This window comes from Mobula hypostoma, chromosome 10 (genome assembly GCF_963921235.1).
Source record: "Mobula hypostoma chromosome 10, sMobHyp1.1, whole genome shotgun sequence".
In the NCBI taxonomy this organism is placed as follows: Eukaryota; Metazoa; Chordata; class Chondrichthyes; order Myliobatiformes; family Myliobatidae; genus Mobula; species Mobula hypostoma.
In genome coordinates, this window is record NC_086106.1 from 19,914,454 (window position 1) to 19,985,227 (window position 70,774).

The window sequence follows — 70,774 nt, forward strand, 5'->3', positions numbered from 1 at the left end:
GGGAGCAAAGGGGGAGGGGAGGGAGGAGAGAAGACAGAGGAAGGGATGGGGAGGGAGATGGAGAGGAGAGGGAGAGGGAAAAAAAGAAAGATGGAGGTAGGGAGTGAGTGAGTTGGATAGGGAGGTAGAAGGAGAGGGAGGGAGAAGGAAAGAGGGAAGCAGAAATGAGAGGGTAAAGAGTAAGAGGGAATGGGAGTGAGAGAGAAGGAGGGGATGAAAGGAGAGAGGGGGTGGTCGAAAGGCAGAGAAATGGGAGGGGGAAGAAGCGGATGGAGGTGGAGGGAGAGAGGAGGAGGTCGAAATGCAGAGAAATGGGAGGGGGAAGAAACGGATGGAAGTGGAGGGAGAGAGGGAGGTATGCTGAGGTCTGAGAGTTGGAGCCGACAGAGGGGAAGGGCAGAGCTGAACTGCTGCTAACTCAGCAGAGCCTGGGCTGGGCTCCGCTCCAGGTCTCGGCTCGCAGAGCAGCTCACGGGAGAGTTCGGCCTCTGGAAACTGGGTCCTGGGCCAGGCCGTCAGCTGATGGAGACTCCCCACCCTGGCCAGGAAGAGCACTGAGAGCAGGCACATTGACTGGCAGCCGCTCTAAAGAGAGAGGGAGTGGGAGATGGGGATAGGGGCAGAGTAGGGTGCAGAGAAAGGCAATGGGGAGAGGTAAATGGGAAGAGAGAGTAGTGAACAGAGGAGGGGGATAGGGAAGTGGAGTGAAGAGTAGGAGGGGAGGGGGACTGGAGGGAGGGGAATTGGGGAGGAGAGGTGATAGTGAGAAGAGGGGCAAAGGAGAGAGAGTTAAAGGGGGAAAGAGGGTCGGAGGATGAGAGGCAGAAGGAGAGTGGGAGGGCAGGGTTGAGGGGAGAGGAGGAGACGAGGGATATGGGGAGAGGAGGGGAGGGTTGAGGGAGAATGGAGAGGCAGGGAGGAGGTATGAGGGAGTGAAGAGAAAGGCAGGGCAAGGGGAGGAATGGAGAGAAGGGGGAGTGAGAGAGGGGAGAGATATTGATCAGTAATGCTGGGAGAAGGCGGGAGTAAGGGGTTGAGAGATGATAAATCAGTCGTGATGGAATAGCAGAGCAGACTCAATTGTCTGAATTGCTTATTTCTGCTCCTGTGTCTCATAGGGCTATGGGGATGCAGAAAGGTGAGGGAGTGAGAGAGAGAGAGAGGCGAAGGGAAGGGGCTGCTCTCAGAGTAAAGTTGTGAGAATTACTCTTCCTCCTCTCATTATCTCCCTCCTCCAACATTCTCTACGTTTCTCTCTGAATTTCCTTCTCTCACCTTCTGCCTTTTCTCTCTCCCACCTCCACGCCCTCTTTTTCTCTTCAGTCCACTCCCTCCACTCTCTCCCACAGCTCTTCTGTTCCTCCAAGTGCTCCTTGCACCCTCCCCCTCCCAACACACACACACTGCAGCCACAGATCGCGAACTGTTCCCTGCCGTTGTGTAATGTCAGGATCAGTCCCAATTGGAATTCTGAACCGCAGCCTGGGATTAGGCAGCTGGTTCCAAGTAAACAGAAAGGTTTAACCCCTTACTGCCCACATCTTGCTCACAGATAGTCAGAGGGGATTAACCCTTTTCTCGCCTCTTTCTGCCTGACATCTTTCCCTTTCTCCTTCCCTATGGTACTTTCCAAAATCCCCTACTCTCCCTGCTTCTTCGTATTTATGTATTCATTGTGATACAGCATGGAATAGGCCCTTCTGGCCCCTTCAATCCCCTCATTTAATTTTAGCCTAATCATGGAACAATTTACCTTATTCTAGTCCAATGCAACACTCACAACACGCTGGAAGAACTCAGCAGGTCAGGCAGCATCCCTGGAAAAGATCGGTCGACGCTTTGGGCCGGAACCCTTCGTCGGGACCAACCAGTCCTGACGAAGGGTTCCGGCCTGAAACGTCGACTGATCTTTTCCACGGATGCTGCCCGACCTGCTGAGTTCCTCCAGCGTGTTGTGAGTGTTGCTTTGACCTCAGCATCTGCAGATTATTTTGTGTTTCTAGTCCAAAGCACTGTGTAATGATATGATTATACAATATACAAGACTCTCTCTACCCTCAACCTCCCCCCTCCTTCTCTCTCCTCACTACCGTCTTGAAGACAGATACAGGGTATTGGCAGGAGTTTTGCAGTGTGGAGAAACAGAGAGAGATCTTGGACTCCACATCCACAGATCCCTCAAAGCTGCTGCGCAAGTTGATAGGGATGTTAAGAAGGCATAAGATGTGTGGACCTTCTTTAGTCAGGGGAATAAGTTCAAAAGCCTCAAGGTAACATTGCAGCTTCGTAAAACTCGTAGACCACACTTAGAACATTGTGTTCAGTTCTGGTCACCTCATTATCGAAAGGATGTAGAAGCTTTAGAGAGGGTGCAGAGGAGATGCACCAGGATGCTATCCGGATTACAGAGAATGCCTTCTCAGGAAAGACTGAGTGTGCTAGGGCATTTCTCTTTCAAAGTTGCAAGTTCAACGTGAATTTATTATCAAAATATATAGACTAGCTTGAGATTCATTTTCTTGCAGGTATTCACTGGAAAATAAAGAAATGCAACAGAGTTCATGGAAATCCATACATAACAAAGACTGTCAAATATCCAATGTGCAAAAGTGGACAAATTGTGCCAATAATATATTTGAAAAGTAAATAAATAATACTGAGAACATAAGTTGTACAGTTCTTGAACGTGAGTCTATCGTTTATGGAGTCAGTTTAGCGCAATCCACGCTGGTTCAGGAGGGGAGTAAGTAGTGCAGCTGTATCTCCTGCCTGATGAAGAGTGACTTGATAGGGCTGAACAAGATGACAAGAGGCATGGATAGAGATGTCAGCCAGTGACTTTCTCCCAGGATGGAGATGGCTGATATGAGGTGGCATCATTCTTACATGAAAGTGTAGGGGGATATCAGAGATGGGTAAGTAGAGCACACTGCCAGGGATGGTGGTTAAAGTTAAAGTCTGTCCTGAGCCTCATAGGCTCATCAGGCCAGTGCTTATGCCGGTTTCCATGGCGTGAAACAACTGAGAGTACGAGACTAACCCCCCACCCCCAGATAGAACACCGGTCTATCGCGAGGTTAACCCCCAGCATTTTGCTGGTACCCATTTTCAGCTGGGTGTACTGGAGCAGTGTGTGGTCAAGTGCCTTGCTCAAGGACACAACATGCTGCCTCAGCTGAGGCTTGAACTCATGACCTTCAGAACGCCAGTCCAACGCCCTAACCACTTGGCCATGCGCCACACAGGGATGGTGGTAAAGGCAGATATATTAGGGGCATCGAAGAGACTCTTAGGAACGCAGATGTAAGAAAAATGGGGTACTGTGTGAGGGGGAAGGGTTAGATTGATCTTGCATTAACTTAAAAGGTCAGCACAAGATTGTGTCCAAAAGATGTGGACTGTGCTGTATGTTTCTGTTCTCTCCCTCCCCTCATTCTTTCACACTCCCCTTCACTCCTGCTTTGGTCTTCCTGCCTCTCTAAGTCCAACCCTACATGGAGAAGTGTAAACAGGCAGGGTCAGCCCAACCCCTGTACAGTGCAAGCCGTGAGTTGCAAAAGTACTTTTGAACTCCAACGATACCATCGACTGACTGCCTGCTGAGCAAACAAATCTCAAGCTTGTATAGTTTATACATTCGTGGATAATAAATGCACTTTGGATCTTGAATCTTTGACTTCAGAGGACGACGGAAGCGGGAGGTCATCAAAGGCCTGTGCCTCACTGGGAATTAAGGGCTCAATTGAAGTGAAGCGAAGATGCTGCCAGGCCTGCTGAGTTCCTCCAGCATTTTGTTTGTGCTTGGATTTCCAGCATCTGCAGACTTTCTCTTGTCTGTGCAGTTTGCTGTTCCTCCCTCTCCCTCTCTCTTCCACTCACTCCCTGCTTTCTGACCTCTGGTGTTTACTCAAGTCCACCCGCCCTCCTCCCGAGTTCGGACAGCCGGTGTCTCTAAGTTTCCCTCCTGATCTCTTGAAAAACATGCTGGGCATTTCAGAAGCAGTGGTGGTGATGTTCCTGGGGAGTGGGGAGTGTGAGGGGAGTGGAGCTCTGCAGATGGAGGATATGGAGGAGGGAAGGAGAAAGATGAAGGATCAGGGGAGGCAAGACTGAGGAGACTGGATGAGGGGAGGTAGGAGGGAGGAGAGGAATAGTTCGGGAGAGGCAAAAGGGAGGAGGATGATGAGGGAAGGTGAAGGAGAAGGAAGAAGGATGAGGTTAGAGGGAGGTTGAAGGGGAGGAAGGAGAGTGGGAAGGCTAGGCCCTGTTCAATGTCTCCTCCACCACTCCCATCTCTTCTCTGTCCTGACCAGAGTCCCCTCATCCTGCAGCATCCAAAGATGGCCTGTATCCCATTTGCCTTCTCCACCACCTCCTTCTCCTCCTCACTCTGCCCCACCCCCCATCTCCAGAGAGAGACATTCCCTCTCCCATCTTCCCTTCCCTGGGTACAGCAGAGAGTGGATGGAACAGGAACAGGAACAGGCCCCTGAGCCTGTCCCACCACCAGAGCAGATCCCATCAGCACCACCACCAGATGTCCAGCCAGCCCAATGTCCTGCTAACTTGGTGACTGAGCCCCCAAGAGTCAGAATTCCAAAGGTTCACCCCATCGTCTCCATGTGGAAGGATGGAAGGATCTCCTCCCTGTATCCTCAATTCCCTTGCAGAAGAGGTCCAGAATTCACAACCCACCCTGACAATCTCCAAAGCAGCACCTGACGCCACAGGTCACTGTCCACAAATGAAAGATCAGTCTTCCAGAGAGTGAACATAGAATGGAGATCAGTCTTCCAGAGGGTGAACATAGAATGGAGATCAGTCTTCCAGAGGGTGAACATCAGAGAATGGAGAGCAGTCTGGAGCGCCTAGGCTCGACTCGAGTAGCAGCAGTTCTCTCAATGGATAAGATTAAATATTCCAGTTTCAGCTAAAAAGCACAACTGCTTCCAAGGTTAGTACAGTCAACAAAGATGTTTTAATGCAGTTAAACAAACTATTGCTGCTTAAAACTGATGGAAACACCGTTTGTAGTCGGAAGTGCCCACAGAGGACACTTCAGAGGGAGCGTGGGCGTAGATCAGGATTACAAGTGAGTTTAAGGAAATGGAGTTTTAAACTCCCTACACTGACCATCCTGCTGGTGAACATGCAGTCTCTGGTGAATAAAATCAATGATCTCAGGGCCAGAGAGTGAACATCAGAGAATGAAAACCAGTCTTCTGGAGAGTGAATCTGTGGAAAACATTTTGACCAGGTATCCCTGGCCATGTCCTTAGATCTTATGCAGAGCAGCTGACTGGCTGATTTGTAGACATTTTTAACCTCTCCTTGCTCTGAACTGAGGTTATCACCTGCTTTATCATTATCCATCTCTGAGAAAAACAAGTTAGCATGGTAGCACACCTTAATAACTACTGCTCTGTGACACTGACGTCCACTGCCATGAAGTGCTTTAAGAGGTTGCCAATGGCACACATTAATTCCAACCTTCCTAACAACCTCAACCCACTGCAATTCACCCACCACCAAAACAGGTCTATGGCAAGCACCATCTTCCTAGCCCTACACCCATCCTTAGAGTATCTTGGACAGTTATAGCTATTGTTTATTGATTACAGCACTGGTTTCAATACCACAATTCCAAGCAAACTGGTCATCAAATCCTGAATCCTGGGAATCAGTACTTCCCTCTACAACTGGATCTTTGACGTCCTGACCAACAGACCACAATCAGCAAGGACGTGCAGCAATAATTCCGCCAACAATCACTCAATACACTGGTGCTCCACAGGTTGCGTGGTCAGCCCCAGACGCTACTTGCAGACAGTTTAGCCAAATCCTGCTGCAACTCCATTGACAAGTTTGCAGATTATACCAGTGTAGTGGGCTTTATCTGAAATAAAAATCAGTCTGAGTACAGGAAGGAGATACGGAGCCCAGTCATCACAGCAATATTTCCCCAAATGAGAGCAAAGCTAGAGCTGGTCATTGACTTTAGGAAGAGGGCAGTCAAGACTCTCCTGTTTACATCAATAATGTTGACTTTGAGAGCTACAGGTTCATATGAATGAGTCTGTCCTGACCCAATCATACAGGCACCATGGCTGAGAACGTTCACCAGTGCCTCTACTTTCTCAAGAGACTAAAGAAATTTGGCGTGTCCCCTCTGACCCTTCGCAATTTTTAATTGATACAACACAGAAAGTGCCCTATCGGGATGTATCATGGCTTGCTACAGAACTGCTCTGCTGCGTGCTCAAGAAACCGCTGGGAGATGCGAGCACAGCTGAACATATCACAAGATCGCATCGCTCTTCCACGTCTCTGGTTCTCACTTCTTTCGTAAAGCAGCCAACATAATCAAGCACCCCACCCACTCAAGACCATCTCTCTTCTCTCCTCTCCCCATCAGGAAGATTTATTTATTTCTTTTTTAAAAGGCTGAAAGCACATACCACCAGCTTCTGCCCCACTTGTGTGGCAAAACAGATACTTAACCTCAATCTAGCTCACTGTAACCTTGACTCTTATTGTCTACCTGCATTGCACTCTTTTCTGTAGCTGTTACACTTTAATCTGCACTCAGTTATTATACCATGTACTACCGCAATGCACTGAGTAATGATTTGATCTGTATGGATGATATTCAAGCCAAGCCATTTCACTGAAAATAATAAACCAATTCCGAGGTCCTGGGACTCCACAAGCTACTGGGTGGTGGTGGGAGGGTGATATTCATCAGACTAGAGGGTGGGGCACGCACCTTGCCAGGTTCTACAAATCCCAGAGCATTTCAACTGGATGTCCCATAGTTCTTCTGAACCTCACAGGACACCCCACTTCCAGCCTGCTGTGAACCCCAGTACCACCCTGTGAACCTCGGCTGCACCCCCTCCATCCTGCACCCTGACAACTGGGGATATGGACTCCAGATATCTGGCAGCCGGCAGGCTTTGTACTCTCAGGCAGATAGCATAGAGCTGTCCACATCCTCCTCTAATGGTAAATTCCCCACACTGAAACCCTCCCCCATGGTCCTCCACCTCCAGTGATCTCACCAATCCCCAAAATAACTTACCCACCACTCTCCTCCAACCTCAGTCAGTTTCAACCCAATCTGTTCACTGTCCAGTCAGAAAAGGAGAGGTGCACAAGCTTCAACTGAAGTGAACTGTGCTGAGGTCGAGAAGGTTGAGTGATTCATCACCAACAGCCTATCCTGATACAACCACGTTGATGTCACGGCCAAGACGCTCACCATCACCTCTACTTCCCCAGGAGGCTGACAAAAAAAATTCTGTATGTCCCTGTCGACTCTAACCAGTTTTTACTGATGTACATAGAAAGTATTCTGTTTCGATGCATAACGGCTTGGCATGGCAACTGATCTGCACATAACCGCAGGAAACTTCAGAGGTGTGGACATAGTTCAACACATCATAGAAAATAGGTGCAGGAGGAGGCCATTCATCCCTTCGAGCCTGCACCGCCATTCAGTATGATCATGGCTGATCATCCAACTCAGAACCCTGTACCAGCCTTCCCTCCATACCCCCTGATCCCTTTAGCCACAAGGGCAGAAACCACTCTCTGCTGCATGGGCTCTGTCTGCACATCCTGCTGCCTCAGTGAAGCAGCCAGCATGACCCACCCATGCTGAAGTGCAAGATAAAGACCAGGTCCATCTTATCCTACAAGAGTTCAAGAGATTGATAACAGCGAGTGGAAGCTCTCTGATGTTCTGTCTTCTCTCTCTCTCCCCCCAACCAGGCAATAGATACAAAATGTCTTTTCACAGCTTCTACCCTACCATTAACTGAGGGGTCCATGGACCCTGGGTTGGGACCCTCCGTTCTAGATCAATACACTGTTTAATGATGTGAGCTGCATGCAAGCAAAATTTTCACAGTATCTTGGTTGTTCATTTTTAAAATTTGAGGTACAGTGTAGAATCCACCCACAAACCCGTCGATTATTATACAGTGACCAATTAACCTACTAACTGGTAGGTCTGCGGGAGGAAACCAGAGCACCCAGAAGAAACCGTCATAGGGAGAACGTACAAGCTCCTTGCAGGCAGCAGTGAGAATTGAACTTGTAAAGTATTGTGTTGACCACCACACTGCCATGCCTCATGGTGCAACAGGCTGCAATCTTGCCACTTATGTTTTTTTTACAAGGCCGAATTGCGAGCTGGACACTCACAAAAAGTGTGCCAGGAGCCAGCCAGATTCGAACCCAGGACCACTCGCCTCAAAGTCCAGTGCTGGAGCCACTACACCACCAGCCGGCTACTATGTCATGTGACAATAATAAACCAACACCAATACCCCAGTGCTGACCCGAGTTGTTCACACCCCACCCGTCATGTTCACACCACCCAATGACTGAGACACAGTTCACAAAATTCCACAATTCTTTTTAATTAACCCACAGAGGAAAACAAAAACAGAACATTAAAAAAAAGACCAAAAAAAAATCACAATTTAATATTTTTTCTTATCTTAGAAAAACACGAAGGGGGCTAAACTGCAGTCTGCAGTGATGGTGGGGTGGGGGGGAGGAGGGATTTGGCCGAGGTACTCGGACCAACACCAGCACCTGCGCAGCAGGTTAACTTGGTCATTCGCGCTCGGCTGAAACGGGAGTTTTAATAACCGCACTTAATAATATATAAAAACACGAAACACACAGAGATTCTGCAGGGGTCTTGCTGCCCTGCTGATGGTACCTTTACCTTTAAGAGTGCCCCCATTCTGCATCCTGAGGGGTCGGGGCATTTGGTGGGACAACTGGGGGCGAGAGGGTGGGGCATGGACGATCGTACTCCGGGGTCACACTCTCTCTCTCTCTCACCCCTGCATCAGGGGTCAGGGGTCTCTTGCCTGGCTGGTGGGACAGTCCTTTCAAATGGGGGGAGGGTCTGTTTGTAGTATGTGTGAAGGTTAAGTGTAGGGATGGGACAGGACAGGCTGAGAGCAGTAGGGAGAGGGGCCGTGGGTGGGTGATATGAGGGGAGAGGGGAATGGGGGTAACATTATGATGAGGTGGGTATCTGTAAGAGGGTGAGATGGGGCAGGGGGAAAGACAAGTCAGGGGCCAGGACAGTGGGGACTGTAGGATGGGTTCGGAAATGGGTGTGTGAGATGTTGTGGCATGCCATGAGATGGGTCAAGGAGGGACTGGGGGTGTGGAGCTAGGACACGGGACAGCGTAGGACGGTTGGGGTTTGGAGTTGGGTGGGTGTCAGGGTCCGCGGCTGGAACGGGCAAAGGATGGCGAGGATTTGGATTCGGAGGTTGGGCAAAGGTGGCCCAGGGTCTGGGATGGTGTTAGGTGGTCAAAATCTGCAGGTGAGGCGGACGGATCAGGTTTGTGACTGTGAGTGCAACAGGGAGGGACAGCTGGGGTCCGGGGCTGTGACGGGTTAAGGCTTGGGAGACGGTGTGAGATGGTTCTGATTTGGGATGGATTGGGTTTTGGGGTTGGGGCAAGGCAGGATAAGACAGGGTGGGACGATGTTAGACACTCAGGGTCTGGAGTTTGGGGTTAGGATGGCCGGGGTCTGTGGTGGGACAGGGGGAGACAGGATGAGATGGTCAGGTTTTGGAGATGAGACAGATGGGCTATGGGACGGTGTAAGACAGCCAGGGTGTGGGGGACGGGTTTGTGTGGGACAGGGTGTGATGGGTGTCAGACAATCGGGTCTGGAAGCAGTTGGGGAATTCCCACCTGGGACGTCCCCTCACACCTGGTCCAGCAGGGAGCGATGGCAATGCAGTAGCTTCTTGGGGGTGCCGTTCCTCTTAAAGACAACAAGCAGGGCAACCAGCCCTAGGACAGCAATCAGCAGGAGTACTGGCACCACCACAGCCGCTGGGTTTATCTCCACTCCGGACTCCTCCACCTCAACCACGATCTCCTCCTCCGTGTCCCGGTCACGGGGCAGCTTGCAACCAAACCAATCCCGCAGCATCGACTTGGGGAAGCCCGGCTCCACCTTTAGGTGCTGGTTGTTGAACTTCCAGTAGTGGTTCCCCTTTACGAAGTAGGTGTAAGCTGTGGTGGAGAAGGCAGGGGTCAGAGGTCAGACTGCGAACCTTAGGGGTGCGGGGGAAAACACAAAACAATCCTCACAGGAGGGACCGGCAGCCTGGACCGGGGAAAGAGGAGCAGACACTCTCTGCACTGTCCCATCGAACACTCCTGGGGTCAGACACAGTGTAGAACTGCTTCTGCACCGTTCCATCACACATTCCTGGGATCAGAGGCACAAAGAGCAAGGCTCCTCCGACTCCCTTCCAGGGTGAGACACACAGAGTAAACCTCCCCCCACACCACACACACACACACACAGCTGATGTCTGATACAGAGTGATCCTGTCACCCACTTACCTCCATCCTCGGAGACAAAGGCCGCTTTCGGGGAGTTGGGAATGCCGTGCCAGACGGAAATGGGTTTGGGATAGTCCGCATCTACGGACAGGGTGTCCTCGTTAAATCGGTAGTACCTGGAGTGGAGGGAGAAAAGGCGTAGTGTTCAGCGATGCCTCCAGGGCAAAGGACGATCCCAGAGATTTTAAGAACGAAGGGAAAATCATTCAGCGGGCGTTAGGTGGATGGGGGCGGATTACAAGACGGTGGGGGGGTGGAGTGTGAGATGGGGGGTAGTGGTTAACACAATCTCTGATCACGGCCCCTGTCCCTACCCGAACCGCGCACAACCCCCCGCCACCGAGCACGGTCGGACTCACTTGTCACCGCGGAAGAAGTAGGTCTTCCCACTGGGGCTCCACCAAAGCGCAGCGTCAACCCGGTCCCGTGGAACCCGGGTGCCCAGGTCCTTCAGTGGGCGGGGGTATCCCCGCTGTAGGGTGGCCTCCTTAAACACCCAGTGACGATCTCCTGAGCGGACAGAGGAACAGGTCAGGGTCCGCCGCTACGCTCCATCCACCCTCACCACCCCACCTCCCCACATTCATTCCCTCCCCTTCCACCCCACCGTTTCCCTCCCTCCCTTCTCACTGCCCCTGCGTCCCATGCTCCCGCGCCTCATCACCGCCCCTTAGCGAGCTCTCCCTCCACGCTGCTTCCGCGCTCCCTATCACAGCATTCCCCCTCGCCCTCCAAAGTCCCCTGTCCCCACCACCACCCTCAACACCCCTCAGAATGCCACTTCCTCCCCACTATAATCCCCTCCACTGTGTGACACTCCCTTCCCTCAACAATCCCAAACATCCCTTCTGCCCCATCTGGCAGTGCTGGCCCCACCCTGATGCCCACCTTTGAAGAAGACAAAGTTGCCATCCTTTCTTTCATAGGCGGTGTTGATGTTGGATGGTAGACCCACCCAGAAGTGGCCAATGGGCATGGGGTAGTTGTCCAGAACCCTTCCGTCTCGGATCCTCCAGAACCATTTGCCCTGCGGTGGGAACATGATGTCAGCAGTGTAGACACCAGTGCAACAGGCCCTCTACCCCACAACACCTCCGTCCTCCACACCACACTTCAGACAGCCTACGCAGTCACAGAGCCCGGCCCCGTCAGCGCTGCCTTCCAAGTATTATTCCAAGTACGGTATTATGGCAGATAAGCGTCATGTAGGGTTTAGTAGAACAAGGCTGTGAAGTGTTTGAATTAAACATTTATGGATCAGGAACCAATATGCTTATTGTACCCCTGGTGATTACATTTCAGGACAATTACTGAAAATGTTGGCCCTGGGGCAGGGCTTCCCAACCTTTTTGTTTTATGCCAAGGTCCCGCACCATTTCTGAATGCTCTGCCTCAGAAGGCAGTGGAGGCCAATTCTTTGCATTCTTTCAAGAAAGAGTTAGATAGAGCTCTTAAAGATAGCAGAGTGAAGGGATATGGGGAGAAGGCAGGAAAAGGGTACTGATTGTGGATGATCAGCCATGATCACAGTGAATGATGGTGCTGGCTTGAAGGGCTGAATGGCCTACTCCTGTACCTATTGTCTATTGTCAATGGCTGAGCATTGACCTCGATCAATTCCTTTCCCCCAACGCAGTGCTCGAACAGCAGGATCATGCCTGCAGGAACAGCCTTGGTGTTTCAGAGTGGGAGATCCGTGCCTCGGGGGAGTTGTACGTCGACTGTCATCTCTCCATCCCTCTCCATCAGGGGGATATCAGCACCCTGTCCAATAAATCAATCCTTCTCCCTCAGTCCTGACGAAGGGTCTCGGTCCAACACCCACTGTTTATTCACTTCCATAGCTCCTGCCTAAACTGCCAAGTTCCTCCGGCATTTTGTGTGCGTTGCTTGGCTCTCCCGGCATCTGCGGAATCGCTTGTGTCTATGATTTACTCAAATACACTCAAAAACTTCTACAGCTGTACCGTGGAGAGCATTCTGACAGGCTGCATCACTGTCTGGCATGGAGGGGCTACTGCACAGGACCGAAAGAAGCTGCAGAAGGTTGGAAATCTAGTCAGTTCCATCTTAGGTTCTAGCCTACAAAGTACCCAAGACATCTTTAGAGAACAGTGTCTCAGAAAGACAGCGTACAGTATTAAGGACCCCCAGAACCCAGGGCATGCCCTTTTCTCATTTTTTTAACCATCATCTAGGAGGTACAGAAGCCTGAAGGCACACACTCAGTGATTCAGGAACCTCTGCCATCTGATTCCTAAATGGATACTGAATCTTTGGACAACCTCACTTTTTTTTAAAAAACATACAGTATTTCTGTTTTTGCACTTTTTAAAATCTATTCAATATACGTAATTGATTTATTTGTTTATTACTATTTTTATTTTTTTTCTTTCTACTAGATTATTTACTGCATTGAACTGCTGCTGCTAAGTTAACAAATTTCACGTCACATGCTGGTGATAAAAAAACCTGATTCTGACTTGACCTCCGAGAATTCCCAGTGCTCCTCTATCGCCTGTTGCTCCCAAATCGCCATCCCAGAATCTCAAAATTCCAGTGTTAGTGCCAGCCCTAAGCAGAGGTCCCTGCGAACTTGGACATCACGAGCACACACCTTGAAGACAAACATTTCTCCCCGAAGCATTGTGACCGTGTCAACGTTGCCGTCACAGATCCTGGGTCTGAAAGGATTTGAGGGCTTCGTCGGATGGAAGGGATCCTTGGTGGGTTGCCTGGGCACCTTTGGGCGCAGGGTGGGGAGTGGTTTGGTGGGCTTCGGTCTGGGATCATAGTCAGGAGGTCCTGTAGAGGGAAAGGACAAAAGCAGGCTGTAATTCAAACACATGGATGGTAGGAGGGAGGCGGAGAGGGCAGCCAAGATGGGGAGAAAGAGAGGGTGGGCAGAGTACGAGAGGTATGGATTAATGGGATAGTAGGGCGAAGAGGGTGAGTTGTGGAGAGTGAAGTGGGACAGCCAGACCCTCACCATACAGTTGCTGAATCCCTCGCCGGTCGTCGTCGGGCAGTACAAAGTTCTCCGTGTCCATCCACTGGTAGAAGGGAGCCATGATGGCGCTGGGGTCATTGGAGTGTTCCAGGCCCAGGGCGTGGCCCAGCTCGTGCACGGCCACCAAGAAAATGTCGTTCCCTGTCCGAGAGTACAGATCTGAGGTCACAGGTGGCACCCATGGATCAGTGTTGGTGGGGGTGGGGGAGAGGGGGAGGGTGGGCAGCTATGGTGTTGTGGGGGGTTTACATGGTCAGGAGGGTGAGGGTTTGGGAACAACAGAGACTTCTCCCCGGGGATCATCCAGCGAAGCTGCCTGACGGGGCGGGGGGAGGTGGGGGTAGAATTGGGCGGTCACTTTGCTGGGTGGCAGGGTGCTGAGTCGAGTGGCCATAATCCTAGTAAAAAGAGCCATGGAAAAGGATAGCACTGGTGCTCGAGTTAGAGTCCTAAACCAGAGGCAGGAACTTTCAATGGTCGATTGAGGGAGCTCATTTGCAGGGACAGGGACATCTGGCAGCAAGCGGCAAGCTTTAAAATAAAAGTGAGATAGAGAAAAGCTTGTGGACAGGGGAGTCTTGTCGCAGAAAAGGGCAACTCACTCAGCAGTGAGGAACAAGAGAGACTGAGGCTCACATGAATCTTCCATCCAGTTTCTGAATGGACATTGAACCCACAAACACTACCACACTACTTTTTAATTTTTATCTTTTCCCTACTTAATTTATTTTGCTATAAGTACTTACTGTAATTCACATTTATAATTGTGTATTGCACTGTACTGCTGCTGCAAAGACAACAAATTTCATGACATATGTCGGTGATATTCAACCTGACTCTGGTTTGAAAAGGGGGTACAGCCAGGTGTTGGCCACAGACTTCGAGTGAATCCCTTGCGGAATACAGGGGTGGAGGGGATGGTGGGGGCGGGGGCAGGGACAGGAGTGGGGGAAATCGGACCTCCTGAGCCTAAACTCACCCATGAGGTCACGGTCACCCAGGGTCCAGGGTTCAGCAGCGTCGAAGTGGGTGTCACCCCCAATACCGGCTCCCGGGAAGAAGGCATGGGCGAGGAAGCCCCCCTCGCCATCGAAAGGGGTGCTGTCGCCGTGGAAACCCTCGCCAAAGAAGATGATGATGTCAGCGACAGGCTCGGAGCGGTCCTGGATCCTCTGGTAGGGAACCTCTCGGAAGCGGAGGGGCGTCACCATCTGCCAGACGCTGAAGGCGCGGCGGATCGCCTGACGGGTCTCGTACTCACCCACCTTCGGCGTGTAGTTCTGGATGCTGCAGGAGGTGTGTGGGGGGAGTGAGTGCACAGCATGATCCCGGTACAGAAACCCTCCCCCCTCCCCCCCCCACACACCTCAGCAGAACAAGCCCCCAGACTATCCTGGCACAGCAAGGATCCCACAGTGAAACCAATCCTCCCACCAAGGCACAGCACGAACCCAGTCTGGCAAACCCTACCACCCCATGTCTCCACTCCCCCAGCACAGCAAGATCTCGGCAAAAGGACAACCCACCCCAGCACAGCATGGGGCTCCACCCACCCATGTATAGAACATTCCTTCCTGTCACACATCTCCGCAGAATTGCACCCAACCCAACCACTTCAACACAGCAGGACCCCAGCCTGGCAACACCCCACCTCCCCGCAACCATGCCCCAAACTAGCACAGCAAGATCCCAGCACAAAGCTCCTCTTCGCCACTCCCACCCAGGCACAGCATGATCCCGTCACCCGTAAACTCAGCACGGTGCTCCCTCCACCCCCGCGTAGCTCGTTCCTGGCACAGCAAGATCCCAGCATGGGGGTCATTCCCACCCCAGCATCGCAGCACAGCACGATCCCACTCAGGCAGCTCAACAGACCCCAGTACAGAGCAATCCCCGCATGGTCCATCCTATCCAGCACGGCAGTATCCAGACAAACCATCCCGCCACAGCAAGATCACAACAGAGAGATCCCAAAGCACCACACACCTCCCCAAGCATAGGAAGATCCAAACTCGTTGTGGCCCACCCAGCACAGCAGTATCCTAGCCCCCGTTAGGTCGCAACTTCTTTCAAAAAAAAACATGGGCTGCTCAGGATCTCGACGTGGTGTATCCCAGCCAGAACAGCAAGATCCCGATCCTCTCCTTTTCTCCCTTCCCTACACCCCCCACGCTCTCTATTCCCCCCCCCTCATCCAGGCCAACCAAGCTGGTCCCATTTGCCTGGGTTTGGCCCATATCCATCGAAAACATTCCTCTTCATCGACCTGTCCAAGTGTCTTTTAAATGCTGTTGCTGTACTTTCTCTGGCAGATCGTTCCATAGACTGACCACCCGCTCAGCTTTCTAGTAAATCTCTCCCCTCTCACCTTAAACTTGTGCCCTCTAATTCTTCATTACTTAATCCTGGCAAAGAGACAGTACATTCACCCTATCTACGACATAAGACATAGGAGCAGAACTGGCCTGTTCGGCCCATTGAGTCTGCTTTGCCATTTCATCATGGATAGGTCTCTGGCACCGAGTTTGCTTCTGTGGCTCAGCAGAGAAGGGAGGAAGAAGAGGCGAGCTGTGGTGATGGTGGATTCGTCAGTTACAGAAACAGAAGTGGAGAAGATACCTGGATCGCATGTTGTCTTTCGAGTGCTGGACTCTGGGACATCTCAAATCAGGTCCTCTGCATTCTTAAGTGCGGGAGTGAGCAGCCAAAGGTCGTGGTCTATATAGGCATCAGTGACATAGGTAGGAAGAGCGATGATGGTTTGCAAAGTGAGTTCAGGGAGCTAGGTGCCAAGTTAAAGGACAGGACATCCAGGGTTGTGATCTCAGGAATGCTCCCCATGCCACGCGCTAGTGAAGCCAGAACTAGGAAAGCCATATGGACTCACACGTAGCTAAGGAGTTAGTATAGATGGGAGAGCTTCAGATTATTGGGCTCTCATCCATGGAGGGTCGCGCCTGCACGGAAGAGACAAGTTGCACCTGTACAGGAGGAGGGTGTGATATCCTAGCAGGAAGATTTGCCAATACCGCACAGGAGCTGCAGAGGACGGGAACCAGAGTGCCAGAACCGTTAGTGGAGTGGTTGCGGAGACAGATGTTGGTGAGACCTTAGACAAAGTCTGAGCATGGTGGGGCTAATGTGCTGGGTTCCATACATTTCTATGCAAGAAGTATTGTAGGAAAGGCAGATGAGCCCAGGGCAGAGATCAACAGATGGAATTAGGATATTGTAGCCATTAGTGAGTCTTGGTTACATTGGGGGGTAGGACAGGCAGGTCAATATTCTGGGATCCCATTGTTTTAGACATGATAGAACATGAGAGATTAAAGAGTGGCGTTACTCGTCAGGGAAAAGAGCAGTGCTCGTTCAAGACACACTGGAGAAGTCGTCTAGTGAGGCTTTATGAGTGAAACTGAGGAATAAGAAAGGTATGACCATGTTAATGGAACCATATGACAGACCACCCAACATTCTGCAGGATTTAGAGGAACAAATTTGTAGGTAGATCACAGACTGTTGCTAGAAACATAAAAGTTGTGATAATGGGTGATTTTAGCTCTCCACATATTGACTGGGAATCTCAGACTTTGAAAGGGCTGGATGGGATAAAGTTTGCTAAATGTGTTCAGGAAAGTTCCCTTAATGAGTACGTAGGAGAGTGTGTGATACCTAATGCCCTCCTTGGGAGTCGGATATGGCAAGTTTGTGTCAGGGAACACTTTGCATTAAGTGATTATGATAGCATTAGTTTCAATGTAATTATGTAAAAGGATAGGTCTGGTTGAGATTCTAAATTGGAGAAAGGCCAATTTTGATGGTATCAGAAAGGATCTGGCAAGTGTGGACTCGGACAGCCTGTTTCCTGGCAAATGTGTACTTAGCAATTGGGAGGCCTTCAAAAGTGAAATTCTCAGAGTACAAAGCTTGTATGTGCCTGTCAGAATAAAAAGCAAAGATAACAAGTATAGGGAACCTTGGTCTTCAAGAGATATTGAGGCCCTCAATAAAAAAAGAGGTGCAGAGCAGGTAGGAACAAATGAGGTGCTTATGCAGTGCAAGAAATGCAAGAGAACACTTGAGAAAGAATCAGGAAGGCTAAAAGAAGACAAGGTGAAAGAGAATCCGAAGAGACATTAAGAGCAAAATGACTGCAATGGACAAGACTGGTCCTTTGGAAGATCCATATGGTTATCTGTGCATGGAGCCAAATGAGATGGGGGGAAATCGTAAATGGAATGTTTGCATCAGTATTCACTCAGGAGGTAAACACGGAAGTGAAGTAAAGCATAATCAAGGTCATAGTCCCTGCACAGATTACAGAGGAGGCTTGAAGCCAATTAGGGTAGATAAGTCCACAGGGCCTGGCAAGCTGTTCCCTTAGCAGAGATATTTAAACAATCCTTAGCGACAGTTATTGCACTGGAGGATTGGATATGTTGTTCCACTGCTTAAGAAAGGCCCCAAGAATAATCCAGGAAAATATAGGCCCGGTGAGCCTGACATCTGTAGTGGGCAAGTTAATGAAAGGTATTCTAAGGGACTGGGTGTATGAATATTTGGATAGACAGGGACAAATTAGGGATAGTCAGTATGGTGTTGCGCGTGGCAGGCCATGTCTAACCATTCATAGAGTTTTTCAAGGAAGTTACCAGGACAGTTAACAAAGGCAAGGTTTTACACAGTGAATGGTAGGGCACTGACGAGTGTGGTAGAACAAAGGGATGTGGGAATACCGGTCCATAATTCATTGAAAGTGGCATCACAGGTAGACAGGATGATAAATCCTGTCTGGAGAAATTGTAATGGGAGATGAGGAGATGGCAGAGGAATTGAACAAGTATTTTGCATCAGTCTTCACTGAGGAAGACAGCAGGATACCGGACACTCAAGGGTGGCAGGGAAGAGAAGTGTGCGCAGTCACAATTACGACAGAGAAAGTACTCAGGAAGCTGAATAGGCTAAAGGTCGATAAATCTCCTGGACCAGATGGAATGCACCCTCGTGTTCTGAAGGAAGTAGCTGTGGAGATTGCGGAGGCATTAGCGATGATTTTTCAAAAGTCGATAGATTCTGGCATGGTTCCGGAAGACTGGAAGATTGCAAATGTCATTCCGCTATTTAAGAAGGGGGCAAGGAAGCAAAAAGGAAATTATAGACCTGTTAGCTTGACGTCGGTGGTTGGGATGTTGTTGGAGTCGATTGTCAAGGATGAGGTTACAGAGTACCTGGAGGCATAGACTAGATAGGCAGAACTCAGCATGGGTTCCTTAAAGGAAAATCCTGCCTGACAAACCTATTACAATTTTTTGAGGAAATTACCAGTAGGCTAGACAAGGGAGATGCAGTGGATGTTGTATATTTGGATTTTTTGAAGGCGTTTGACAAGGTGCCACACATGAGGCTACTTAACAAGATAAGAGCCCATGGAATTACGGGAAAGTTACATATATGGAGAGAGCGTTGGCTGATTGGCAGGAAACAGAGAGTGGGAATAAAGGGATCCTATTCTGGTTGGCTGCCGGTTACCAGTGGTGTTCCACAGGGATCAGTGTTGGGGCTGCTTCTTTTTACATTGTACATCAACGATCTGGATTATGGAATAGATGGCTTTGTGGCTAAGTTTGCTGACGATACGAAGATAGGTGGAGGGGCCGGTAGTGCTGAGGAAATGGAGAGTCTGCAGAGAGACTTGAAGAGATTGGAAGAATGGGCAGAGAAGTGGCAAATGGAGTACAATGTTGGAAAGTGTATGGTTATGCACTTTGGCTGAAAAAATAAACAGGCAAACTATTATTTAAATGGGGAAAAAATTCAAAGTTCTGAGATGCAACGGGACTTGAGAGTCCTCGTACAGGATTCCCTTAAAGTTAACCTCCAGGTTGAGTCAGTAGTGAAGAAGGCGAATGCAATGTTGGCATTCATTTCTAGAGGAATAGAGTATAGGAGCAGGGATGTGATGTTGGGGCTCTATAAGGCGCTGGTGAGACCTCACTTGGAGTACTGTGGGCAGTTTTGGTCTCCTTTTTTAAGAAAGGATGTGCTGACGTTGGAGAGGGTACAGAGAAGATTCACGAGAATGATTCCGTGAATGAGAGGGTTAACATATGAGGAATGTTTGTCCGCTCTTGGACTGTATTCCTTGGAGTTTAGAAGAATGAGGGGAGACCTCATAGAAACATTTCGAATGTTAAAAGGCATGGACAGAGTGGATGTGGCAAAGTTGTTTCCCATGATGGGGGAGTCTAGTACGAGAGGGCATGACTTCAGGATTGAAGGGCGCCCTTTCAGAACAGAAATGCGAAGCAATTTTTTTAGTCAGCGGGTGGTGAATCTATGGAATTTGTTGCCACGGGCAGCAGTGGAGGCCAAGTCATTGGGCGTATTTAAGGCAGAGATTGATAGGTATCTGAGTAGCCAGGGCATCAAAGGTTATGGTGAGAAGGCGGGGCAGTGGGACTAAAAAGGATAAAATGGATCAGCTCATGATAAAATGGCGGAGCAGACTCGATGGGCTTCGGCCTACTTCTGCTCCTTTGTCTTATAGTCTAAATTTAGGCCAGGTAGTTGGGAACCGGAGTGATAATGCTGGGGATGAGGTAGTTGGTTTACAAACAGAGGCAGTGTGTAGTGAGACTGCTAGCAAGGAGTGGCTGATGAAATGGCAAAATTACAGTCAACCAGTTGAGTTGTAACGTAAAAGGTGGACAAAATCGAAAAGGGTGAATACAGGACTGAAGGTGTTATATTTGAATGCGTACAGTATACAGAACAGGCTAGATGAACTTGTAGTACAGTTACAGATTGGCATGTATGATGGTGTAGGCATCACTGAATCGTAGCTGAAAGATTATAGCTGGGAGCTTAACATTGGAGGATACACACTGTATTGAAAGGACAGGCAGGTAAGCAGAGGACGTAGAGTGGCTCTGTTGATAAAAAATTAAATTAAATCATTAGAAAGAGGTGACATAGGAACGGAAGGTAGATTAGGAGAATGGGCAAAGAAGTGGCAGATGGAATAGTGTCAGGAAGTATATGGTCATGCACTTTGGTAAAATAAATAAAAAGGGTTGAATATTTTCTAAATGGAGAGAAAATTCAAAAGTCTGAAGTGCAACAGGACTTGGGAGTCCTTGTGCAGGATTCGCTAAAGTTTAATTTGCAGGTTGAGTCAGTGGTGAGGAAGGCAAATGTGATGTCAGCATTCATTTCAAGACGACTATAATATAATAGCAAGCAATCAATGCTCAGGCTTTATAAAACACTGGTGGGACCTCACGGAGTATCGTGAACAGTTTTGGGCCCTCTATTTTCAGAAGGGATGTGCTGACATTGGAGAGGGTTTAAAGGAGGTTCATGAAAATTATTCCAGGATTGAAAGGCTTGTCTTATGAAGAGTGTTTGATGGTTCTGGGCCTCTACTCACTGGAATTCAGAAGAATGAAGGATGACCTAATTGAAACCTATGGAATGGTGAAAGACCTCGATAGTGAATGTAGCCTCAGAATATAGGGGTGTCCTCTTAGAACGGAGATGAGGAGGAATTTCTTCAACCAGAGGGTGGTGAATCGGTGGAATTCATTGCCACAGGCAGCTGTGGAGGCCAAGTCACTGGATATGCCTGATCCCTGATTATTCCGGACATGAAGGTAAGAGATTGGGGCTGAGAGAGCAAATTAATTAGCCATGAAGTGGCAGAGCAGACTCAATGGCAAAATGGCCTAATTCTGCTCTTATATGTTATTGTCTTATGCTCTAAAGAAAGCTTTGCACATTGGCCTTTATAAATCAATGTACTGAGTTCAAGAGTTGGGATATTATGCTGAAGCTGTCTAAGATATTGCTGAAGCCAAATTGAGTATTGTGTATGGTGTTGGTCACCTACCTAGAGGAAAGACTTAAATAAGATGGAAAGATAAAATTTACAAGAATGTTGCCAGGTCTGGAGTAACTGGATTATAAGGAAAGGATAGACAGGTTCGGACTTTATTCCCTAGAACATCGAAGATTGCGGGGAGGTTTGATAGAGGTCTACAAAATGATGAGGGGTAAAAATGGAGTAAATGCAAGCAGGATTTTTACACTGCAGTTGGTCGAGAGTGAAAGATGTAACGTTCAAGGGGAACACGAGGGGAAGTTTCTTCACTTAGAGGGTGGTGAGAATGTGGAATGAACTGCCAGCCCAAGTAGTAGATGCAATTTTGATTTCAAAGTTAAAGAAAAGTTTTTATAGGTACGTGGATGGGAGGGGTATGGAGCTCTATGGACACCACAAACTAGATGGGCCAAAGGGGTTCCTTCTGTGCTGTAGATTTTTTATGATCCTATAGTTGATTTATTATCCCTCTCAACCCCATTCTCCTGTCTTCTGCCTGTAAACTTTGATGCTCTTACTAACCAATTTCTGCTTTAAATATATCCAGCGACTTGCCTCAAACAGCCACCAGTAGCAATGAATTCCACAGATTCACCACCTTCTGTTTAAAAAAACTCCTCATCTCAGCTCTAAAGGGACATCCTTCTAACCTGAGGCTGGGCGATTGGTCCTACACTCCCCCACTGTAAGAAACATCCTCTCCATGTTCACTCTATCTAGGCCTTTCAATATTCAGTAGATTTCAATGAGATCACCTCTCATTCTTCTAAAATCTAGTGAGTACAGGCTCAAAACCATCACATGAGCCTCGTACATTAACCCTTTCATTCCCAGAGTCTTTCTCACGAACCTCTTATAGATCTCCAACACCAGAACACCCTTTTGTAGATACAGGGCCTAAAATTGCTCTCAGTACTCCAAGTGCGGTCTGATCAAAGCCTTATAAAGCCTCAGTTTTACACCCTTCCTTTTATATTCTTGTCCTCTTGAAATTAATCCTAACATTGCACTTGGCTTCCTTACTAACGACTCGACCTACAAGTTAACTTTTAGGGAATCCTGCACAATGGCTCCCCAGTACTGCTGCGCTTCTGATTTCTGAATTTTCTCCCCATTTAGAATATTGTCCATGTCCTTTTCTCCTTCTACCAATGTGCATGACCATACACTTCCCTACACAGTATTCCATCTGCCATTTCTCTGCCCATCCTCCTATTCTGTCTACTTCACGGGTTTCCAACCTGGGGTGATGAATGGACTTGGTCCACGTCAGAAAAAGAAAGGTCGAGAACCAAATCTGCCTATTTGCTGCTTCCTCAACAATACCTGCCCCTCCACCTATCTTTGTACTATCTGCAAATTTGGCCACAAAGCCAAATTGCACACTGAACACTGCAGGTAGTACTAGTCACCAGCAACAAACCAGAAAATGCCCCCTTTATTCCTCTCTTTCCCACCTGCCAGTCAGTCAATCTTCTTTGACTGTCCTTTGTCTATACTGCCTGTTATTTCTTTAAAGAATTCCAACAGATTTGTCAGGCAAGATTTCCTTTTAAGGAAACCATGCTGACTATGACCTATTTTATCATGTGTCTTCAAGTACCTCATAACCTCATCCTTAATAATGGACTCCAACATCTTACCAACCACAAGAATCAGGCCAACTGATCTATAATTTCCTGTCTTTGGCCACCCTCCATTCTTAGAGAAGAGAGTGACATTTGCAATTTTCCAGTCCTCGAGAACCACTCCAGAATCTAGTGCCACTTGGAAGATCACTACCAATGCTTTCACAACCTCTTCAGTTTCCTCTTTCATGGTGTAGTCCATCTGATCCAAGTAACTTACCTACTTTTAAACCTTTCAGCAGCTTCTCCGGAGTAATAGCATCTAAACTCACTTCTGGCCCCTGAGACTCTCAACTTTTTCGGCATATTACTGCCCACAGTGCCCCTCACGATTTTATGCATCTCCATTAATTCACCCCTCATTGCCCCAGACACCAAAGAATAAATTGCTAACCTGCCCAGTCCACCTCTACAATCCAGGCCAACAAGTTCTCTGCAGCTTGATGACATCTTTGCTATAAATGGGTGTTCAAAATGGTACACCTGCAGACCCAGACATGCCCTGTACAAACCTCCCAACTCTGCACTGTAAGGCACATTAATTGTTTTACCTTCCTCTAGCTGAAGGGCAGCCTCCTGCCCTCCCTCTCCTCCCGTTCCAGCCACCCTCACCTGAAGGTTATCTCCCGCTGGTTCCACTTCAGCCCCTGGATGGCGAACCGCCGCCGTCGCACGCTGCTCTTCATGATGGGCCCAAACTTGTCCGGGACTCCACAACGGGGTTTCTTCATCCACCTGTCAGGGGCAGACCGAGGGGGTCAAGGTCACCCGACTTTTGAGAGGGAGTTTGGAGAGGACGGGGCAAGGTTGGGTGGTGGGGGCGAGAGAGGTTGGGGACAGTGGAGAGTGGAGGCAAACACCCCACACCCGGTACCAAGATTGGAGGAACAACCCCTGGCATCCCTCAACATGGGTCCCTGAACCCTCCCTCAGCACTGCCCTCCTTTCCCCTAAACCCTCCCCAAACCTAGGCACATCCCTGCGCAGCTGCCCTGTACCGATCACCTCCCCAAGCCGCTCTTCTTCCTCCCTCTGCTCCCCACCCCCAAACCCTCTCTCCCCCACCCCCTCCTCCCACCAGTCCGAATGCCGGCCCCGCCTCCCGAACCTGCCGCTCCGCAGCCCCCGGCCCCGTCCTGCGCCCGGACTCACTCCAGGGTCGTCTGGTCTAGGCGGCCGGTTTCGGGGATCCCGTAGAACCGCTGCATGGCGGCGACTGCCTGGGAGACCGTGTTCGACGAGCGGGCCATTGACATCCGCAGGTCCCCTGGCGGCAGGTATCCGTACTGCTGGAGCCAGCCCTGGGGAGAGGGAGCAAGGAGGTCACCGACTGTGAGGGGCAGGGAAGATTTATTCACGGCTGGATGCACATATAGAAACACAAGCGCGCGCGCGCACACACACACACACACACACAGTGAAAGGAATATCTTGCAGCACATAAGCACAGACATCGACAGAGGGACATATCCCATAGGATGTATTAATATGTACATGGGGGGGGGCGAACATCCCATAGGATTTATTAATGTGTACATGGTGGGGGGGACATATCCCATAGGATTTATTAATGTGTACACGGGGGGGGGAAGGGAGGAGGAGAACATATCCCATAGGATTTATTAATGTGTACACGGGGGGGGGAGTGGGGGAGGAGGACATATCCCATAGGGTTCATTAATGTGTACACGGGGGGAACATATCTCGCAGGATTTATTAATGAGTACACGGGCGGGGGTGGGGAGAGGACATATCCCATAGGATCTATCCACAGACACACAGAAAGACAAATACCTTGTAGGATTTATTCATGGACACACAGTGTATACTATGCACAGTACTCCCTCCCATGCTCCGGGGTCTAGGAGCTGAGGCCAGGACGGGCAGGCCTCCACAAGCTCCCTGCAGCTGCCACTGTGGAGATATCATGAGCATGAGTAGTCGACTGAGGGAGGCGGGGTGGGGAACAGAGCGACCTTCGCTCAGCACTCCTGTTTACACACAGGGAGCGGTGCATGTCTTCGCCTGTTACCAGCCGGGCTGGGGCATTCCGTCTCACGATACACACTCATATCCCGGTTTCGAGCAGCAGGTAGGGTTGCTCAACAAAGCCTGCCCAACAGCCGTGGGCGCGAGTCTGACAGTAAAGCAGGGGAGGGAGAGTGTCATGCAGCGGCAAAGGGAATGGGGGGGGAAACGGAGGGCATTGCAGAAGAGGGGAGTTGGAGGGGGGGCTTTGGGGAGAGAGGGTGGGTTACAGAGACAGGGAGGGACGTTGAGGAAAGGGTGTGGATCACAGACAGGGAGGGTAGGTCAGACAGAGACAGGGAGGGTGGGTCACAGAGACGGAGGAGAGTTGGAGAGAGAGGGCAGGTCACAGAGACAGGGTAGGGCATTGTGGAGGGAGAGTGCTTCGAGTGGCAAAATGTATGGGGGAGGAAGGGTGTTGCAGTAGGAGGACTGTCACAGAGATGGAGGTGGAGGGGTGTTGGAGAGGGAGGTGGGTTAAAGAGACAGGGAGATGAGTGACTGACATGGGGAGGGGTGTGGGGGTTAGAGAGACGGGAGGGGATGTGGGATGATGAGCTAACAGTGGCATGTGTGGGAGAAAGAGTTACAGAAATGGGGAAGGGCATGGGGGCCAGAGGGGGTTACAGAGACTGGGAGGGGTACAGAACGGGGGCAGGAAGGAGCAAGAGTAATAGAATCACGCAGTAGAGAAATCGCTGTTTTGGTCCAGCTCTGCCGTACCAAAGTGTCCATCTGAACAGGTCCCATCTTCCTTGTATTATGTTTTAAACATAGTAATGTACCTGCCTTTACCACTTCCCTCTGGCAGCTAATTCCATAGACCAGTCACTGCATTAAAAACCTGCCTCTCACTCTCTTTTACAACTATACCCTGTGACCTTAAACCTTGTGCCCAAGTTCTAGGCTCTCCTATCCCTGGGAGAAAGACTGCGTCCTTTCGTCGTTCCTGTAAGGTCACCTCTCAGCCTCCTTCACTCCAAGGAAAGCTGCTGCAACCTGTCCGGTCCCTCCTTGTAACTCAAGCCCTCCAGCAAATCATTTCTGCACCCCCTCCGGCTCAGTGACATCCTTCCTTTAGCTGGGTGACCAGAACCAAGCACAATTCCCAGACCCATGGTCACACAATTGCAATCCGAGCACCTTCTCCCGAATTCTGTATTCAGCGCCCTGACCAGTGTGTCGATTCAGTGTCCTATCTGCTTGTGTCACAGCTTTCAGAGACCTATCGACCTGCAGCCCTCACTCTCTGCCCGACAACTCGTTTTGCCAAAATGCACCGGGCTGAGGGCAGGGTTCAGGGTCATGGGCAGGGATAGGGGTCAGAGTCTCCCTCTCCAACCCCTCCCTTCCACCGAAGTCCCTTGCCAGCACAGGGAGCAGAGAATTCCCTCCCTCCCCACCGGGGAGAGGACGTTCCTCCCTGCCCCTCGCACTGTGCGACTTACCCACTGACCCAGGGACCGGGAGGCCGTCAAGGTCCTGATGTACGGATTGGGAGCAGCCACCCTCTGCCTTCCTGATCTCTGACTACGAGGCGCGCGCGCGCACACACACACACACACACACACACACACACACTCATTAGGAGAGCGGGGCTCGGCAGATTCCATCCCCCAATGTTGGAGCCCACTGTTTCCTCTAAGCTGCACCGCCACTGAGATGCTCCTGCGCAGGCAGCTAGTATTTTATTTTGTGTTAGTGCGTGGCCGAGTTGTTAAGGCATTAGTCTAGCGATCTGAGGGTCGCTAGTTTGAGCCTTGGCTGAGGCAGCGTGTTGTGTCCTTGAGCAAGGCACTTAACCATACGTTGCTCTGGGACGACACCAGTGCCAAGCTGTATGGGTCCTAATGCCCTTCCCTTGGACAACATCAGTGGCGTGGAGAGGGGAGACTTGCAGCATGGGAACTGCCGGTCTTCCATACAACCTTGCCCAGGCCTGCACCCTGGAAACCTTTCAAGGTGCAAATCCATGGTCTCATGAAACTAATGGATGTCTATAAAGTAAATATAATTTTGAAATTATACTAATATACTCTAATTTTGAAACCTATGTTAATAGAACTGTAAATTATACTCATGAATATAATCCATACATTCTCAAAATAGTAAACATACCTCAACCTTTACTTTGAACCAGTTAAGAGCTCCAACATTTACATTGTTAGTGTTTCAAGTTAGAACACTGTGACAAATTGTAACAATAAACAGAGAATGGAAGTCGGGAGCTCAGTGTTAATGAGCCGCAGGCTGTCTAGTCAGAACACTTTACTTTTGCCATTGTGTAGTCAGCTGCTTGGATTGCCTGACATCACTGGCTTGGGTTCGGAGCTGTGGTTTGTGTTTGATGTGCATCATTATAAAAAGAAAATACATTTAAAGTGCACCACCGTTTTCGGGTTGTGCAAAAATATCCTGCTCAGAGCGACGGTTTGGACATTTGTAAAGGAAATTTGAAGGAAAGCTGCTGGAGAGAGTGTCTACTTCTGCACGGCAGACACAGTGGGGGTGGGGGGCGCAGGGAGAGATGGACACAGACAGAAAGCTGGAGAACATATACACACACACACACACAGATTGAGGTCCTCAAGCCGAGCACCTATCAAAGCAGCAAGATCAGTCTCAGCAGCACCCCACACAAGCCCACCATTCGAAATGAGCAAATCTCCTCAAAGAGCAACAGCATACCCCGGTTCCACATTCTGCTGGATAAACAGTCAGTCCACACCCTCCAGAACCCATCAACCGACTCGCATCTCAAACTCCAGCACATACAAGGGCTGGCTTGCTCTCCCTTCCGCTCTCAAGCAGTCTGCGTGTTGCCAGCACTGAGCCGCTTCCCAGTGTGTTAAACATCACTCCCTAAACAAGACCAGAACTGTACACAGATCTCCAGACTGAATCCCACCCAGAGTGTTTATATGTGAAGCAATACCTCCCTCTCCGAGTCCCTAGAAATGCTCTGGAGGGCAACATTAGGAACTCTAAAACCAGGCAGGACTGAATTGGAAAATCGCCAGTAAGTGACAGCAGTCAGGGATCGAGGAACGTGCATCACCTCCAAGAGATTTTGGGACCGACTCTGAGAGGGAACTGGCTGCCTGTTCATCACGGAGTTGTGCTCCCTGGTGTAGCTGGGATGGAGAGGGGCTGGGGACATTTTTCCAGAGCTGACGAGTGATGAGTGGTAAAGGCAGCCGACAGCAGGCTTCCTTTGCTTGATGAGTCACTGAGTTCAGGACATGGGAAGTAATATTGCAGCTTTACAAAACTCCACTTCGGCTGCATCCGGAGGATTGTGTTCGGTTCTGGCTGCCTCAGCACAGGAAGGATGTGGATGCTTTGGATAGAGCACAGGAGAGGATTACCACGGTGCAGAGCACAAGTGGCTCTGCGGAGGCCTCACATCCACAGATTCAGACACAAAATGCTGGAGGAACCCAGCAGCTGTGGCAGCATCCACGGAAAGGAATAAAGCAACACTTCGGGCCAAAACCCTTCATCAGGACAGAATCACAGCGCACAACACCGACTGCCGAGTCCCCCTAATATTGTGCTTCTCTTAATAGGACGCTGCCTGGATTGGAGGGCAGGAGCGACAAGGAGAGAGGTCGGACAAACTCGAGTTCTTTACTCTGGACCCTCAGAGGCTGAGGGGAGACCTGATAGAGGATCACGAGGGGTGCAGGCAGCCGGCATCTTTGTCCCACAGCATCAAACGTCCAGCACTACTGGGCATACGTTTAAGGTGAAGGCATGAGGGTGGGTAAGCTCTGAGAAGACGTGGGGTTAAGAGTGGTGGGTGCCTGGCGGAGGCGGACATGAAGAGAACAGAGGGATAGGGCCAGAAAAACATTGTGGGCCGAATGGAGAGGCTGCTCTGTTAGACAACGCGGGCAAGATGCTCAGTATAGTGAACTGGCTCCTTTGCCTCCTCCCACTTCACATTTCCCTGCATCCCCACCCAACATAAACCCGCCCTCACACGAGCCAACCTACTGATGATGCTTTTCACCTACACCCTGGGGCGGGGGGAGCAATTTCCAGTGGCTAATTTACCCACCCACCATCACGTCAGGACCCTGGATCACCTGGGGTATGGGGGAGGTGGCAGGATGTCACAGGGACAACGTGCAAGAGAAGGCAAGGGCCAGGATCAAGCCTGGCTCTCTGCTGTGATGAAGTGCAATGGCCCTGCCACTGTTGCGAGCAACTGACCAAACAGCTCCCGGCTTTGCTGGAGACGGAGACAGTTCAGGAAATGGCCCCATCAGAGGATAAATGGACTATTGGAGAGTGGGACTCCCTAGCCACACACCCCACACCAGTTGAGTGTAGCAGATGCTGGGGATGTTGGCTCACAGTGGGGTGGGGTGAGGACATTGGCTCACAGTGGGGTGGGGGTGGGGTGGTGGAAACGGAGGCAAGTTGCTCACAGAGGAGGGTGCTGGTTCTGAGGACAGGAAATGTGAAGCACACTGCAGGACATGAGCAGGGTGGTCTCTGGCCACCTGGCCTAGACAGACGCACATCTGGAGTGATCCTCACGAGCAGAAGTGCGCAGCGCAGAGCAGCCATAACGGAACTGAGGCAGGAAAGGTCAAAGCATGGAGAAGAGGCAGCCGAGGCTGGGAGGCAAGGCAGTGCTGAATCCAGAGAGTGAAGGCTGGACTGGGCGGGCACAGTCGCAGTTACAAGCACAGCATTGCTCAGGGAGGTGTCGGCAGGAGCACATAGACAGCACAGGAATAAGTCTGGAAACAGCACAGCATGGAGAGTACACATACACATAATACAGCGCAGAGTACACACACGTGGTACAGCAGAGCGTGTGCACACACACGGTACAGCAGAAGGCGCGCACACAGTACAGCAGCGGGCACGCACACACAGTACAGCAGAGGGCACACGCACGCACGCACACACACACACACACAGCACAACAGAGCGCACACACAGTACAGCAGAGCACGCGCACACGGTACAGCAGAGCGCACACACACAGTACAGCAGAGCGCGCACGCACACACATTACAGCAGGGACCGCACACAGAAGACAACAGAGCGCACGCACACACAGTACAGCAGAGCACACACACACGTACAGAATAGCAGAGTGCGCACACACACAGTAGAGCAGAGCGCGCATGCACACACATTACAGCAGGGACCGCACACAGAATACAACAGAGCGCACGCACACACAGTACAGCAGAGCGCACACACAGTACAGCAGAGCGCGCACACACGTACAGAACAGCAGAGCGCACACACACGTACAGAACAGCAGAGCACACACACACGCACAGTACAACAGAGCGCACACACAGTACAGAACAGCGCGCGCGCAAACATACAGAACAGCAGAGCGTGCGCGCACACAGGGTACAGCAGAGACCGCATGCACAGTACAGCAGAGTGCACACAGTACAGCAGAGCGCGCACACAAACAGACACACAGTACAGCAGAGCGTGCGCGCACATGGTATAGCAGAGCGCGCGCGCACACGGTACAGCAGAGCGTGCGCGCACGCGCGCACACACAGAGTAGAGCAGAGCGCACGCACAGTACAGCAGAGTGCACACGCACACACACACACAGTACAACAGAGCGCACACAGTACAGCAGAGCGCGCGCACGGTACAGCAGACAGCGCGCGCGCACGGTACAGCAGACAGCACACACACACACAGTACAGCAGACAGCGCACACACAGTACAGCAGAGCGCACACACACACAGTACAGCAGACAGCGCACACACAGTGCAGCAGACAGCGCACACACACAGTACAGCAGAGCGCACACACACACAGTACAGTAGACAGCGCACACACAGTACAGCAGAGCGCGCATGCACACTGTACAGCAGAGCACGCACGCACACAGTACAGAACGCGCACACACACACACACAGTACAGCAGAGCACGCACACACACAGTACAGAACGCACACACACACAGTACAGCAGAGAGCGCACACACACACACAGTACAGCAGACAGCGCACAAACAGTACAGCAGAGTGCGCGCACACACACAGTACAGCAGAAAGCACACATAGTACAGCAGAGCGCGCGCACACAGTACAGCAGACAGCGCGCGCGCACACACACAGTACAGCAGAGAATGCACACACACACAGTACAGCAGAGCGCGCGCACACAGTACAGCAGACAGTGCGCACACAGTACAGCAGACAGCGCGCGCGCACACACACAGTACAGCAGAGCGCTCTCACACACAGTACAGCAGAACGCACACATACACAGTACAGCAGAGCGCGCACACACAGTACAGCAGACAGCGCACACACAGTACAGCAGACAGCGCACACACAGTACAGCAGAGCACACACACACATACAGTACAGCAGACAGCGCACACACACACACAGTACAGCAGACAGCGCACACACAGTACAGCAGACAGCGCACACACACAGTACAGCAGAGCGCACACACACACAGTACAGCAGACAGCGCACAGTACAGTAGAGTGCGCACACACACAGTACAGCAGAGAGCGAACACACACAGTACAGCAGAGCGCGCACACACACACAGTACAGCAGACAGCGCACAAACAGTACAGCAGAGCGCGCACACACACAGTACAGCAGAGCACGCACACACACAGTACAGCAGAGCGCGCACCCACAGTACAGCAGACAGCACGCGCGCACAGTACAGCAGAGCGCGCACGCACACAGTACAGCAGACAGCGCACACACAGTACAGCAGACAGCGCGCACACACACAGTACAGCAGAGCGCACACACACACACAGTACAGCAGACAGCGCACACACACACAGTACAGCAGACAGCGCACACACAGTACAGCAGAGCGCGCACACACACAGTACAGCAGAACGCACACACACAGTACAGCAGAACGCACACACACACACAGTACAGCAGTGCATGCACACACAGCGCACACACAGTACACAGAGCGCGCGCACACAGTACAGCAGAGCGCGCGCACACAGTACAGCAGAGCGCGCACACACACACACATAGTACAGCAGAGCGCACATATACACAGTACAGCAGAGCGCACACACATACAGCAGAGCGCACACACACACAGTACAGCAGAACACACACGCACACAGTACAGCAGAGCGCACACACACACAGTACAGCAGAGCGCACACACACAGTACAGCAGAGCGCGCACACACACACACATAGTACAGCAGAGCGCACATATACACAGTACAGCAGAGCGCACACACATACAGCAGAGCGCACACACACACAGTACAGCAGAACACACACGCACACAGTACAGCAGAGCGCGCGCACACAGTACAGCAGAGCGCGCGCACACAGTACAGCAGAGCGCGCACACACACACACATAGTACAGCAGAGCGCACATATACACAGTACAGCAGAGCGCACACACATACAGCAGAGCGCACACACACACAGTACAGCAGAACACACACGCACACAGTACAGCAGAGCGCACACACACACAGTACAGCAGAGCGCACACACACACAGTACAGCAGAGCGCACACACAGTACAGCAGAGTGCACACACGTACAGAACAGCAGAGCGCACACACACGTACAGAACAGCAGAGCACACACACACGTACAGAACAGCAGAGCACACACACACACACACACAGTACAACAGAGCGCACACACAGTACAGAACAGCGCGCGCGCAAACATACAGAACAGCAGAGCGTGCGCGCACACAGGGTACAGCAGAGACCGCATGCACAGTACAGCAGAGTGCACACAGTACAGCAGAGCGTGCACACAAACAGACACACAGTACAGCAGAGCGCGCGCGCACACGGTACAGCAGAGCGTGCGTGCGCGCACACACAGAGTAGAGCTGAGCGCACGCACAGTACAGCAGAGTGCACACGCACACAGTACAACAGAGCGCACACAGTACAGCAGAGCGTGCGCGCACACGGTACAGCAGAGCGCGCGCACGGTACAGCGGACAGCGCGCGCACGGTGCAGCGGACAGCGCGCGCGCACGGTGCAGCGGACAGCGCATGCGCACGGTACAGCAGACAGCACGCGCGCACGGTACAGCAGACAGCACACACACACAGTACAGCAGACAGCGCACACACAGTACAGCAGACAGCGCACACACACAGTACAGCAGAGCGCACACACACACAGTACAGCAGACAGCGCACACACAGTACAGCAGACAGCGCACACACACAGTACAGCAGAGCGCACACACACAGTACAGCAGAGCGCGCATGCACACTGTACAGCAGAGCGCGCACGCACACAGTACAGCAGAGTGCGCACACACAGTACAGAATGCGCACACACACACACAGTACAGCAGAGCACGCACACACACAGTACAGAGCGCACACACACACAGTACAGCAGACAGCGCACAAACAGTACAGCAGAGTGCGCACTCACACACAGTACAGCAGAGCGCGCTCACACACAGTACAGAACGCACACATACACAGTACAGCAGAGCGCGCACACACAGTACAGCAGAGCGCGCACACACAGTACAGCAGAGCGCGCACACACAGTACAGCAGACAGCGCACACACAGTACAGCAGACAGCGCACACACAGTTCAGCAGACAGCGCACACACAGTACAGCAGAGCGCACACACACACATACAGTACAGCAGACAGCGCACACACACACACAGTACAGCAGACAGCGCACACACAGTACAGCAGACAGCGCACACACACAGTACAGCAGAGCGCACACACACACAGTACAGCAGACAGCGCACAGTACAGTAGAGTGCGCACACACACAGTACAGCAGAGAGCGCACACACACAGTACAGCAGAGCGCGCACACACACACAGTACAGCAGACAGCGCACAAACAGTACAGCAGAGCGCGCACACACACAGTACAGCAGAGCGCGCACTCACACAGTACAGCAGAGCGCGCACCCACAGTACAGCAGACAGCGCGCTCGCACAGTACAGCAGACAGAGCGCGCGCACAGTACAGCAGAGCGCGCACGCACACAGTACAGCAGACAGCGCACACACAGTACAGCAGACAGCACGCACACACACAGTACAGCAGAGCGCACACACACACAGTACAGCAGACAGCGCACACACAGTACAGCAGACAGCGCACACACAGTACAGCAGAGCGCACACACACACAGTACAGCAGAACGCACACACACACACAGTACAGCAGTGCATGCACACACAGCACACACACAGTACAGCAGAGCGCGCGCACACACACACATAGTACAGCAGAGCGCACACATACACAGTACAGCAGAGCGCACACACATACAGCAGAGCGCACACACACAGTACAGCAGAACGCACACACACACAGTACAGCAGAGCGCACACACACACAGTACAGCAGAGCGCACACACACACAGTACAGCAGAGCACACACATACACAGTACAGCAGAGCGCACACACAGTACAGCAGAGTGCACGCACACACAGTACAGCAGAGCGCACACATACACAGTACAGCAGAGCGCACACACATACAGCAGAGCGCACACACACACAGTACAGCAGAGCGCGCACACACACAGTACAGCAGAGCGCGCACATACACAGTATAGCAGAGCGCACACATACACAGTATAGCAGAGCGCACACACATACAGCAGAGCGCACACACACAGTACAGCAGAACGCACACACACAGTACAGCAGAGCGCACACATACACAGTACAGCAGAGCGCACACATACACAGTACAGCAGAGCGCACACATACACAGTACAGCAGAGCGCACACACGTACAGCAGAGCGCACACACATACAGCAGAGCGCACACACACAGTACAGCAGAACGCACACACACACAGTACAGCAGAGCGCATACACACAGTACAGCAGAGCGCACACACACACACACTACAGCACAGCGCACACAGACTGTCAAATGCGCACGCGCACTGACATAAATTCACAAACTACAGGCAAACAACGGGCACCGGCACCGAAACTACATACATACACACACACACACACACACACACACACACACACACATCGAAGATCATCTCGAAACTCAGCAACCAGCGGAGCCAAACAAACGATTCCTTCTGCACACTTCGGGAGTGGGAGGGGGACGTGTCGGACAGAATGCAGAGTGGGTGTAACTGCCCCTCTCCCGAGTGTCAGGACGGAGCAACAGCCGCCCGCCGGGCACAGAGCCGCCTTTGTTGGGAGCGCCCCCATGGGATCCAACCCCGAGCTTGGGGCCAAGGCCCTCTGCTCGGGACATCTTGGCGGGACGACGAGAGGAATGGAGTGGAGGGTGTATTTAAGGTGGGAGGGAATGCTAGCGGCTGTCCTGCCAGCGGCAAACTCTTTGAGCCTAGTTCTGGCGATGTTCCCGGAGTGTGGGAGGCAAGTCGGGAACGGTCCCAGCGCCGTTCCCCGTCCAGTACCCGACTCCCTCTGTGCTCTCTACCTTCTCCATCCCGTTTCCCACTCTCGACCCTCCACTTTTTGAACTCCTTTTCCAATTTACCTCCCCGTATTACTCTCCCTCAATTCCTCACCCTCCGCCACTCACCTCAAGGCTGAATTCACCTCCGGTTGTCGGGTTGAGTGCTCCGGCCAGGAGACACAGACAGATCCAAAGCCATTGCTGTGCCATCGTTCCCGACGCTACTGGAGCGACTACTCGCCTGGAGTCTCGCTCGGTTCCCCACAGGATCTCTCGCCGTCTCGTCCCCTGACTCTTTAGTCCTGGGAGCCGTGGATCCGCTCTACGTCTCTCCCGTTTGCGGATCGCGGGAGCGGTGCGAGGGTCCTGTGACCGCGCAGCGGACTCTTTTCCTTTCTCTCTTCGCACGGATCCTACCTCCTACAAACAGGCTGCGAAAAGTAGGGACGTGTCCCGATTACGCGGATCCTGGCGCTACTCCAAACTTTCCGACCACAGCTGCTTCCCTGGATCGAGGCACTGAGCAGTCCCGGCTCTTAAAGGCGCGGGTCCGACCCTTAAAGGCGCAACTCGCCCCTCCTCCTTCACTGAAATCCACCTCTTCCTCCCTCCGACCAGGTTTGAGGCAGACAACGGGGACGCAATACCTAGTATGGTCACTGCGGGCAGAAAAGCACGTCCCATTTGTTCCCTCAGTAACCCTCCCTCATTTAATGGTACCCCTGTCCAGTGATGTCGCCGTCCTACTTACGCCTCCATCTCTCCCACTCCCCTCCTCCTCAAGGCACTCCCCCATCCCTCACCCTCCTTCCCCTCCCCCCGAATTTCCTCTCCACCTTCCAAGGCTCCCTCTATTTCTCTACCTCCCCTTTCATATCACCACACTCCGCTCACCGAGGTCCCCCTCTCTGTCCACAATCCTACCGCCATCCCATTCTCTCACCCACGACAGAGCACCGGTGCAGTTCTCACCAGGTTTGGGGGTCGATTATGTACGAATGAAGCGGGGGGGGGGGGGGGCGGGGCGGGAAGAAGCACCACAGGAACACTCACAACACTCTGGAGGAACTCAGCAGGTCGGGCAGCATCCGTGGAAACGAAGGGTTCCGGCCCGAAACGTCGACTCATCGTTTCCACGGATGCTGCCCGACCTGCTGAGTTCCTCCAGCGTGTTGTGAGTGTTGCTCTGACCCCAGCATCCGCAGAGTATTGTGTATTAAAGAAGCACCACGGGAAGGAAAGTGGAGAGGAGGGAGCGCAGGTGAGGGGGGAGGGGAGGTGATGGCGGGTGAGGAGCCACGGCGTGGGACGGGTAAGCGCTTTCACGAACAAATAAGCAGACTCAGCAAAGGTCAGAATGTGTTTCCAATTAAAAGTTAATCTGGAACAAAGAGCTCAGCAAACGACAATGATCAAACTCCCAAATCGTGTTATGAACTCCTGGGTTTCGCCTCGGATCCAGCACAGGGTGAACCTGACCTCATCCTCCTCACTCGGACCCCCGAGGGCGAGGTCAATCCCCATTCCCTCGGCCACCCCTCTCCTCCATCCCGGAGGCTGGTGAAGAGTGGGGAATAAACCTCAGCCAGATCCTGGGAAGAAGAACGTTAAAAGGAGGAGTCGTCTGTTTATGGGATATCCAGAGACTATCGTTAAAACATCCTGCCGAGTCTCACAGCAACAAAATCCCCAATAGAACCTGACACCGGGCCAGATGGGGGAGCTGACGGGAGGGGCTACCGACAGCTTCACCAGAGGGCGGGGGCGGAGGAGGGTGAACAAAGGGAAAAGAAATGGATGAACGGGAAACGAGGTTAGGGAGTATGAAACCGGGGGCGGGGGGGGCGGTGGTGGATTGGGGAGTTGGAGGGAGATGCTGGGGGGAGAGTGAGCAGTTAGGGGCAGAGAGGTGTTGGAAGAGTGGGAGAGGTTGGAGTTGGAGGAAGGGAGAGAAAGGGGAGTGGGGGGAGAGCAGAGAGAGAGGAGTGGGGGACGGGATAGAGAGGGGTGGGGAGAGGAGGAGAGGAAAGTGTAGAGAGGAGAGGAGAAGGTGAGGGAGAGTGGAGAGAGAAGTGTAAGGAGTGGGGAGACGGGGTGGGGAGAGGGGGGAGGGGATAGAGAGGAGTAGGGGAAAGTGTAGAGAGAAGGGGAGGGAGAGTGGAGAGAGAAGTGTAAGAAGAGGGAGAGAGAGGAGTAGGGGAGGAAGACAGGTAAAGAGTGGATGGGAGGGGAGGGAGAAGATGGTGAGAAGAGAGAGGATGGGAAAGAGGGAGCATGGGGAAGAGAAGATGGGAGGGGAAATGATAGAGGATGGAGGGAGAAGAGTTGGGGGAGTGAGATACAGGGTGAGGGAGGAGTAGGGGAAGGAGAAAGTTGGGGAGAGGATGGAGAGAAGGGGAAGGAAGGACTGAGAAGACGATGGGGAAGGAGGACGGGGGAGAGAGGTAAGTAGAGATGGGATGAGGGGGAGAGAAGATGGGGAAGAGAGGAGAAGGGGATAGGAGGTGAGGAAGAGTAGGGGGAGATACACGGGTAACAGAAGAGTTGGGGAAATGGGTGAGGAGAAGAAGGGGAGATGGAGTGAGGGATGAGTAGGGTGAGATAGGTCATGAGGTATTGCAGAGGGAGATAGTGAGTGAGGAGGAGTAGGGGAGCTGGGGTGAGGAGGAGTAGGAGCAGATGGGGTGAGGGACTAGGTGGAGGGGAGACGGGGTGGGGGGAGGGTTTGAGTGAGGATTGGAGGATGGGGAGGGAGAGGAGTGGGGGAGTGAGACTGAGGAAAGGGTAGAGGAGAGACGATTAGATGGAGGGGAGTAAGATGGGGCAGACAGTGTGTGAGAGAGGAGTAGGGGGAGACAGGGTGAGAGAGGTTGAGGAGGGAGAGCAGTGAGGGGAGGGGAGAGAGGAGTCGGGAGTGAGGGGAGCGAGAGTAGGTGAGGGATGAGTGGGGGGAGATAGGGAGGGGAGAGAGGTGTGGAGGAACTGGGAGTAGGGGGAGCAAAAGAGGGAAAGTAGGGGGAGAGGATGATGGGAAAGTGGATGAGGCGGCAGAGAGGGTGGGGGAAAGTTAATGAGGAGAGTGTATGTTCAGGGGAGAGTTTGGTAAAGAAAGGATGTGGGGAAGAGAGGATTGGGGAGAGAAAGGGGCTGGAGAGGGGGAAAGATAGAGGGACTGCAAGAGCTGGGGAGAAGGAAGATTGGAGGTGGAGGGAGAGGAGTCTGGGAGTATGACTGGGAGAAGGGTGGGGGGAGAGATGATTAGAGGGAGGGGAGTGAAATGGGGAGATAGGGTGAGAAAGGAAGAGGAGGAAGTGGATGAGGGGAGAGACGATGGGGAGAAAGGTCGGTAATGAGAGGTGGAGGGGGAACTGAAATGAATTGACTTTATTTCTTAAATCCTTCACATACATGAAGAGTAAAACTCTATGTTACGTGTCCACCTAAATGTGCGATGTGCAATTTATAGTAATTTATAATAAATAGAACAGTCAATGTAACATAGAAATACATTCAAATCAGCATGCGTTCATCAGTCTGATGGCCCGGTGGAAGAAGTTGTCCTGGAGCCTGTTGGTCCTGGCTTTTACACTGCGATGCAGTTTCCCAGATGGTAGTGGCTGGGGTGACTCGGGTCCCCAATGATTCTTTAGGCCACTTGTTCACATCTGTCTTTGTAAATGTCCTGAATCACGGAAAGGTCACAACTGTAGATGCACTGGGCTGTCCGTACCACTCTCTGCAGAATCCTGTGATTAGGGGAGCTACAGATTGGAGAGACAAGATTAGGGCGGGGAAGGGGGGGAGAGAGAGGATGGGGAGAGAGAGGATGGAGAGAGAGGATTGGGGGAAGAGAGGATGGGGAGAGAGAGGATGGGGGTAGAGAGAGGATGGGGGACAGAGAGGATAGGGAGAGAGAGGATGGGGAGAGAGGATGGGGGAGTGACAGGATGGGGAGAGAGAGGATTGGGAGAGAGAGGATGCGGAGAGAGAGGGGATGGGCAGAGAGAGGATGGAGAGAGGGAGGGGATGGGCAGAGAGGGGATGGGGAGAGAGGGGATGGGCAGAGAGGGGATGGGAAGAGAGAGGGGATGGAGAGTGAGGATTGGGGGAGAGAGAAGATGGGGAGAGAGAGGATGGGGGTAGAGAGAGGATGGGGAGAGAGAGGATGGGGAGAGAGAGGATGGGGGTAGAGAGAGGATGGGGAGAGAGAGGATGGGGTAGAGAGGATTGGGGGTGAGAGGATGGGGAGAGAGAGGATGGGGAGAGAGGGGATGGGGAGAGAGAGGGGATGGGGAGAGAGAGGATGGGGAGAGAGAGGTTGTGGGTAGAGAGAGGATGGGGAGAGAGAGGATGGGGAGAGAGAGGATTGGGAGAGAGAGGGGATGGGGAGAGAGGGGATGGGGAGAGAGGGGATGGGAAGAGAGAGGGGATGGAGAGTGAGGATTGGGGGAGAGAGAGGATGGGGAGAGAGAGGATGGGGGTAGAGAGAGGATGGGGAGAGAGAGGATGGGGAGAGAGAGGATGGGGAGAGAGAGACGGGATGGGCAGAGAGAGGATGGGGAGAGAGGATGGGGAGACAGAGGATGGGGTAGAGAGGATTGGGGGTGGGAGGATGGGGAGAGAAAGGATGGGGAGAGAGAGGATGGGGGAAAGAGAGGATGGGGAGAGAGAGGATGGGGAGAGAGAGGATGGGGAGAGAGAGGTTGTGGGTAGAGAGAGGATGGGGAGAGAGAGGATGGGGAGAGAGAGGATGGGGGAAGAGAGGTTGGGGAAAGAGAGAATGGGGTAGAGAGAGGTTGTGGGTAGAGAGAGGATGGGGAGAGAGAGGATGGGGAGAGAGAGGATGGGGAGAGAGAGGATGGGGGAAAGAGAGGATGGGGTAGAGAGAGGATGGGGTAGAGAGAGGATGGGGAGAGAGAGGATGGGGAGAGAGGGGATGGGGAGAGAGGGAATGGGGAGAGAGGTAATGGGGAGAGATAGGATGGGATAGAGAGAGGATGGGGTAGAGAGAGGATGGGGAGAGAGAGTATTGGGGGAGAGAGGATGAGGGGAGGGGGAGAGAGGTTGAAGGGGAGAGAGGGGATGGGGAGAGAAAGAGGATGGGGAGAGAGAGAGGGGATGGAGGTAGTGAGAGGATGGGGAGAGAGGGGATGGGGAGAGAGAGGATGGGGAGAGAGAGTATGGGAGAGAGAGCGGATGGGGGAGAGAGGGGATGGGGATAGAGAGGATGAGGTAGAGAGAGGATGGGGAGAGAGAGGATGGGGGAGAGAGGGAATGGGGAGAGAGAGGATGGGGGAGAGAGGGGATCGGAGAGAGGGGATCTGGAGAGAGGGGATGGGGAGAGATAGGATGGGATAGAGAGAGGATGTGGGAGAGAGGGGATGGGGAGAGACGGGATGGGGAGAGAGAGGATGGGGAGCGAGAGGATGGGAGAGAGAGCGGATGGGGGAGAGAAGGGATGGGGATAGAGAGGATGAGGTAGAGAGAGGATGGGGGAGAGAGAGGATGGGGGAGAGAGGGGATGGGGAGAGAGGGGATGGGGAGAGGGAGGATGGGATACAGAGAGGATAGGGGAGAGAGAGGATTGGGAGAGAAGGGATGGGGAGAGAGGGGATGGGGAGAGATAGGATGGGATAGAGAGAAGATGAGGGAGAGAGTGCATGGGGAGAGACGGGATGGGGGTAGAGAGAGTATGGGGAGAGAGGGGATGGGGAGAGATAGGATGGGGTAGAGAGAGGATGGGGAGAGAGGGAATGGGGAGAGAGGGAGAGGGGGATGAGAGGATCGAGAGAGGATGGGGGAGAGAGGGGATGGGGAGAGAGAGGATGAAGGGGAGAGAGGGGATTGAGGGAGAGAGAGGATGGAGAGAGAGAGGATGGGGAGAGAGAGAGGGTGCGGAGAGAGAGGATTGGGGAGAGAGGGGATGGGGGAAAGAGGATGAAGGGGAGAGAGGGGATTGGGGGACAGAAAGGATGGGAAGAGAGAGGATAAGGGAGAGAGAGGATGGAGAGAGAGTATTTGGGGAGAGAGAGGATGAGGAGAGAGAGGATGGGGTAGAGAGAGGATGGGGAGAGACAGGATGGGGAGAGAGAGGATGGGGAGAGAGGTTGGAAGAGAGAGAGGATGGGGAGAGAGGGGATGGGGAGAGAGGATGGGGTAGAGATAGGATGGGGGAGAGACAGGATGGGGAGAGAGAGGATGGGGAGAGAGGGGATGGGGAGAGAGGGGATGGGGAGAGAGGGGATGGGAAGAGAGAGGGGATGGAGAGTGAGGATTGGGGGAGAGAGAGGATGGTGAGAGAGAGGATGGGGGTAGAGAGAGGATGGGGAGAGAGAGGATGGGGAGAGAGAGAGGGGATGGGCAGAGAGAGGATGGGGAGAGAGGATGGGGAGACAGAGGATGGGGTAGAGAGGATTGGGCGTGAGAGGATGGTGAGAGAGAGGATGGGGAGAGAGAGGGGGTGGGGAGAGAGAGGATGGGGTAGAGAGGATTGGGGAGAGAGGATGGGGAGAGAGAATATGGGGAGAGAGAGGAGATGGGGAGAGAGAGGATGGGGAGAGAGAGTTTGTGGGTAGAGAGAGGATGGGGGAGAGAGAGGATGGGGAGAGAGAGGATGGGGGAGAGAGAGTATGGGGGAGAGAGGGGATGGGGAGAGAGGGGATGGGGAGAGAGAGGATGGGGAGAGATAGGATGGGATAGAGAGAAGATGAGGGAGAGAGTGCATGGGGAGAGACGGGATGGGGGTAGAGAGAGTATGGGGAGAGGGGATGGGGAGAGATAGGATGGGGTAGAGAGAGGATGGGGAGAGAGGGAATGGGGAGAGAGGGAGAGGGGGATGAAGAGGAGCGAGAGAGCATGGGGAGAGAGGGGATGGGGAGAGAGAGAGGATGAAGGGGAGAGAGGGGATTGAGGGAGAGAGAGGATGGAGAGAGAGAGGATGGGGAAGAGAGAGGATTGGGGAGAGAGAGAGGGGATGGGGTAGTGAGAGGAATGGGAGAGAGGAGATGGGGAGAGAGAGGATGGGGTAGAGAGGGGATGGGGAGAGAGGGGATGGGGAGAGAGAGAGGGTGCGGAGAGAGAGGATTGGGGAGAGAGGGGATGGGGGAAAGAGGATGAAGGGGAGAGAGGGGATTGGGGGACAGAAAGGATGGGAAGAGAGAGGATAAGGGAGAGACAGGATGGGGAGAGAGAGGATGGGGAGAGAGAGGATGGGGAGAGAGGTTGGAAGAGAGAGAGGATGGGGAGAGAGGGGATGGGGAGAGAGGATGGGGAGAGAGAGGATGGGGGTAGAGATAGGATGGGGGAGAGACAGGATGGGGAGAGAGAGGATGGGGAGAGAGGGGATGGGGAGAGAGGATGGGGAGAGAGGGGATGGGAAGAGAGAGGGGATGGAGAGTGAGGATTGGGGGAGAGAGAGGATGGTGTGAGAGAGAGGATGGGGGTAGAGAGAGGATGGGGGAGAGAGAGGATGGGGAGAGAGAGAGGGGATGGGCAGAGAGAGGATGGGGAGAGAGGATGGGGAGACAGAGGATGGGGTAGAGAGGATTGGGGAGAGAGGATGGGGAGAGAGAATATGGGGAGAGAGAGGATGGGGAGAGAGAGTATTGGGGGAGAGAGAGGATGGGGAGAGAGGGGAGGCGGAGACAGGTTGAAGGGGAGAGAGGGGATGGGGAGAGAGAGAGGATGGGGGAGAGAGAGAGGGGATGGAGGTAGAGAGAGGATGGGGGAGAGAGTGGATCGGGGAGAGAGGGGATGGGGAGAGAGAGGATGGGGAGAGAGGGGATGGGAGAGAGGGGATGGGGAGAGAGGGGATGGGGAGAGATAGGATGGGATAGAGAGAGGATGAGGGAGAGAGGGGATGGGGAGAGAGAGGATGGGAGAGAGAGCGGATGGGGGAGAGAGGGGATGGGGATAGAGAGGATGAGGTAGAGCGAGGATGGGGAGAGAGAGGATGGGGAGAGAGGGGATGGGGAGAGAGAGGATGGGATACAGAGAGGATAGGGGAGAGAGAGGATGGGGGAGAGAGGGGATGGGGGAGAGAGGGGATGGGAGAGAGAGCGGATGGAGGAGAGAGGGGATGGGGATAGAGAGGATGAGGTAGAGAGAGGATGGGGAGAGAGAGGATGGGGAGAGAGGGGATGGGGAGAGAGAGGATGGGATACAGAGAGGATAGGGGAGAGAGAGGATGGGGGAGAGAGGGGATGGGGGAGAGAGGGGATGGGGAGAGAGGGGATGGGGAGAGAGGGGATGGGGAGAGATAGGATGGGATAGAGAGAAGATGAGGGAGAGAGTGCATGGGGAGAGACGGGATGGGGGTAGAGAGAGTATGGGGAGAGAGGGGATGCGGAGAGAGAGGATGGGGTAGAGAGAGGATGGGGAGAGAGGGGATGGGGAGAGAGGGGATGGGGGAAAGAGGATGAAGGGGAGAGAGGGGATTGGGGGAGAGAAAGGATGGGAAGAGAGAGGATAAGGGAGAGAGAGGATGCGGAGAGAGAGGATGGAGAGAGAGTATTGGGGAGAGAGAGGATCAGGAGAGAGAGGATGGGGGTAGAGAGAGGATGGGGGAGAGACAGGATGGGGAGAGAGAGGATGGGGAGAGATGTTGGAGGAGAGAGAGGATGGGGAGAGAGGGGATGGGGAGAGAGGATGGGGAGAGAAAGGATGGGGAGAGGGAGGGGATCGGGAGAGAGAGGATGAGGAGAGAGAGGATTGGGAGAGAGGGGATGGGGAGAGAGGATGGAGAGAGAAAGGATGGGGAGAGGGAGGGGATCGGGAGAGAGAGGATGAGGAGAGAGAGGATTGGGAGAGAGGGGATGGGGAGAGAGAGAATGGGGAGAGAGGGGATGGGGAGAGAGTGGGGGGAATGGGGAGAGAGAGGATGGGGAGAGAGAGGGGATGGGGAGAGAGGGGATTGGGGGTAGAGAGGATGTGGAGAGAGAGGATGGGGAGAGAGGGGATGGGGTAGAGAGAGGATGGGGAGAGAGGGAATGGGCAAAGAGAGGATGGTGTAGAGAGAGGATGGGGAGAGAGAGAGAAGATTAATGCGAGAGGGGATGGGTAGAGAGGGAGATGGGGATGAAGAGGAGAGAGAGAGGATGGGGTAGAGAGGATGGGGAGAAAGGATGGGGACAGAGGGAATGGGGAGAGAGAGGATGAAGGGGAGAGAGGGGATTGGGGAGAGAAAGGATGGGAAGAGAGAGGATAGGGGAGAGAGATTATTGGGGGAGAGAGAGGATGGGGAGAGAGGGGATGGGGAGAGAGGTTGAAGGGGAGAGAGGGGATGGGGGAGAGAAAGAGGATCGGGGACAGGGGATGCGGAGAGAGAGGATGGGATAGAGAGAGGATGGGGGAGAGAGAGGATGGGGAGAGAGGGGATGGGGTAGAGAGGGGATGGGGAGAGAGGGGATGGGGAGAGAGGGGATGGGGAGAGAGAGAGGATGAATGGGAGAGGGGATGGTGTAGAGAGGGAGAGGGGGATGAAGAGGAGTGGGGGATGGGGAGAGAGAGAGGGGATGGGGGTAGTGAGAGGATGGGGAGAGAGAGGATGGGGAGAGAGAGGATGGGGAGAGAGGGGATGGGGAGAGAGGGGATGGGGAGAGAGAGGATGTGGAGAGAGGATGGGGAGAGAGAGGATGGGGGAGAGAGAGAAGATGAATGCGAGAGGGGATGGGTAGAGAGGGAGAGGGGATGAAGAGGAGAGAGCGAGGATGCGGTAGAGAGAGGATGGGGAGAGAGGATGGGGGAGAGAGACGATTGGGGAGAGAGAGGATTGGGTGAGAGAGGATGGCGAGAGAGAGGATTGGGGGAGAGAGGATGGGGAGAGAGAGAGAAGATGAATGCGATAGGGGATGGGGTAGAGGGAGAGGGGGATGAAGAGGAGAGAGAAAGGATGGGGGAGAGAGGGGATGGGGAGAGAGAGGATGAAGGGGAGAGAGGGGATTGAGGGAGAGAGAGGATGGAGAGAGAGAGAGGATGGGGAAGAGAGAGGATTGGGGAGAGACAGAGGGGATGGGGAGAGAGAGTATGGGGGAGTGAGGGGATAGGGATAGAGAGGATGGGGAGAGAGGGGATGGGGAGAGAGAGGATAGGATACAGAGAGGATAGGGGAGAGAGAGGATGGGGAGAGAGGGGATGGGAAGAGAGGGGATGGGGTAGAGAGAATTGGGGAGAGAGGATGGGGAGAGAGAGGATGGGGAGAGAGAGGATGGGGAGAGAGAGGATGGGGAGAGAGAGAATGGAGAGAGAGGATTGGGGGAAAGAGAGGATGGGTAGAGAGAGGATGGGGTTAGAGAGAGGATGCGGAGAGAGGATGGGGAGAGAGAGGGGATGGGGAGAGAGGGGATGGGGAGAGAGAGGATAGGGAGAGAGATGATGGGGAGAGAGAGGGGATGAGGAGAGAGGGGATGGGGAGAGAGAGGATGAAGAGGACACAGAGAATTGGGGGAGAGAGAGGATGGGGGTAGAGAGAGAATGGGAAGAGGATGGGGGAGAAAGGATGGGGGAGTGAGAGGATGGGGAGAGAGGATTGGGGGAGAGAGGATGGGGAGAGAGAGAGAGAGAAGATGAATACGATAGGGGATGGGGTAGAGGGAGAGGGGGATGAAGAGGAGAGAGAGAATGGGGGAGAGAGGGGATGGGGAGAGAGAGGATGAAGGGGAGAGAGGGGATTGAGGGAGAGAGAGGATGGAGAGAGAGAGAGGATGGGGAAGAGAGAGGATTGGGGAGAGACAGAGGGGATGGGGAGAGAGAGGATGGGGGAGAGAGGGTATGGGGATAGAGAGGATGAGGTAGAGAGAAGATGGGGGAGAGAGAGGATGGGGGAGAGAGGGGATGGGGAGAGAGGGTATGGGGATAGAGAGGATGAGGTAGAGATAAGATGGGGGAGAGAGAGGATGGGGAGAGAGGGGATGGGGAGAGAGGGGATGGGGAGAGAGAGAGTGGGGAGAGAGAGGATGGGGAGAGAGGGGATGGGGAGAGATAGGATGGGATAGAGAGAGGATGAGGGAGAGAGTGGATGGGGAGAGACGGGATGGGGGTAGAGAGAGTATGGGGAGAGAGGGGATGGGGAGAGAGAGGATGGGGTAGAGAGAGGATGGGAGAGAGGGGATGTAGAGAGAGGGAGTGGGGGATGAAGAGGACCGAGAGAGGATGGGGGAGAGAGGGGATGGGGAGAGAGAGGATGAAGGGGAGAGAGGGGATTGAGACAGAGAGAGGATGGGGAGAGAGAGGATGGGGAAGAGAGAGGATTGGGGAGAGAGAGAGGGGATGGGGTAGTGAGAGGAATGGGAGAGAGGAGATGGGGAGAGAGAGGATGGGGTAGAGAGGGGATGGGGAGAGAGGGGATGGGGGTAGAGAGTGGATGGGGAGGGAGGGGATGGGGAGAGAGAGGATGGGATAGAGAGAGGATGTGGAGAGAGAGGATGGGGGAGAGAGATGATGGGGAGAGAGAGGATGGGGAGAGAGAGGATGTGGGAGAGAGAGGATTGGGGGAGAGAGGATGGGGAGAGAGAGAGAAGATGAATGCGAGAGGGGATGGGTAGTGAGGGAGAGGGGATGAAGAGGAGAGAGAGAGGATGCGGTAGAGAGAGGATGGGGAGAGAGGATGGGGGAGAGAGAGGATGGGGAGAGAGCGGATGGGGGAGAGAGACGATTGGGGAGAGAGAGGATTGGGTGAGAGAGGATGGGGAGAGAGAGGATTGGGGGAGAGAGGATGGGGAGAGAGAGAGAAGATGAATGCAATAGGGGATGGGGTAGAGGGAGAGGGGGATGAAGAGGAGAGAGAGAGGATGGGGGAGAGAGGGGATGGGGAGAGAGAGGATGAAGGAGAGAGAGGGGATTGAGGGAGAGAGAGGATGGAGAGAGAGAGAGGATGGGGAAGAGAGAGGATGCGGAGAGAGAGAGGGGATGGGCAGAGAGAGGATGGAGAGAGAGAGGGGATGGGCAGAGAGAGGATGAGGAGAGAGAGGATGGGGCGAGAGAGGATTGGGAGAGAGAGGGGATGGGGAGAGAGGGGATGGGGAGAGAGGGGATGGGAAGAGAGAGGATGGGGAGAGAGAGGATGGTGATAGAGATGATGGGAGAGAGAATGGATTAGGAGAGAGACGATGGGGAGAGAGAGAAGATGAATGCGAGAGGGGATGGGGTAGAGAGGGAGAGGGGGATGAAGAGGAGAGAGAGAGGATGGGGAGAGAGGGGATGGGGAGAGAGAGGATGAAGGGGAGAGAGGGGATTGAGGGAGAGAGAGGATGAAGTGGAGATAGGGGATGGGGAGAGAGAGAGGATGAGGAGAGAGAGGATGAGGAGAGAGAGGATGGGGTAGAGAGGGAGAGGGGGATGAAGAGGAGAGAGAGAGGATGGGGAGAGAGAAGATGGGGAGAGAGAGGATTGTGGAAAGAGGATTGGGGAGAGAGCGGATGGGGGAAAGAGGATGAAGTGGAGAGAGGGGATGGGGAGAGAGAGAGGATGAGGAGAGAGAGGATGGGGAGAGAGAGGATGGGGTAGAGAGAATTGGGGAGAGAGGATGGGGAGAGAGAGGATGGGGAGAGTGAGAATGGAGAGAGAGGATTGGGGGGAAAAGAGGATGGGGAGAGAGAGGATGGGGGTAGAGAGAGGATGGGGGACAGAGAGGATAGTGAGAGAGAGGATGGGGAGAGAGAGGGGATGTATAGAGAGGGGATGGGGAGAGAGAGGATAGGGAGAGAGATGATGGGGAGAGAGAGGGGATGAGGAGAGAGGGGATGGGGAGAGAGAGGATGAAGTGGACACAGAGGATTGGGGGAGAGAGAGGATGGGGGTAGAGAGAGAATGGGGAGAGAGAGGATGGGGGAGAGAGGATGGGGGAGTGAGAGGATGGGGCGAGAGAGGATGGGGAGAGAGAGGTTGGGGAGAGAGAGAGGGGATGGGCAGAGAGAGGGTGGAGAGAGAGAGGGGGTGGGCAGAGAGAGGATGGGGAAAGAGAGGATGGGGCGAGAGAGGATTGGGAGAGAGAGGGGATGGGGAGAGAGGGGATGGGGAGAGAGGGGATGGGAAGAGAGCGGATGGGGAGACAGAGGATGGTGATAGAGAGGAAGGGAGAGAGTATGGATTAGGAGAGAGACGATGGGGAGAGAGAGAGAAGATGAATGCGAGAGGGGATGGTGAGAGAGGATTGGGGAGAGAGGGAATGTGGAGAGAGAGGTTGAAGGGGAGAGAGGGTATTGTTGGAGAGAGTGAGAAGATGAATGCTAGAGGGGATGGGGTAGAGAGGGAGAGGGGGATGAAGAGGAGAGAGAGAGGATGGGGAGAGAGAGGATGGGGAGAGAGAGGATTGTGGAGAGAGGATTGGGGAGAGAGCGGATGGGGGAAAGAGGATGAAGGGGAGAGAGGAGATGGGGAGAGAGAGAGGATGAGGAGAGAGAGGATGGGGAGAGAGCGGATGGGGTAGAGAGAATTGGGGAGAGAGGATGGGGAGAGAGAGGATGGGGAGAGAGGATGGGGAGAGAGAGGGGATGAGGAGAGAGAGGATGGGGAGAGAGAGAGAATGGGGAGAGAGAGGATGGGGGAGTGAGAGGATGGGGAGAGAGAGAATGGGGAGAGAGAGGATGCGGAGAGAGAGAGGGGATGGGCAGAGAGAGGATGGAGAGAGAGAGGGAATGGGCAGAGAGAGGATGAGGAGAGAGAGGATGAAGGGGACACAGAGGATTGGGGGAGAGATAGGATGGGGGTAGAGAGAGAATGGGGAGAGAGAGGATGGGGAGAGAGGGGATGGGGAGAGAGAGGATGAAGGAGAGAGAGGGGATTGAGGGAGAGAGAGGATGGAGAGAGAGAGAGGATGGGGAAGAGAGAGGATGCGGAGAGAGAGAGGGGATGGGCAGAGAGGGGATGGAGAGAGAGAGGGGATGGGCAGAGAGAGGATGAGGAGAGAGAGGATGGGGCGAGAGAGGATTGGGAGAGAGAGGGGATGGGGAGAGTGGGGATGGGGAGAGAGGGGATGGTGATAGAGATGATGGGAGAGAGAATGGATTAGGAGAGAGATGATGGGGAGAGAGAGAAGATGAATGCGAGAGGGGATGGGGTAGAGAGGGAGAGGGGGATGAAGAGGAGAGAGAGAGGATGGGGAGAGAGGGGATGGGGAGAGAGAGGATGAAGGGGAGAGAGGGGATTGAGGGAGAGAGAGGATGAAGTGGAGAGAGGGGATGGGGAGAGAGAGAGGATGAGGAGAGAGAGGATGGGGTAGAGAGGGAGAGGGGGATGAAGAGGAGAGAGAGAGGATGGGGAGAGAGAAGATGGGGAGAGAGAGGATTGTGGAAAGAGGATTGGGGAGAGAGCGGATGGGGGAAAGAGGATGAAGTGGAGAGAGGGGATGGGGAGAGAGAGAGGATGAGGAGAGAGAGGATGGGGAGAGAGAGGATGGGGTAGAGAGAATTGGGGAGAGAGGATGGGGAGAGAGAGGATGGGGAGAGTGAGAATGGAGAGAGAGGATTGGGGGAAAAAGAGGATGGGGAGAGAGAGGATGGGGGTAGAGAGAGGATGGGGGACAGAGAGGATAGTGAGAGAGAGGATGGGGAGAGAGAGGGGATGTATAGAGAGGGGATGGGGAGAGAGAGGATAGGGAGAGAGATGATGGGGAGAGAGAGGGGATGAGGAGAGAGGGGATGGGGAGAGAGAGGATGAAGTGGACACAGAGGATTGGGGGAGAGAGAGGATGGGGGTAGAGAGAGAATGGGGAGAGAGAGGATGGGGGAGAGAGGATGGGGGAGTGAGAGGATGGGGCGAGAGAGGATGGGGAGAGAGAGGATGCGGAGAGAGAGAGGGGATGGGCAGAGAGAGGGTGGAGAGAGAGAGGGGGTGGGCAGAGAGAGGATGGGGAAAGAGAGGATGGGGCGAGAGAGGATTGGGAGAGAGAGGGGATGGGGAGAGAGGGGATGGGGAGAGAGGGGATGGGAAGAGAGCGGATGGGGAGAGAGAGGATGGTGATAGAGAGGAAGGGAGAGAGTATGGATTAGGAGAGAGACGATGGGGAGAGAGAGAGAAGATGAATGCGAGAGGGGATGGTGAGAGAGGATTGGGGAGAGAGGGAATGTGGAGAGAGAGGTTGAAGGGGAGAGAGGGTATTGTTGGAGAGAGTGAGAAGATGAATGCTAGAGGGGATGGGGTAGAGAGGGAGAGGGGGATGAAGAGGAGAGAGAGAGGATGGGGAGAGAGAGGATGGGGAGAGAGAGGATTGTGGAGAGAGGATTGGGGAGAGAGCGGATGGGGGAAAGAGGATGAAGGGGAGAGAGGAGATGGGGAGAGAGAGAGGATGAGGAGAGAGAGGATGGGGAGAGAGCGGATGGGGTAGAGAGAATTGGGGAGAGAGGATGGGGAGAGAGAGGATGGGGAGAGAGGATGGGGAGAGAGAGGGGATGAGGAGAGAGAGGATGGGGAGAGAGAGAGAATGGGGAGAGAGAGGATGGGGGAGTGAGAGGATGGGGAGAGAGAGAATGGGGAGAGAGAGGATGCGGAGAGAGAGAGGGGATGGGCAGAGAGAGGATGGACAGAGAGAGGGAATGGGCAGAGAGAGGATGAGGAGAGAGAGGATGAAGGGGACACAGAGGATTGGGGGAGAGATAGGATGGGGGTAGAGAGAGAATGGGGAGAGAGAGGATGGGGAGAGAGGATGGGGGAGTGAGAGGATGGGGAGAGAGAGGATGGGGAGAGAGAGGATGGGAGAGAGAGAGGGGAGAGAGAGGATGGGGAGAGAGGGGATTGAGGGAGAGAGAGGATGGAGAGAGAGAGGGGATGGGGAGAGAGAGAGGATGGGAGAGAGAGAGGGGATGGGAGAGAGGGGATGGGAGAGAGATGGGAGATGGGCAGAGAGAGGATGAGGAGAGAGAGGATGGGGCGAGAGAGGATTGGGAGAGAGAGGGGATGGGGAGAGAGGGGAGGAGGTGGGGAGAGGGGATGGTGATAGAGATGATGGGAGAGAGAATGGATTAGGAGAGAGAGATGGGGAGAGAGAGAAGATGAATGCGAGAGGGGATGGGTGAGAGGAGAGAGATGGAGAGAGGGGATGGGGAGAGAGGGATGGAGAGAGGAGAGAGGATGAGGAGAGAGAGGGATGGGGAGAGAGGGATGGAGAGAGAGAGATGGGAGAGGGGATGAGGGAGAGAGAGGATGAAGAGGAGGAGAGAGGGATGGGGAGAGAGAGAGATGAGGAGAGTGGGGAGAGGATGGGGTAGAGAGGGGATGGAGGAGAGAGAGGAGGGGGAGAGAGAGGGAGAGGGGATGGGGAGAGAGAGAGAGAGGATGGGAGAGAGGGATGGGGAGAGAGGAGGGGAGAGAGAGGATGAGAGAGGGAGAGAGAGGATGGGAAGAGAGGATTGGGGAGAGAGGGATGGGGGAGAGATGAGAAGTGGAGAGAGGGGATGGGGAGAGAGAGGATGAGGAGAGAGGATGGGGAGAGGATGGGTAGAGAGAGGAGATGGGGAGAGAGAGATGGGGGAGGAGATGGGGGAGGATGGGGGGAGAGAGAGGATGGGGAGAGAGGGATGGGGGAGAGAGAGGATGGGGACAGAGAGGATAGGGGAGAGAGAGGATGGGGAGAGAGGATGGGGAGGATGAGTAGAGAGGGGATGGGGAGAGAGAGAGGATGAGGAGAGAGAGGATGGGGAGAGAGAGGATGGGGTAGAGAGAGGATGGGGAGAGAGAGGATGAAGTGGACACAGAGGATTGGGGAGAGAGAGGATGGGGAGAGAGAGAATGGGGAGAGAGAGGATGGGGAGAGAGGATGGGGGAGTGAGAGGATGGGGAGAGAGAGGATGGGGAGAGAGAGGATGCAGAGAGAGAGAGGGGATGGGCAGAGAGAGGATGGAGAGAGAGAGGGGACGGGCAGAGAGAGGATGAGGAGAGAGAGGATGGGGCGAGAGAGGATTGGGAGAGAGAGGGGATGGGGAGAGAGGGGATGGGGAGAGAGGGGATGGGAAGAGAGAGGATGAGGAGAGAGAGGATGGTGATAGAGATGATGGGAGAGAGAATGGATTAGGAGAGAGACGATGGGGAGAGAGAGAGAAGATGAATGCGAGAGGGGATGGGTTAGAGAGGGAGAGGGGGATGAAGAGGACAGAGAGAGGATGGGGTAGAGAGAGGATGGTGAGAGAGGATGGTGAGAGAGGATTGGGGAGAGAGGGGATGGGGAGAGAGAGGATGAGGGGAGAGGGGGTATTGTTGGAGAGAGAGAGAAGATGAATGCTAGAGGGGATGGGGTAGAGTGGGAGAGGGGGATGAAGAGGAGAGACAGAGGATGGCGAGAGAGAGGATGGGGAGAGAGAGGATTGTGGAAAGAGGATTGGGGAGAGAGCGGATGGGGAAAGAGGATGAAGTGGGGAGAGGGGATGGGGAGAGAGAGAGGATGAGGAGAGAGAGGATGGGGAGAGAGAGGATGGGGTAGAGAGAGAGAGGGGGATGAAGAGGAGAGAGAGAGGATGGGGAGAGAGAGGATGGGGAGAGAGAGGATTGTGGAAAGAGGATTGGGGAGAGAGAGGATGGGGGAGAGAGAGAGGGGGTGGAGGTAGTGAGAGGATGGGGAGAGAGAGGATGGGGAGAGAGAGGATGGGAGAGAGAGGATGGGGAGAGAGGGGGATGGGGAGAGAGAGGATGGGGAGAGAGAGGATGGGGAGAGTGAGGATTGTGGAAAGAGGATTGGGGAGAGAGCGGATGGGGGAAAGAGGATGAAGTGGAGAGAGGGGATGGGGAGAGAGAAAGGATGAGGAGAGAGAGGATGGGGTAGAGAGAATTGGGGAGAGAGGATGGGGAGAGAGAGGATGGGGAGAGAGAGAATGGAGAGAGAGGATGGGGAGAAAGAGGATGGGGAGAGAGAGGATGGGGGTAGAGAGAGGATGGGGGACAGAGAGGATGGGGGATAGAGAGGATAGGGAGAGAGAGGATGGGGAGAGAGGATGGGGTGAGAGAGGGGATGGGGAGAGAGGGGATGGGGAGAGAGAGGATAGGGAGAGAGATGATGGGGAGAGAGAGGGGATGAGGAGAGAGGGGATGGGGAGAGAGAGGATGAAGGGGACACAGAGGATTGGGGGAGAGAGAGGATGGGGGTAGAGAGAGAATGGGGAGAGAGAGGATGGGGAGAGAGGATGGGGGAGTGAGAGGATGGGGAGAGAGAGGATGGGGAGAGAGAGGATGCGGAGAGAGAGAGGGGGTGGGCAGAGAGAGGGTGGAGAGAGAGAGGGGATGGGCAGAGAGAGGATGGGGAGAGAGAGGATGGGGCGAGAGAGGATTGGGAGAGAGAGGGGATGGGGAGAGAGGGGATGGGGAGAGAGCGGATGGGGAGAGAGGGGATGGGCATAGAGAGGATGGTGATAGAGAGGATGGGAGAGAGAATGGATTAGGAGAGAGACGATGGGGAGAGAGAGAGAAGATGAATGCGAGAGGGGATGGGGTAGAGAGAGGATGGTGAGAGAGGATTGGGGAGAGAGGGGATGGGGAGAGAGAGGATGAAGGGGAGAGAGGGTATTGTTGGAGAGAGAGAGAAGATGAATGCTAGAGGGGATGGGGTAGAGAGGGAGAGAGGATGAAGAGGAGAGAGAGAGGATGGGGAGAGAGGATGGGGAGAGAGGGGATGGGGAGAGAGAGTATGGGGAGAGAGTATTGGGGAGAGAGAGGGTGGGGAGAGAGTATTGGGGAGAGAGGGTGGAGAGAGAGGGGATGGGGAGAGAGAGAGGGGATGGGGTATTGAGAGGATAGGGGAGAGAGAGGATGGGGTGAGAGGGGATTGGGGGAGAGAGAGGATGAGGGAGAGAGAGGATGGGGAGAGAGGGGATGGGGAGAGAGGATGAAGGGGAGAGAGGGGATGGGGAGAGGGAGAAGGGGGATGGGGGTAGTGAGAGGATGGGGGAGAGAGAGGATGGGGAGAGAGGGGATGGAGAGAGAGAGGATGGGGTAGAGAGAGGATGGGGAGAGAGGGGGGGATGGAGGTAGTGAGAGGATGGGGGAGAGAGGGGATGGAGAGAGAGAGGATGGGGAGAGAGGGGATGGGGTAGAGAGAGGATGGGGAGAGAGGGGATGGGGAGAGAGAGGATGGGGAGAGAGAGGATGGGGAGAGAGAGGATGCGGAGAGAGATGATGGGGAGAGAGAGGATGGGGGAGAGAGAGGATGTGGGAGAGAGAGGATTGGGGGAGAGAGGATGGGGAGAGAGAGAGAAGATGAATGCGAGAGGGGTGGGTAGAGAGGGAGAGGGGATGAAGAGGAGAGAGAGAGGGAATGCGGTAGAGAGGATGGGGAGAGAGGATGGGGAGAGAGAGGGGATGGGGAGAAAGCGGATGGGGAGAGAGGGGATGGGGAGAGAGAGGATAGGGAGAGAGAGGATGGGGAGAGAGAGGATGGGGAGAGAGAGGAGATGAGGAGCGAGGGGATGGGGAGAGAGAAGATGGGGAGAGAGAGGATGAAGGGGACACAGAGGATTGGGGGAGAGAGAGGATGGGGGTAGAGAGAGAATGGGGAGAGAGAGGATGGGGGAGAGAGGATGGGGAGAGAGAGGATGGGGAGAGAGAAAGGATGAGAGAGGATGGGGTAGAGAGAATTGGGGAGAGAGGATGGGGAGAGAGAGGATGGGGAGAGTGAGAATGGAGAGAGAGGATTGGGGGAAAAAGAGGATGGGGAGAGAGAGGATGGGGGTAGAGAGAGGATGGGGGACAAAGAGGATGGGGGACAGAGAGGATAGGGAGAGAGAGGATGGGGAGAGAGGATGGGGTGAGAGAGGGGATGGGGAGAGAGGGGATGGGGAGAGAGAGGATAGGGAGAGAGATGATGGGGAGAGAGAGGGGATGAGGAGAGAGGGGATGGGGAGAGAGAGGATGAAGGGGACACAGAGGATTGGGGGAGAGAGAGGATGGGGGTAGAGAGAGGAATGGGGAGAGTGAGGATGGGGGAGAGAGGATGGGGGAGTGAGAGGATGGGGAGAGAGAGGATGGGGAGAGAGAGGATGCGGAGAGAGAGAGGGGGTGGGCAGAGAGAGGGTGGAGAGAGAGAGGGGATGGGCAGAGAGAGGATGGGGAGAGAGAGGATGGGGCGAGAGAGGATTGGGAGAGAGAGGGGATGGGGAGAGAGGGGATGGGGAGAGAGCGGATGGGGAGAGAGGGGATGGGCATAGAGAGGATGGTGATAGAGAGGATGGGAGAGAGAATGGATTAGGAGAGAGACGATGGGGAGAGAGAGAGAAGATGAATGCGAGAGGGGATGGGGTAGAGAGAGGATGGTGAGAGAGGATTGGGGAGAGAGGGGATGGGGAGAGAGAGGATGAAGGGGAGAGAGGGTATTGTTGGAGAGAGAGAGAAGATGAATGCTAGAGGGGATGGGGTAGAGAGGGAGAGAGGATGAAGAGGAGAGAGAGGATGGGGAGAGAGGATGGGGAGAGAGGGGATTGGGGGAGAGAGAGTATGGGGAGAGAGTATTGGGGAGAGAGAGGGTGGGGAGAGAGTATTGGGGGAGAGAGAGGGTGGAGAGAGAGGGGATGGGGAGAGAGAGAGGGGATGGGGTAGTGAGAGGATAGGGGAGAGAGAGGATGGGGTGAGAGGGGATTGGGGGAGAGAGAGGATGGGGGAGAGAGAGGATGGGGAGAGAGGGGATGGGGAGAGAGAAGATGGGGAGAGAGAGGATGAAGGGGACACAGAGGATTGGGGGAGAGAGAGGATGGGGAGAGAGAGGATGGGGAGAGAGAGGATGGGGGAGAGAGGATGGGGAGAGAGAGGATGGGGAGAGAGAGGATGGGGAGAGAGAGGATGGGTAGAGAGAGGATGGGGAGAGAGAAAATGGGAGAGAGAGCGGATGGGGAGAGAGGGGATGGGGAGAGAGAGGATGGGTAGAGAGAGGATGGGGAGAGAGAGGATGGGAGAGAGAGCGGATGGGGAGAGAGGGGATGGGGAGAGAGGGGATGGGGAGAGAGGGGATGGGGAGAGAGAGGATGGGGTAGAGAGAGGATGGGGAGAGAGAGTATGGGGGAGACAGGGGATGGGGAGAGAGGGAATGGGGAGAGAGAGGATGGGATAGAGAGGATGGGGGAGAGAGAGGATGGGGAGAGAGAGGAGATGAGGAGCGAGGGGATGGGGAGAGAGAGGATGGGGAGAGAGAGGATGAAGGGGACACAGAGGATTGGGGGAGAGAGAGGATGGGGGTAGAGAGAGAATGGGGAGAGAGAGGATGGGGGAGAGAGGATGGGGAGAGAGAGGATGGGGAGAGAGAGGATGGGGAGAGAGAGGATGGGTAGAGAGAGGATGGGGGAGAGAGAGGATGGGAGAGAGAGCGGATGGGGAGAGAGGGGATGGGGAGAGAGGGGATGGGGAGAGAGAGGATGGGGTAGAGAGAGGATGGGGAGAGAGAGTATGGGGGAGACAGGGGATGGGGAGAGAGGGGATGGGGAGAGAGAGGATGGGATAGAGAGGATGGGGGAGAGAGAGGATGGGGAGAGAGAGGAGATGAGGAGCGAGGGGATGGGGAGAGAGAGGATGGGGAGAGAGAGGATGAAGGGGACACAGAGGATTGGGGGATAGAGAGGATGGGGGTAGAGAGAGAATGGGGAGAGAGAGGATGGGGGAGAGAGGATGGGGAGAGAGAGGATGGGGAGAGAGAGGATGGGTAGAGAGAGGATGGGGGAGAGAGAGGATGGGAGAGAGAGCGGATGGGGAGAGAGGGGATGGGGAGAGAGGGGATGGGGAGAGAGAGGATGGGGTAGAGAGAGGATGGGGAGAGAGAGTATGGGGGAGACAGGGGATGGGGAGAGAGAGGATGGGATAGAGAGGATGGGGGAGAGATAGGATGGGGGAGAGAGGGGATGGCGAGAGAGGGGATGGGGAGAGAGGAGATGGGGAGAGAGGGGATGGGGAGAGAGAGGATGGGGTAGAGAGAGGATGGGGAGAGAGAGTATGGGGGAGACAGGGGATGGGGAGAGAGAGGATTGGGAGATAGAGGGTTGGGGAGAGAGGGGATGGGGAGAGAGGGGATGGGAAGTTAGAGGGGATGGAGAGTGAGGATTGGGGGAGAGAGAGGCTGGGTAGAGAGAGGATGGGGGTTGAGAGAGGATGGGGAGAGAGAGGATGGGGTGAGAGAGGATGGGGGAGAGAGAGGATTGGGGGAAAGACAGGATGGGGAGAGAGAGGATGGGGGTAGAGAGAGGATCGGGGACAGAGAGGATAGGGACAGAGAGGATGGGGAGAGAGGATGGGGAGAGAGAGGGGATGGGGAGAGAGGGGATGGGGAGAGAGGGGATGGGGAGAGAGGATGGGGAGAGAGGGGATTGGGGGAGAGAGAGGGTGGGGAGAGAGTATTGGGGGAGAGAGAGGGTGGAGAGAGAGGGGATGGGGAGAGAGAGAGGGGATGGGGGAAGTGAGAGGATAGGGCAGAGAGAGGATGGGGTGAGAGGGGATTGGGGAGAGAGAGGATGGGGGAGAGAGAGGATGGGGAAAGAGGGGATGGGGAGAGAGGATGAAGGGGAGAGAGGGGATGGGGAGAGGGATAAGGGGGATGGGGGTAGTGAGAGGATGGGGGAGAGAGAGGATGGGGAGAGAGGGGATGGAGAGAGAGAGGATGGGGTAGAGAGAGGATGGGGAGAGAGGGGGGGATGGAGGTAGTGAGAGGATGGGGGAGAGAGGGGATGGAGAGAGAGAGGATGTGGAGAGAGGGGATGGGGTAGAGAGAGGATGGGGAGAGAGGGGATGGGGAGAGAGAGGATGGGATAGAGAGAGGATGGGGAGAGAGAGGATGGGGAGAGAGGATGGGGAGAGAGAGGATGGGGAGAGAGAGGATGGGGTGAGAGAGGGGATGGGGAGAGAGGATGGGGAGAGAGAGAGAAGATGAATGCGAGAGGGGTGGGTAGAGAGGGAGAGGGGATGAAGAGGAGAGAGAGAGAGAATGCGGTAGAGAGAGGATGGGGGAGAGAGAGGATGGGGAGAGAGCGGATGGGGGAGAGAGACGATTTGGGAGAGAGAGGATTGGGTGAGAGAGGATGGGGAGAGAGAGGATTGGGGGAGAGAGGATGGGGAGAGAGAGAGAAGATGAATGCGATAGGGGATGGGGTAGAGGGAGAGGGGGATGAAGAGGAGAGAGAGAAGATGGGGAGAGAGGGGATGGGGAGAGAGAGGATGAAGGGGAGAGAGGGGATTAAGGGAGAGAGATGATGGAGAGAGAGAGAGGATGGGGAAGAGAGAGGATTGGGGAGAGAGAGAGGGGATGGGGAGAGAGAGGATTGGGGGAGAGAGGGGATGGGGAGAGAGGATGAAGAGGAGAGAGGGGATGGGGAGAGAGAGAGGATGGGGAAAGAGAGGATGGGGAGAGAGAGGATTGTGGAGAGAGGATGGGGAGAGAGCGGATGGGGGAAAGAGGATGAAGGGGGAGAGAGGGGTTGGGGAGAGAGAGAGGATGAGGAGAGAGAGGATGGGGAGAGGATGGGGTAGACAGAATTGGGGAGAGAGGATGGGGAGAGAGCGGATGGGGAGAGAGAGGATGGGGAGAGAGAGGGGACGGGGAGAGAGGGGATGGGGAGAGAGGGGATCGGGAGAGAGAGGATGGGGAGAGAGAGAATGGAGAGAGAGGATTGGGGGAAAGAGAGGATGGGGAGAGAGAGGATGGGGTAGAGAGAGGATGGGGGACAGTGAGGATAGGGACAGAGAGGATGGGGAGAGAGGATGGGGAGAGAGAGGGGATGGGGAGAGAGGGAATGGGGAGAGAGGGAATGGGGAGAGAGGGGATGGGGAGAGAGAGGAGATGAGGAGCGAGGGGATGGGGAGAGAGAGGATGGTGAGAGAGAGGATGAAGGGGACACAGAGGATTGGGGGAGAGAGAGGATGGGGGTAGAGAGAGAATGGGGAGAGAGAGGATGGGGGAGAGAGAGGATGGGAGAGAGAGCGGATGGGGAGAGAGGGGATGGGGAGAGAGGGGATGGGGAGAGAGGGGATGGGGAGAGAGAGGATGTGGTAGAGAAAGGATGGGGAGAGAGAGTATGGGGGAGACAGGGGATGTGTAGAGATGGGATGGGGAGAGAGAGGATGGGATAGAGAGGATGGGGGAGAGATAGGATGGGGGAGAGAGGGGATGGGGAGAGAGGGGATGGGGAGAGAGGAGATGGGGGGAGAGGGGATGGGAAGATAGAGGGGATGGAGAGTGAGGATTGGGGGAGAGAGTGGCTGGGTAGAGAGAGGATGGGGTAGAGAGAGGATGGGGAGAGAGAGGATGGGGTGAGAGAGGATTGGGGAGAGAGAGGATGGGGGAGAGAGAGGATGGGGAGAGAGAGGATGCGGAGAGAGAGAGGATGGAGAGAGAGAGTGGATGGGCGGAGAGAGGATGGGGGAGAGAGGATGGGGCGAGAGAGGATTGGGAGAGAGAGGGGATGGGGAGAGAGGGGATGGGGAGAGAGGGGATGGGAAGTTAGAGGGGATGGAGAGTGAGGAGTGGGGAGAGAGAGGCTGGGTAGAGAGAGGATGGGGGTAGAGAGAGGATGGGGAGAGAGAGGATGGGGTGAGAGAGGATGGGGGAGAGAGAGGATGGGGAGAGAGGGGATGGGGAGAGAGGGGATGGGAAGTTAGAGGGGATGGAGAGTGAGGATTGGGGAGAGAGAGGCTGGGTAGAGAGAGGATGGGGGTAGAGAGAGGATGGGGAGAGAGAGGATGGGGTGAGAGAGGATAGGGAGAGAGAGGATGGGGAGAGAGAGAGGATGGGGAGAGAGAGGATGGGGAGAGAGAGGATGGGGTGAGAGAGGATAGGGACAGAGAGGATGGGGAGAGAGGATGGGGAGAGAGAGGGGATGGGGAGAGAGGGGATAGGGAGAGAGGGGATGGGGAGAGAGGGGATGGGGAGAGAGGATGGGGAGAGAGGGGATTGGGGGAGAGAGAGGATGGGGAGAGAGTATTGGGGAGAGAGAGGGTGGGGAGAGAGTATTGGGGGAGAGAGAGGGTGGAGAGAGAGGGGATGGGGGTAGTGAGAGGATAGGGGAGAGAGAGGATGGGGAGAGAGGGGATTGGCGGAGAGAGAGGATGGGGAGAGAGAGGATGGGGAGAGAGGGGATGGGGAGAGAGGATGAAGGGGAGAGAGGGGATGGGGAGAGGGAGAAGGGGGATGGGGGTAGTGAGAGGATGGGGGAGAGAGAGGATGGGGAGAGAGGGGGGGATGGAGTTAGTGAGAGGATGGGGGAGAGAGGGGATGGAGAGAGAGAGGATGGGGAGAGAGGGGATGGGGTAGAGAGAGGATGGGGAGAGAGGGGATGGGGAGAGAGAGGATGGGATAGAGAGAGGATGGGGAGAGAGAGTATGGGGAGAGAGAGGATGGGGAGAGAGTATTGGGGAGAGAGAGGGTGGAGAGAGAGGGGATGGGGAGAGAGAGAGGGGATGGGGGTAGTGAGAGGATGGGGGAGAGAGAGGATGGGGAGAGAGGGGATGGGGGGAGAGAGAGGATGGGGGAGAGAGAGGATGGGGAGAGAGGGGATGGGGAGAGAGGATGAAGTGGAGAGAGGGGATGGGGAGAGGGAGAAGGGGGATGGGGGTAGTGAGAGGATGGGGAGAGAGGGGATGGGGAGAGAGGGGATGGAGAGAGAGGGGATGGGGGTAGTGAGAGGATGGGGGAGAGAGAGGATGGGGAGAGAGAGGATGGGGAGAGAGAGGATTGGGGGAGAGAGGATGGGGAGAGAGAGAGAAGATGAATGCGAGAGGGGTGGGTAGAGAGGGAGAGGGGATGAAGAGGAGAGAGAGAGAGAATGCGGTAGAGAGAGGATGGGGAGAGAGGATGGGGGAGAGAGAGGATGGGGAGAGAGCGGATGGGGGAGAGAGACGATTGGGGAGAGAGAGGATTGGGTGAGAGAGGATGGGGAGAGAGAGGATTGGGGGAGAGAGGATGGGGAGAGAGAGAGAAGATGAATGCGATAGGGGATGGGGTAGAGGGAGAGGGGGATGAAGAGGAGAGATGGAGGATGGGGAGAGAGGGGATGGGGAGAGAGAGGATAGGGAGAGAGATGATGGGGAGAGAGAGGGGATGAGGAGAGAGGGGATGGGGAGAGAGAGGATGGGGAGAGAGAGGATGAAGGGGACACAGAGGATTGGGGAGAGAAGGGATGGGGGTAGAGAGAGAATGGGGAGAGAGAATTGGGGAGAGAGGATGGGGAGAGAGGATGGGGAGAGAGAGGATGGGGAGAGAGAGGATGGGGAGAGAGCGGATGGGGTAGAGAGAATTGGGGAGAGAGGATGGGGAGAGAGAGGATGGGGAGAGAGAGGATGGGGAGAGAGAGGATGGGGAGAGAGGATGGGGAGAGAGTGGGGATGGGGAGAGAGGGGATGGGGAGAGAGGGGATGGGGAGAGAGAGGATAGGGAGAGAGATGATGGGGAGAGAGAGGGGATGAGGAGAGAGGGGATGGGGAGAGAGAGGATAGGGAGAGAGAGGATGGGAGAGAGAGGATGGGGAGAGAAGATGGGGAGAGAGTGGGGATGGGGAGAGAGGGGATGGGGAGAGAGAGGATAGGGAGAGAGATGATGGGGAGAGAGAGGGGATGAGGAGAGAGGGGATGGGGAGAGAGAGGATGGGGAGAGAGAGGATGGGGAGAGAGAGGATGGGGAGAGAGAGGATGGGGAGAGAAGATGGGGAGAGAGTGGGGATGGGGAGAGAGGGGATGGGGAGAGAGAGGATAGGGAGAGAGATGATGGGGAGAGAGAGGGGATGAGGAGAGAGGGGATGGGGAGAGAGAGGATGGGGAGAGAGAGGATGAAGGGGACATAGAGGATTGGGGAGAGAGAGGATGGGGGTAGAGAGAGAATGGGGATAGAGAGGATGGGGAGAGAGGATGGGGGAGTGAGAGGATGGGGAGAGAGAGGATGGGCAGAGAGAGGATGGAGAGAGAGAGGGGACGGGCAGAGAGAGGATGAGGAGAGAGAGGATGGGGCGAGAGAGTATTGGGAGAGAGAGGGGATGGGGAGAGAGGGGATGGGGAGAGAGGAGATGGGAAGAGAGAGGATGGGGAGAGAGAGGATGGTGATAGAGATGATGGGAGAGAGAATGGATTAGGAGAGAGACGATGGGGAGAGAGAGAGAAGATGAATGCGAGAGGGGATGGGGTAGAGAGGGAGAGGGGGATGAAGAGGACAGAGAGAGGATGGGGTAGAGAGAGGATGGTGAGAGAGGAGGCGAGAGAGGGGATGGGGAGAGAGAGGATGAAGGGGAGAGAGGGTATTGTTGGAGAGAGAGAGAAGATGAATGCTAGAGGGGATGGGGTAGAGAGGGAGAGGGGGATGAAGAGGAGAGAGAGAGGATGGGGAGAGAGAGGATGGGGAGAGAGAGGATTGTGGAGAGAGGATTGGGGAGAGAGCGGATGGGGGAAAGAGGATGAAGGGGAGAGAGGGGATGGGGAGAGAGAGAGGATGAGGAGAGAGAGGATGGGGAGAGAGCGGATGGGGTAGAGAGAATTGGGGAGAGAGGATGGGGAGAGAGAGGATGGGGAGAGAGAGGATGGGGGAGAGGATGGGGAGAGAGTGGGGATGGGGAGAGAGGGGATGGGGAGAGAGAGGATAGGGAGAGAGATGATGGGGAGAGAGAGGGGATGGGGAGAGAGAGGATGGGGAGAGAGAGGATGGGGAGAGAGAGGATGAAGGGGACACAGAGGATTGGGGAGAGAGAGGATGGGGATAGAGAGAGAATGGGGAGAGAGAGGATGGGGAGAGAGGATGGGGGAGTGAAAGGATGGGGAGAGAGAGGATGGGGAGAGAGAGGATGCAGAGAGAGAGAGGGGATGGGCAGAGAGAGGATGGAGAGAGAGAGGGGACGGGCAGAGAGAGGATGAGGAGAGAGGATGGGGGAGTGAGAGGATGGGGAGAGAGAGGATGGGCAGAGAGAGGATGGAGAGAGAGAGGGGACGGGCAGAGAGAGGATGAGGAGAGAGAGGATGGGGCGAGAGAGTATTGGGAGAGAGAGGGGATGGGGAGAGAGGGGATGGGGAGAGAGGAGATGGGAAGAGAGAGGATGGGGAGAGAGAGGATGGTGATAGAGATGATGGGAGAGAGAATGGATTAGGAGAGAGACGATGGGGAGAGAGAGAGAAGATGAATGCGAGAGGGGATGGGGTAGAGAGGGAGAGGGGGATGAAGAGGACAGAGAGAGGATGGGGTAGAGAGAGGATGGTGAGAGAGGATTGGCGAGAGAGGGGATGGGGAGAGAGAGGATGAAGGGGAGAGAGGGTATTGTTGGAGAGAGAGAGAAGATGAATGCTAGAGGGGATGGGGTAGAGAGGGAGAGGGGGATGAAGAGGAGAGAGAGAGGATGGGGAGAGAGAGGATGGGGAGAGAGAGGATTGTGGAGAGAGGATTGGGGAGAGAGCGGATGGGGGAAAGAGGATGAAGGGGAGAGAGGGGATGGGGAGAGAGAGAGGATGAGGAGAGAGAGGATGGGGAGAGAGAGGATGGGGTAGAGAGAATTGGGGAGAGAGGATGGGGAGAGAGAGGATGGGGAGAGAGAGGATGGGGGAGAGGATGGGGAGAGAGTGGGGATGGGGAGAGAGGGGATGGGGAGAGAGAGGATAGGGAGAGAGATGATGGGGAGAGAGAGGGGATGGGGAGAGAGAGGATGGGGAGAGAGAGGATGGGGAGAGAGAGGATGAAGGGGACACAGAGGATTGGGGAGAGAGAGGATGGGGATAGAGAGAGAATGGGGAGAGAGAGGATGGGGAGAGAGGATGGGGGAGTGAAAGGATGGGGAGAGAGAGGATGGGGAGAGAGAGGATGCAGAGAGAGAGAGGGGATGGGCAGAGAGAGGATGGAGAGAGAGAGGGGACGGGCAGAGAGAGGATGAGGAGAGAGAGGATGGGGCGAGAGAGGATTGGGAGAGAGAGGGGATGGGGAGAGAGGGGATGGGGAGAGAGGGGATGGGAAGAGAGAGGATGGGGAGAGAGAGGATGGTGATAGAGATGATGGGAGAGAGAATGGATTAGGAGAGAGACGATGGGGAGAGAGAGAGAAGATGAATGCGAGAGGGGATGGGTTAGAGAGGGAGAGGGGGATGAAGAGGACAGAGAGAGGATGGGGTAGAGAGAGGATGGTGAGAGAGGATGGTGAGAGAGGATTGGGGAGAGAGGGGATGGGGAGAGAGAGGATGAAGGGGAGAGGGGGTATTGTTGGAGAGAGAGAGAAGATGAATGCTAGAGGGGATGGGGTAGAGAGGGAGAGGGGGATGAAGAGGAGAGACAGAGGATGGCGAGAGAGAGGATGGGGAGAGAGAGGATTGTGGAAAGAGGATTGGGGAGAGAGCGGATGGGGGAAAGAGGATGAAGTGGAGAGAGGGGATGGGGAGAGAGAGAGGATGAGGAGAGAGAGGATGGGGAGAGAGAGGATGGGGTAGAGAGAGAGAGGGGGATGAAGAGGAGAGAGAGAGGATGGGGAGAGAGAGGATGGGGAGAGAGAGGATTGTGGAAAGAGGATTGGGGAGAGAGAGGATGGGGGAGAGAGAGAGGGGGTGGAGGTAGTGAGAGGATGGGGAGAGAGAGGATGGGGAGAGAGAGGATTGTGGAAAGAGGATTGGGGAGAGAGAGGATGGGGGAGAGAGAGAGGGGGTGGAGGTAGTGAGAGGATGGGGAGAGAGAGGATGGGGAGAGAGAGGATGGGAGAGAGAGCGGATGGGGGAGAGAGGGAGAGGGGGATGAAGTGGAGAGAGAGAGGATGGGGAGAGAGAGGATGGGGAGAGTGAGGATTGTGGAAAGAGGATTGGGGAGAGAGCGGATGGGGGAAAGAGGATGAAGTGGAGAGAGGGGATGGGGAGAGAGAAAGGATGAGGAGAGAGAGGATGGGGTAGAGAGAATTGGGGAGAGAGGATGGGGAGAGAGAGGATGGGGAGAGTGAGAATGGAGAGAGAGGATTGGGGGAAAAAGAGGATGGGGAGAGAGAGGATGGGGGAGAGAGAGGATGGGGGACAGAGAGGATGGGGACAGAGAGGATAGGGAGAGAGAGGATGGGGAGAGAGGATGGGGTGAGAGAGGGGATGGGGAGAGAGGGGATGGGGAGAGAGAGGATAGGGAGAGAGATGATGGGGAGAGAGAGGGGATGAGGAGAGAGGGGATGGGGAGAGAGAGAGGTGGGGGAGAGAGAGGATGGGGAGAGAGAGGATGGGGAGAGAGAGGATGGGGGAGAGAGGATGGGGGAGTGAGAGGATGGGAAGAGAGAGGATGCGGAGAGAGAGGATGCGGAGAGAGAGAGGGGGTGGGCAGAGAGAGGATGGAGAGAGAGAGGGGATGGGCAGAGAGAGGATGGGGAGAGAGAGGATGGGGAGAGAGAGGATGGGGAGAGAGGGGATGGAGAGAGAGGGGATGGGGAGAGAGGGGATGGGGAGAGAGCGGATGGGGAGAGAAGGGATGGGCATAGAGAGGATGGGATAGAGAGGATGGGAGAGAGAATGGATTAGGAGAGAGACGATGGGGAGAGAGAGAGAAGATGAATGCGAGAGGGGATGGGGTAGAGAGAGGATGGTGAGAGAGGATTGGGGAGAGAGGGGATGGGGAGAGAGAGGATGAAGGGGAGAGAGGGTATTGTTGGAGAGAGAGAGAAGATGAATGCTAGAGGGGATGGGGTAGAGAGGGAGAGAGGATGAAGAGGAGAGAGAGAGGATGGGGAGAGAGGATGGGGAGAGAGGGGATTGGGGGAGAGAGGATGAGGAGAGAGAGAGAAGATGAATGCGAGAGGGGTGGGTAGAGAGGGAGAGGGGATGAAGAGGAGAGAGAGGGAATGCGGTAGAGAGGATGGGGAGAGAGGATGGGGAGAGAGAGGGGATGGGGAGAAAGGGGATGGGGAGAGAGGGGATGGGGAGAGAGAGGATAGGGAGAGAGAGGATGGGGAGAGAGAGGATGGGGAGAGAGAGGAGATGAGGAGCGAGGGGATGGGGAGAGAGAAGATGGGGAGAGAGAGGATGAAGGGGACACAGAGGATTGGGGGAGAGAGAGGATGGGGAGAGAGAGGATGGGGAGAGAGAGGATGGGGAGAGAGGATGGGGAGAGAGAGGATGGGGAGAGAGAAAGGATGAGGAGAGAGAGGATGGGGAGAGAGAGAATTGGGGAGAGAGGATGGGGAGAGAGAGGATGGGGAGAGAGAGGATGGGAGAGAGAGCGGATGGGGGAGAGAGGGAGAGGGGGATGAAGTGGAGAGAGAGAGGATGGGGAGAGAGAGGATGGGGAGAGTGAGGATTGTGGAAAGAGGATTGGGGAGAGAGCGGATGGGGGAAAGAGGATGGGGAGAGAGAGGATGGGGTAGAGAGAATTGGGGAGAGAGGATGGGGAGAGAGAGGATGGGGAGAGTGAGAATGGAGAGAGAGGATTGGGGGAAAAAGAGGATGGGGAGAGAGAGGATGGGGGTAGAGAGAGGATGGGGGACAGAGAGGATGGGGGATAGAGAGGATAGGGAGAGAGAGGATGGGGAGAGAGGATGGGGTGAGAGAGGGGATGGGGAGAGAGGGGATGGGGAGAGAGAGGATAGGGAGAGAGATGATGGGGAGAGAGAGGGGATGAGGAGAGAGGGGATGGGGAGAGAGAGGATGAAGGGGACACAGAGGATTGGGGGAGAGAGAGGATGGGGGTAGAGAGAGAATGGGGAGAGAGAGGATGGGGGAGAGAGGATGGGGGAGTGAGAGGATGGGGAGAGAGAGGATGGGGAGAGAGAGGATGCGGAGAGAGAGAGGGGGTGGGCAGAGAGAGGGTGGAGAGAGAGAGGGGATGGGCAGAGAGAGGATGGGGAGAGAGAGGATGGGGCGAGAGAGGATGGGGAGAGAGGGGATGGAGAGAGAGGGGATGGGGAGAGAGGGGATGGGGAGAGAGCGGATGGGGAGAGAGGGGATGGGCATAGAGAGGATGGTGATAGAGAGGATGGGAGAGAGAATGGATTAGGAGAGAGACGATGGGGAGAGAGAGAGAAGATGAATGCGAGAGGGGATGGGGTAGAGAGAGGATGGTGAGAGAGGATTGGGGAGAGAGGGGATGGGGAGAGAGAGGATGAAGGGGAGAGAGGGTATTGTTGGAGAGAGAGAGAAGATGAATGCTAGAGGGGATGGGGTAGAGAGGGAGAGAGGATGAAGAGGAGAGAGAGAGGATGGGGAGAGAGGATGGGGAGAGAGGGGATTGGGGGAGAGAGAGTATGGGGAGAGAGTATTGGGGAGAGAGAGGGTGGGGAGAGAGTATTGGGGAAGAGAGAGGGTGGAGAGAGAGGGGATGGGGAGAGAGAGAGGGGATGGGGTAGTGAGAGGATAGGGGAGAGAGAGGATGGGGTGAGAGGGGATTGGGGGAGAGAGAGGATGGGGGAGAGAGAGGATGGGGAGAGAGGGGATGGGGAGAGAGAAGATGGGGAGTGAGAGGATGAAGGGGACACAGAGGATTGGGGGAGAGAGAGGATGGGGGTAGAGAGAGAATGGGGAGAGAGAGGATGGGGGAGAGAGGATGGGGAGAGAGAGGATGGGGAGAGAGAGGATGAAGGGGAGAGAGGGGATGGAGAGAGAGAGAAGATGAATGCTAGAGGGGATGGGGAGAGAGAGGATGGGGAGAGAGATGATGGGAGAGAGAGAGGATGGGGAGAGAGGATGGGGAGAGAGGGGATTGGGGGAGAGAGGATGGGGAGAGAGAGAGAAGATGAATGCGAGAGGGGTGGGTAGAGAGGGAGAGGGGATGAAGAGGAGAGAGAGAGGAATGCGGTAGAGAGGATGGGGAGAGAGGATGGGGAGAGAGAGGGGATGGGGAGAAAGGGGATGGGGAGAGAGGGGATGGGGAGAGAGAGGATAGGGAGAGAGAGGATGGGGAGAGAGAGGATGGGGAGAGAGAGGAGATGAGGAGCGAGGGGATGGGGAGAGAGAAGATGGGGAGAGAGAGGATGAAGGGGACACAGAGGATTGGGGGAGAGAGAGGATGGGGGTAGAGAGAGAATGGGGAGAGAGAGGATGGGGGAGAGAGGATGGGGAGAGAGAGGATGGGGAGAGAGAAAGGATGAGGAGAGAGAGGATGGGGTAGAGAGAATTGGGGAGAGAGGATGGGGAGAGAGAGGATGGGGAGAGTGAGAATGGAGAGAGAGGATTGGGGGAAAAAGAGGATGGGGAGAGAGAGGATGGGGGTAGAGAGAGGATGGGGGACAGAGAGGATGGGGGACAGAGAGGATAGGGAGAGAGAGGATGGGGAGAGAGGATGGGGTGAGAGAGGATTGGGAGAGAGAGGGGATGGGGAGAGAGGGGATGGGGAGAGAGCGGATGGGGAGAGAGGGGATGGGCATAGAGAGGATGGTGATAGAGAGGATGGGAGAGAGAATGGATTAGGAGAGAGACGATGGGGAGAGAGAGAGAAGATGAATGCGAGAGGGGATGGGGTAGAGAGAGGATGGTGAGAGAGGATTGGGGAGAGAGGGGATGGGGAGAGAGAGGATGAAGGGGAGAGAGGGTATTGTTGGAGAGAGAGAGAAGATGAATGCTAGAGGGGATGGGGTAGAGAGGGAGAGAGGATGAAGAGGAGAGAGAGAGGATGGGGAGAGAGGATGGGGAGAGAGGGGATTGGGGGAGAGAGAGTATGGGGAGAGAGTATTGGGGAGAGAGAGGGTGGGGAGAGAGTATTGGGGGAGAGAGAGGGTGGAGAGAGAGGGGATGGGGAGAGAGAGAGGGGATGGGGTAGTGAGAGGATAGGGGAGAGAGAGGATGGGGTGAGAGGGGATTGGGGTAGAGAGAGGATGGGGGAGAGAGAGGATGGGGAGAGAGGGGATGGGGAGAGAGAAGATGGGGAGTGAGAGGATGAAGGGGACACAGAGGATTGGGGGAGAGAGAGGATGGGGGTAGAGAGAGAATGGGGAGAGAGAGGATGGGGGAGAGAGGATGGGGAGAGAGAGGATGGGGAGAGAGAGGATGGGGAGAGAGAGGATGGGTAGAGAGAGGATGGGGGAGAGAGAAAATGGGAGAGAGAGCGGATGGGGAGAGAGGGGATGGGGAGAGAGAGGATGGGTAGAGAGAGGATGGGGGAGAGAGAGGATGGGACAGAGAGCGGATGGGGAGAGAGGGGATGGGGAGAGAGGGGATGGGGAGAGAGGGGATGGGGAGAGAGAGGATGGGGTAGAGAGAGGATGGGGAGAGAGAGTATGGGGGAGACAGGGGATGGGGAGAGAGGGGATGGGGAGAGAGAGGATGGGATAGAGAGGATGAAGGGGGCACAGAGGATTGGGGGAGAGAGAGGATGGGGGTAGAGAGAGAATGGGGAGAGAGAGGATGGGGAGAGAGGATGGGGAGAGAGAGGATGGGGAGAGAGAGGATGGGGAGAGAGAGGATGGGTAGAGAGAGGATGGGGGAGAGAGAGGATGGGAGAGAGAGCGGATGGGGAGAGAGGGGATGGGGAGAGAGGGGATAGGGAGAGAGAGGATGGGGTAGAGAGAGGATGGGGAGAGAGAGTATGGGGGAGACAGGGGATGGGGAGAGAGAGGATGGGATAGAGAGGATGGGGGAGAGATAGGATGGGGGAGAGAGGGGATGGCGAGAGAGGGGATGGGGAGAGAGGAGATGGGGAGAGAGGGGATGGGAAGATAGAGGGGATGGAGAGTGAGGATTGGGGGAGAGAGAGGCTGGGTAGAGAGAGGATGGGGTAGAGAGAGGATGGGGAGAGAGAGGATGGGGTGAGAGAGGATGGGGGAGAGAGAGGATGGGGAGAGAGAGGATGCGGAGAGAGAGAGGATGGAGAGAGAGAGGGGATGGGCAGAGAGAGGATGGGGAGAGAGAGGATGGGGCGAGAGAGGATTGGGAGAGAGAGGGTTGGGGAGAGAGGGGATGGGGAGAGAGGGGATGGGAAGTTAGAGGGGATGGAGAGTGAGGATTGGGGGAGAGAGAGGCTGGGTAGAGAGAGGATGGGGGTTGAGAGAGGATGGGGAGAGAGAGGATGGGGTGAGAGAGGATGGGGGAGAGAGAGGATTGGGGGAAAGAGAGGATGGGGAGAGAGAGGATGGGGGTAGAGAGAGGATCGGGGACAGAGAGGATAGGGACAGAGAGGATGGGGAGAGAGGATGGGGAGAGAGAGGGGATGGGGAGAGAGGGGATGGGGAGAGAGGGGATGGGGAGAGAGGATGGGGAGAGAGGGGATTGGGGGAGAGAGAGGGTGGGGAGAGAGTATTGGGGGAGAGAGAGGGTGGAGAGAGAGGGGATGGGGAGAGAGAGAGGGGATGGGGGAAGTGAGAGGATAGGGCAGAGAGAGGATGGGGTGAGAGGGGATTGGGGAGAGAGAGGATGGGGGAGAGAGAGGATGGGGAAAGAGGGGATGGGGAGAGAGGATGAAGGGGAGAGAGGGGATGGGGAGAGGGAGAAGGGGGATGGGGGTAGTGTGAGGATGGGGGAGAGAGAGGATGGGGAGAGAGGGGATGGAGAGAGAGAGGATGGGGTAGAGAGAGGATGGGGAGAGAAGGGGGGATGGAGGTAGTGAGAGGATGGG

General features: G+C 54.7%; 1 protein-coding gene across 1 annotated transcript; it reads right to left on the reverse strand.

Moving 5' to 3' along the window:
- Positions 1 to 8,938: 8,938 nt before the first annotated feature.
- On the reverse strand, positions 8,939 to 35,913 carry LOC134352738 (matrix metalloproteinase-14-like). Its single transcript, XM_063060135.1, has 10 exons — positions 35,498 to 35,913; positions 24,068 to 24,216; positions 23,528 to 23,650; positions 14,388 to 14,695; positions 13,388 to 13,549; positions 13,016 to 13,203; positions 11,287 to 11,425; positions 10,758 to 10,908; positions 10,399 to 10,514; positions 8,939 to 10,062 (listed from the first exon to the last, which is right to left on the reverse strand). Exons 1-10 carry the CDS (start codon positions 35,579 to 35,581, stop codon positions 9,749 to 9,751), a joined length of 1,734 nt encoding a protein of 577 aa, XP_062916205.1. The 5' UTR covers positions 35,582 to 35,913; the 3' UTR covers positions 8,939 to 9,748.
- Positions 35,914 to 70,774: the final 34,861 nt, after the last annotated feature.

Excerpts from the sequence above, each read along its gene's own strand:
- LOC134352738 (XM_063060135.1), bottom strand. The coding sequence starts at position 35,581 with ATGGCACAGCAATGGCTTTGGATCTGTCTGTGTCTCCTGGCCGGAGCA. Across the intron at positions 13,204-13,387 it reads AGGGATTCAGCAACTGTATG|GACCTCCTGACTATGATCCC; the intron begins GTGAGGGTCTGG and ends TTCCCTCTACAG. Across the intron at positions 10,909-11,286 it reads CAACTTTGTCTTCTTCAAAG|GAGATCGTCACTGGGTGTTT; the intron begins GTGGGCATCAGG and ends CTGTCCGCTCAG.